The 63,201-nt window shown below is 33.4% G+C and overlaps 1 protein-coding gene and 1 long non-coding RNA gene across 3 annotated transcripts; both read left to right on the top strand.

The window, feature by feature from the left end:
- Positions 1–2,752: 2,752 nt before the first annotated feature.
- On the top strand, positions 2,753–7,039 carry LOC124365737. The gene is made up of 2 exons (XR_006922740.1): positions 2,753–5,558; positions 5,591–7,039. It is a non-coding gene; the product is annotated as an uncharacterized LOC124365737 (long non-coding RNA).
- Positions 7,040–16,786: 9,747 nt separating this feature from the next.
- On the top strand, positions 16,787–51,465 carry LOC124365736 (probable isocitrate dehydrogenase [NAD] subunit alpha, mitochondrial). Of its 2 annotated transcripts, XM_046821723.1 has the most exons (7): positions 16,822–16,857; positions 23,939–24,034; positions 45,892–46,017; positions 47,742–47,914; positions 48,319–48,582; positions 49,094–49,343; positions 50,488–51,465. In XM_046821723.1, exons 1-7 carry the CDS (start codon positions 16,831–16,833, stop codon positions 50,713–50,715), a joined length of 1,164 nt encoding a protein of 387 aa, XP_046677679.1. In that variant the 5' UTR covers positions 16,822–16,830; the 3' UTR covers positions 50,716–51,465. The 2 variants fall into 2 exon arrangements, with proteins under 2 accessions (XP_046677680.1, XP_046677679.1); XM_046821724.1 differs by lacking the exon at positions 23,939–24,034 and having other exon boundaries at positions 16,787–16,857.
- Positions 51,466–63,201: the final 11,736 nt, after the last annotated feature.

The following is a 63,201-nucleotide window of genomic DNA, read 5'->3' as shown; positions in this document are numbered from 1 at the left end:
ACTTTGTCTAGGTTGTTTTTTAGAAGCTCCTCCCCAGGTTGCAATGCCATACCTAAGGTGGGACTCAAACAGAACAAAGTAGGCCACTCTGGCTGCCTCTGAGCTGCACACTTGCTTGGTTCTGCGTATGACGTAGATCCCAGAGCATAGTTTCTTGCAGAGCTGGTCTATATGAGGTTTCCATGACAGCTTAGAATCAATTATGATGCCCAGATATTTCGTGGTGTTTTCAGTTACAAGTCCAGGTAGCGATACAGCAGTGTCAGTTTGTTTGGTGGTGAAAGTCATCTGTACTGTTTTGTTTTCATTCAGGGCCAGATCGTTGGAGGAGCAGTATTGCTTAGTCCTGTGGAATTGTGTACTGGCCCTTTCATTTAGTAATTCTGGTGTCTTATCGGCAAACGTTAGGACTGTGTCGTCGGCATACATGACGGTATGTCCATCTTCACCAATCCAACTAGGGAAGTCGTTCGTGAGAAGGAGAAAGAGGACTGGTCCCAGTACAGAGCCCTGCGGTACACACCCTTTGTATGTTAACAGCTCTGGATTGGGCCTTATATCTTGTGCTGTTTTTTGTATAGGCTATTTCCACTATCTGTTTCCTATCACTAAGGTAGCTGTTAAACCATTTTGCTGCTTCCTCTCCCACACCCAAGTTCCTCAGTTTGAGAGAGGAAATGCCAACTTCGGCTGGTTGTCCACTGCGTTGCTTGTCAGAAACTTTTGTACAATGACTTTGAAACTGTTGTACCCATTTGTTAATGTTCGATTGATTCAAACCATTGTCTCTGTACACTTTTAACATTCTGTTGTGGATTTTACAACATTTCTCACCTTCTGCGACTAAAATTCTGATCACGGCACATTGCTTTTCCACAGTTCAATTCTCGAGTGGACTCGCCTTTGTTAACTGAGTAAATTTGGAGCTATGTGTGCAAAATCTAATGGAACAGTTCATCAGATGTCATCTCAAGTTTGCCAACTTTATATCCTAAAGTTTCATATGCATCAATTCAGCCGTTTTTGAGCGGTACTAATTTGTCTTGTTCGATTGATTCAAAAGCGGTCTGGGAATACAGGAATGCTCTAGCAGAGCTGGCAACAAATAACAGAGTAACACTCGGTTGGGTACCGGGTCATGAAGGTATTCATGGGAATGAAAAAGCGGACATCCTCACCAAAAAGGGAGCAGAATCCACATTGGTGGGGCCTGAGCCAGGTTGTGGGATAGCCTTCTCCAACATTAAAGCTCTGGTCAAAGATTGGGAAAAGAGGACAAGACACAAGAATTGGAGTAGAGCCTCAGGTTTAAGAATATCCAAAATGTTTATCTCTCCTTACGCAAAAGCGTGGACAGCTCTCCTAGACCAGAATAAGGAGGATATAAGACTGATATTAGGAATGTTGACAGGACATGGCCCTCTGAGGAAGCACCTTTTGAAGGTAGGCCTTAGTCAGAGCAGCGAATGTAGACTCTGTGGAGAAGAGGAGGAGTCAGTGGAGCACATTTGGTTGGATTGTCCTGCCATCATAGAGACTAGGAAAATATACTTGGGAGCATATCTCCTCAGCCCCAAGGACATTAGAGAACAGGAGCCCTTAAATCTGATTGGCTTTTGCAAAAGCCTCGTTCTTTGAGGGCACAAATTAAAGTAAGGGAGGCGCAAAGGTCCTTTTTAGGACTAAGTGCGGGGACAAACTGTCCTCTTCCCTCAGGAAGGAAAAAAAAATTTGTCTTGTTACTGATTGAATGTCCCTCCTATTGCTATTATTTATTTCTGTTCTTACTTCTTTACATCACTATCCAGATTTCACCTATTTGTGCTGTAGGCTAGTTATATTTTGTGTAGGCTTTAGTAACAATGCCAGTTCATAATTTTTTGTGGGATTATTTAATTTCATTTAACACAAATTGCAGTGAATGTCTACAAATAACTTTAATTTCCATTTAGATAGTTAATTATACAGTTTTGAACAGTAGTTTGATTTGAAAGAAACTTTTTATCTTTGTGGCTTATGAAACTTAATACAACAACATATAAACTGTTAAACAAAGTGATTTACATTCTCTCATTTAGCTACCAGAAAATTTGTAAATAGACATTATTTAACATAATTTTTGTGACAAGCATATGTTTATGCTGTACTTTCTGGCAAATAACTCTGACTAGAGTTATATGGAATTGGACACACGATTATAAAAACAAATCAGATGTACTTTTAATTAGAATTTAGTGTTGTATATATTTATTTATTGTATATAACATATGTTTACTTGTACAAGTAGATAGTTTATAATTGTATTAAGTCATGTTTAAAGTTTGTTAGTTGTTACGGTGGCCTTCAATTAGACTGTGATATTTGTAACAATGTTTCAATACATAATTCAGATCTACAACGAAGAATAGAAATAAGTTAGTTGTAAAATTTTAGAATTGAAAAAGAATTAGAGAAGCACTTAACTGCTTTTTATCACTAGCATTATTTTGTCACTTTTTTAACCCATTGGCTTATACGTATTTTTACATTGAGCACATCTAGGGTTATCTTATTAAAAATGCTGTAATTTAAGGATTTTGTTATATTTATAAAAAAATTACAATTTATTTGGTTACATTTTATATATTCTTTTGGATTGCCATGAAATGGGCTTTAATAATAAATAAATAGTAATATTTTTTGTCATATACTTAAACAAATAAATGCTGTACAAACAAAAAATTATTTTGGAATTTTTTGAAACTTTCAAAATATTTGTTTTTGTGTGCACAATAATATAAAAGACAATTGTTGCTTTTATTTCATTTGAAATTTATTTCTCTACACAGAAATACCATAACATATGTACAAATATAAGAATAATGTTTCAGAATAAATGTTTTTTTTTCCTAAGCACTGAAAATTTCAAGAATATTTATTTTTTTCTCTTGTAGTACACTATGCATTTTTTGGTAATTTATTAATTATTTAAATTTCAATTAATTGTAGAATCGAATTTTTCCTGTGTTTCAACTATATTAGTCCAACCACTATAAACAACTCTCATTTGAAAATAGAATGTTTACGATCGGGGGCGTGTTTGTTTAAAAAACACAAAGCAGAAGACAATAAGCTGTGCGAAGCAATAACATCAGATGTTATACATTATCTGCTTGAGCAGACATTGTAATATAAAGCAAAGTTGTTTAAAGCAATAATGATTTGATTTAAAAAAATAATAATAATAAAAATATAACTAATTTTCTTGGTGACAGAAGTGTAATTGAATTTGGAATTTAATACAGGTTAAGCACACTATAATACTTTGACACAGAACGTTAGCAAAAAATAATATGTAATATGAAAACATGTATAATAATCGAAAGCCGGAGACAGATGTAAACAACTGGAACGAAGTGAGACATGGTCATGTCGCTTCATACTAACAATCAGCTGGTATGACAATGTTGCAACACCGCCATGTGGGGGGTGGGGAAGTGGGGTGCTGTAACTGCTCATACAGCAAGCTTGCAATGATGTGCCTTGTACTATAGCTATGGTCAGGTGGTTTGTCCATACATTGTAACTAATGCTATTTTTGTCAGCAGCGCTCCGTCTTGTGTTCGTAATTGTTTTGAAGTAAATATATTGTCTTCATTGATTCGTATTTTTATATTTATATAATTATAGTGGGTGGAAAGAGTAAGTTCTGATACCAATTGATGTGTTTTATGCAGTAATTTTATATATTACTGCATTTTATTAATTTTTTTTATATTTTTTATTTTATTATTAGTAATTTTATGCAGTATTTTTATTTTATTCTGTTTGATAAGATCCTCGCACAGGCCAGTGGCCCATGAGGACGGACAGAATAAGGCCTAAAAGGGGATCGGCCTCTCCTTTAAAAATAAAAAATATAATTTTCCTTGGTATAAAAAAAATATAATTTTTAAGTGCTATTTCCAGTTTATGTACTATACTTCATATTAACACGTTCATGGCGACGTGTATCCTATAAAATGCACGCAATCTTTCACAACTGATGTTGTGTACCTGGTCAAGTACACACCGGGCTTTTGTAAAGTGCGTTGTGCGCTCGATGGGATACACATTGCTGTGCACTTCCTTATTGCTTTTTATTCTTTACCTGTGTTGGAGATTGTTAAATTTGATCTTGCGCTTAATAAATAAATACCTCAGATTATCATGTACCCCATCGGGAGCATATTATATTAATTTTTAAGGTAAATGAATTTTTTTTAAACCCCTAGGGGTACACGAAGAAACAATAAAAAAATATTCAAATAATTTTTTTCTGAAAAAATTGCAAAGCCTACATACTTTTCTTGATTATACTTAACTTTCTTGTTTAATCTAAAACACATGGTATTTGCCATTATTATTGACAAATTCTACGGCAAATAAGCCATCATCGTGAATGTGTTAAACAAAATAAACCATATGAAACTATATTATAGTTTCTGAAACCGGAATAAATTTTGAACATTTTGCTGTATTGTGATTTTAAATTTATCTACCTAATTATTGTTCCTAGCTGTACGCCCAGAACCTTTTTATTTTTTACAACCGGTTTCATAACTTTGAATTACAAGGACAATCTTAATTACTAACATTTAGGATTCATATTAAACGTAACAGTATTCTCTAGTTAATTGTGAAAAATTATACCAAATATGCATATGTTTACATTAAACAAAGATTGTTATACACTTTATAAAAAAAGTCTGCAAATCATCCAAAAAGAGCCTGTGAGTTAAAGGAAACCAACTGCCAGTATGCTATAGGATCATCTTATTAATCCGGTTCAGTCGGTCTCGTTCACTGCTGCGATTCATTCATTTGAACCGGTCAGTACAGAGTTACTGAGCCTTCCCACTAAAGCGTGTTCATAGTGTTGACCGAACAAAATGAACGACTGAATGTAACGACCGAGTGAACGAAAGGATCTGTTTGTAAAAAAGTGTTCAAATAGAAGAAGGAACAGTATATTGTACAGTAAATTTATAGATACATAACAATAAATTAATGTATTGTCTCAGGAATCTAGTCAATGTAAATAGATCTATTAAAACTGATAAAAATGTAAATGTAAGTTACCAGATACATTACTAAATATTTTAAATGTTAATACTTATTAATCAATGGACTTGAATGATTGATATGCCTTTGATTTATCATATAAGTAAGGTTATTCCCTTACAAATGTTGTAAATAAATTACTAGAAATTAAACTGACATATTGCTGGTTTGAAAATAATTTTTTGTTATAAATAACAAGATATTTTATATCCAACCGATTAACTTCCACCACTTTTCACTTTCCCTATTCCCCCCCCCCCCCCGTTGAGTTATATGATTACGGTTTTATTCTTAATCAGTTAGCAGTGAACAAAACGAACAACTGAACAATTTTGGGGACCTAGTGTAACTTAAAGCATAAACTTTATAGTTTTAGATAGTTAGGTGATGTTAGGTGAACTTAATTATAATATTGTAAGTTTTAACGATTATTAAAAATAATGTATCTGATTTGAAAAAAATATTAAATTGATTAAGTTGGCAGGAAAAAGTGAAAGAAACTTTCGAGGTGAATGGATCTTTTGAAACACTTTGATCCGAATCACTAGTTCACTTGACTGGGTGTTTGAATCGAACTGGTCAAAAACGAACGACACATCTCTACTGGCCACTGCCACTGCGCGGCTAACCTCACAACAAAATGCAAGCACCCTGGATACGTCTATGGCTACATTAATCTGTTAAATTAATATTTTATGCTTAGGCTGCGACACTTGTATATGTCTGCACACAAAAATATAATGTAGTTATAGAGCAGGAAAAGTAGCTGCAGTGTAAACAAAACTGTGTGAGCGAGACACGATCCTCACAGCTGATAAACAGATACAAGAAGGTGCTGGTCCTACTCTCCACCACAACCCCCCCCCCCCTTCAGAACTACTGCTCTGAAATTTGCTTCTGCGCAGGTTTCCTTGCAAGCGGTTTATCTATAGTAGGACTCATTGAACATTAACACCTCATGAAGATTGAAATCTTTCAAGGACATCACATTTGGCAATCAACTGGGTTTGTAAATTTATAAAATTATATTTTTGTTTTCTCATAATTCTTTGAGGAGATAGATTTTCTCTCACCAGTTTCTTTGTACAAAAATACCACAAGAGCAATCTGTCTTGCGTCTAGTTGAATCTGTGGTTTTTATTACTTGAGTATGATAAGTGCTCTATCTTATTGGGTAATAACTGTTCTGTTAGTCAAAAACACAAATTATGTAATAATTAATTCGTTTTATTAAAAGTTTAATAAAAAATTAAATTATTGGATAACACATTCATTATGTACTTACTGTCTGTTTGTTGTATATTTGGTAGTTTTTCAACGTTTCGAACAACTGATTTGTAAGCTAAACATAGTTTACTGCAAGATTTAGTTGTGCTTTATATAATGTAAATTATGGTACTATGAAACTACATGTATTATAATATTAATATTACAACAGTGGCAGTTTTGGGTTATGTTAATTTGGCAGAAGTGACTTGGCTATTGAATGAATATTTTTGTAAGTTCTACATATCAATTATTAAACACTTTTTTAGGGTTTTGCATCTTACAACACGTTTCGCACATGCAATTTAGTCAACAGAGTCTGTGATTCACTCAGTCACTGCATATGATAATTTGATGTGTATTTTAAAGTTTAACACCTTCACTGCGGCTCTATACTAAGTGATCTTGGCTATTCTCAATCTGGTTCTGCGCTGTAAGATGTCTGCCACAGTTAACGTGTTAACATAATGATTATTCATAAAGTAATTTAATAATTCCTGTTACTAATAAGGCAAAGTGCCTTAAACGATTTATTCAGAAGTGCCTGATTATGAATATTTATCTTTATTGTTTAATAAAGTAAGTGTGAAAGTCATTGTATTTTAATACAAATGTTTTATACAATATGAACAATTAAATGTAAAATATATTTTATTTGTACTGTTGTGTTTCAAGAAAGAATAGATATCAATATGGTGTGTTTCATTTCCTAAACCTTCTTTCTCGTAAAAAATAGGATTCATAAACTGTTAACATCCAACTTTTGTAGAAACGTTGATTTATTTTCAATAGTTCAATAAATTTAAATAATTGCAAAATAAAACCAACAAATGTACTATTACAAGACAGTATACAGAGTCTACACATACACATTCATGCAGCACTATAATAAAATATCAAACTATAATATATTCAAATACACAGGGGCGGATTTACTGTATCGTACATGTCGCAGATGCAGAGGGTCTGGGGATCCCAAGTACAAATATTTAAGGTTTTTCCTAATTTTTTTTCAGGAACTGTTTTTTTATAAATCTGGTTTTGACTTCTTATATACAGTGAGTAAATATAAAAATACAATATTTGTCTCTTTTATTCATAAGCATAATTTACAGTTGGGTCACAGAGCTGAAGATATGTGCAGTTCAGATGTATTCTTGTACTTCGAGGGTATATTCTTATTTCTAATGGGAACGTATTAGAAATAAGAACGTATTAAATTCCCCAATTGGCCAAGTTTGTGAATGACCGAATGGCAACACTAAATGAATAAGAACATAGATTTGTATTTCGAAATGAAAAATACAGATGGCTGTACGAGACTAAAGTTAGTAAAATACAACGTTATTTCAAATAATTCATAGGTTATCCTTCATGCACCAAATATTCATTTGTACACGAAAATTGCACTATTTCTTTGATATTCAACATTACGTTAAAACTATCGGAAATATAACATTAAAAAAAGATTTCAACACAAAAAAGACTATTTATTTTCCATTAATTCCTGATGATAAAACAAAGCAATGAAATTTTTAACTTGGTGCACAAAACAGCTTGGTACACCAAAGTATAAATATTTATAAATTCATCGTATTAAAAATGTTATTACTTTAATACAATAATAAAAACCAAATATATGCTTCATGCACCAAAACATAAGCAATTGCATTTATTTAATTCATTATAAATATCGCCGTAATTATTCTAATAACAAAAAATAAATAGTAATGAATTTTTGTGAACCAGTAAATGACTGGTGCACCAAAGCATAAACAATTAATATTTTTGTATGTTTTGTAAGTATTGCCATTCGGTCATTCACGAACTTGACAATATGCCCTGGTCCCTTTCTTATGTCGTGTGAGCAACTATCGCAATTGGGGCTGATAACACTGCATAAGGGAATGACAGGAGCACACTAACCTCAAAAACGCACCAGAACTGAAAATCTACCATTAACAAGCTAGGTCTGGACATAGCACTGTGCAGAGGTCAGTGCCTCAAATGTCGGTGTTATATGCAGCACTGCAGTCTAAAGGGCCCCATACACCTGCGAGTTTGGCTCGCGAGCCGGACCCGCTGATTATTCACCATACACCTACGTATCTTGCTCGCCCAGTTGCAAACATGAGTTTTTCGAAGAAGGTTGCAGCTGCGGTCATAGTGTTAAATGAGCTAGGTGTATTTAAGAAGAAACGGGTAATGTGGTCAACGAATTGGTTACTAAATAGAAAGAGATTTAGTTACATGAATTTTATTAGGAACTAGAGGGCCCGGCGCGCTTTGCTGCGCATTTCAATAATTTTTTGCAAAAGTTGCCCGCGGCTTCGCACGCAATTTCCCGTTGAAAACAGTACACTATATTCACTTATTCTTTTTCTATCACATTCTAAACATTGCTGAGATAATTGATAGTCGTTCCATCGTGAGCCTCTTGGGCGTATTATGAAGGTATGTACCATATTCCTGCCTCTATCTAGCTGTTACCCACGGCTTCGCACGCAAATCTTAAGAACCGAAGTCCTTATATTACTTAGTAAATTTTTTTTTTACTATAATAAATTTTAGATTAAATTAGTTATATCTCCGATGCCACGATTGAGCTTGCTTTGTTGTCTCGATCGAGAGAATATGTACACACGGAGTTTTGAGAACCATACTTCTGTCAAAAAAAACAACTAAGGTTGATTTTATAACATTCTTTATATTTGTAGCCAACGTAAGATAGTAATTAATTATGATATCTGCATTGCTCTTCTGATCAAGCATGAGCATGGTTTATATTAAATAAATATTGCAGTTAAAGGTGAATTTTTACGTCAAATTTGAATTGTATTATCTGGATAGTAAAGTCTATGTTTAACAGTGATTGCAGAAACAGTTTAAACAAAATTTGTCGTTTTTCTTAAGCTTAGTCTATGCTTTAAAACTATAAGTGTAATATATGTTTACAAAGAACAGCTGATTAAAAATTTGAAAAGACGTTAACATATGTTTGCTGCAATGCATTTCTTATGGGTATTTCTGTAACCAGTGGGGCGGAATCCTGAATCGGGAAAGGGATGGGCATAGCTTATAAACCTTCTCCGTGGAAAAATACATATACGTACAAATTTTCATCATGATCGGTCCAATAGTTCACGATTCCATAAAGGACAAACATACAAACATTCATTTTTATATATATAGATGATAGTCGCCAAGACTGTCAGAACTATTTAAGGATGTCAGCTGAAAGTTTTAACATGTTATTGGACAAGGTTAAACAGCTTATAACAAAAAAAGACACTATACTGCGAAACGCTATATCACCAGAGGCACGCCTCACTGCTACTCTCCGTTTTCTGGCTACCGTTTTCCGTCTTCATCCTCGTTCAAATTGCTCTTGGTCTTTCGAGGCTGCTCCTGCTGTGCGGTGAACTTCATGAGCTCGAAGTACCACAGAGTTGGGGTGTACGTATCATCTGCGGAAGCTCCGCTTCTCGTGCTGTCACGAACCTTCCTCATTTCCTTCCTGAATGCTGCCCTAAGGCTATCAACTTTCCTTTTTACAAAGGTAGTGTCTACATTCGGAATTTTTTCTTTCATAATTTGGAGGAGATGTTCCCAGGCAGTATCCCGTTTGAACTTGTTGGAATACTCCGCACTTCATACCTTCCACAAACACGGCAAATTTCGATACTCTTGCCTCAGGGCTCATAAATACGAGACTTGGAGTCAGCCATGTTAGCTCAAAACAAACACTTTACCCTTGGCGGAACGAGTGGTGCGTAACGTTTGGCCTGCAGTAGTGAAAACTGAATGAACAGATTTTTCGGTGGTGGGGGCACGAGTCCGATCCATAATGCTCCATACACTGGCGAACTGATACCCGAGCCGAGCCGCACAGCAAGCAGTGGCGGATCCAACTCGGCTCGCCTGAATTTGACTCGGCTCGGCTCTTTATTGTCCATACACTGACGGATTTGGTCCATTTCTAGGCGAGTCGAGCCAGACTCGCAGGTGTATGGGGCTCTTTTCGAGTCTGACTCGCGAGTCTGGCTCGGCTTGCCTACAAACGAACGAAATCCGTCAGTGTATGGGGCCTAACGAGCCGAGCTGAGTCAAATAAAGGCGAGCCGAGCCAGGTCCTCCACTGCTTGCTGTCCGACTCGGTTCGGGTATCAGTTCGCCAGTGTATTGTGCAGCAGGATCGGACTCGTTAGTTTATTTGCAACGCGGACGTCAAGCTAGTAGGGTGTGTTCTGTCATGGCGGACTCAAAGTTATTTATGAGCCCTGATTTCCTAACAAAATTTATTGATGAGTATCGGGATTTGCCGTGTTTGTGGAAGGTTCGTAGTGAGGAATATTCCAACAGGTTACAGCAAGATAAAGCTTGTGAACATCTTCCTCAAATTACAAAAGAAAAAGTTACAAATGCAGACCTGAACTTTATAAAAAAAAGAAGGTGGATAACATTCGAGCGTCATTCAGGAATGAACTGAGGAAGATTCGTGAGAAGTGGTGCATCTTCAGATGATACGTACACCCCAACTCTATGGTACTTTGAACTCCTTAAGATCACCGCAGATCAGGAGCAGCCTCGACAAACAAAGAGCACTTTGGATGAGGTTCAAGAGAAGGTTTTTGAAGGAGAAGACTGTATTGTTGAGGTAGGTTCTGTATTGACTGTTCATTATTACAGTTTTAATAATACATATTAGTTACATACGTAGGAAGTTTTCAACTGTTTATTTTCCGTTAACAATCAAGAACAACATAAATGCAATCTATAAAAAAACTCATTTATTAACCAGTCTGTCTTAAAAGGGCACCTTTCCTGGTCTACTGAAATAGTTCACATAGACATCTCGACTCTCAGAAGCTTCCTTTGCAGCTGTTGTTGCATAGGAACTGCGAAGCCTATGAAAACACCCTTGAGGTAGATCATTTCTCCAATCACCTTCAATAACGCTGGCGCTTTCTGTATCTTCCTTGTCCAGCATTGACCTAGGCGTATACTCGTACTCTGCTCTATTGTTTGCCCGAAGAAAATTTTGTAGAACCACGCAAGCTAGCACAATAACGGTTGTATGAAGAATGCAAAATCTGGACGCTAATACACCAAACGCGTTTTCCACACACCTTCTTGCACGTGAGAGCCTGTAGTTAAAAATTCTTCTTTCATAAGTCCATTTTCCTCGAGGAAAAGGTTTCAGTAGATTTTTTTGAAGTAAAAAAAGCTTCATCAGCAATAATCACAAAATTCATTTTAGACACTGTATTTTCTCTCTTAGGAAGGCCCAAATCACCATGTTCCAATTTTTTATAAAATTTAGTCTCTTCTAACACCCCTCCATCTGACACTCGTCCGTTGCAACCGACATCTACCATTATAAAATGGAGGTTGGCATCTACGATTGCTAGTAATACTACACTATGGTATCCTTTATAATTGAAGTAGTATGACCCTTCTGCGGCTGGTTTTACAGTACTCACGTGCTTTCCATCAATAGCCAAATTGGTTCAAATTCTTGTGCGATTTTTTGCCATTCCTCACACGACGATGGAAACTGAAACCTGACAAAATGAAATTTGTATTATGTTATCTGAGTGCTTTGAGTACATAGTGTGCTTTACCATAAGCGCAGTAGCACAAATCAGAAAATATATGTATTCATATTTTGTTTTCTTCTACAGGCAGAACCAAACAAAGATGTGAACAACGTTGTCAATGAACAAACGTTGAACATTATATCTCAGTGTACAGCTCCAATAAGAATTAAAATTTCGCCAAAACGAAACAGAGGTGAAGAGGAACTGCGCAAACGGAAACCAATTCTAGAAAAGGCTTCCGCTGTACTGAATAAACCGGATGACGAATACGACGGCCTAGGTAAGACGTATGCAGCAAAATTGAGCTGCATTCCTGCTTCTCAAAGAGACATTGCAGACAAATTGATTGGTGACGTTCTATTCAAAGGGTTGCAGAACACTTTGACTAATTCCACTTTTATTTCTGATTATGGTTATTCAACTGGTTCCTGGCGTGGGGGAGATAGGCTACACCATCTCCCTGTACAACTATATCAAACTATTCAACACCCATCTCATCTTCGACTCCTGAACAAGCAAACCGCATAGCTCAATCTGAAGAGTGTACTTTTTTTTGGATAACTGTTACTGCTTTAAATTTCGTTTTATAATTTAATTAATGTGTTCAATACAAATTACCTGTTCAAAACTAGAATACTACAATAAACATAGAATAAACACTATAACTGTTTGGTAATATTGTGCAGTATTCTTACCTTCAAGTATTCTCCTTTCAAAGTGTTGTAGATATACTTGCAGGTCTCTGGTATTATTCTGCCCAATGCTTGAGGTGATATGATTGAAGAAAACTTTAGGTCTTCAAACGACCGTCCGGTAGCCAGAAAACGGAGAGTAGCTGTGAGGCATTCCTCTGGTGATACAGCGTTCCGCAGTATAGCGTCTTTTTTTCGTTATAAATGGTTTAACCTTGCCCAATAACATGTTAAAGCTTTCATTAGATATTCTTCAATAGTTCTGATAGTCATTACGACTATCATTCTTAATAAAATTCAACAAATTCATATGACTAAATTTCTGTCTATTCAGTAACCAATTCTTTAACCATATCCCCTTTTATTTCGTTCCTTCTTAAACGCACCCAACTCATCTAACACAACAACCGCAGCTGCAACTTGCTTCGAAAGACTCATCTTCACAACTGAACGGGACGAGCAAGATACGTGAGGTGTATGGTGAATTAACGCAGAATATGGCTCACGAGTCAGGATCGGCAAGCCAGACTTACGAGTCAGACTCGCTAGTGTATGGGGCCCTTAAGATACTGGAGATGAACGTGCCTTAAATTATCCACACTTTAAATTTGGTTGGCAAAAACACTGCAGAAAGTTGTAATTGGTCCTTATTTCTTGACTGGGTTCAACATGTATAGACTACATTTTTTTAGTGCCTCTACATAGGATACACTCATATTGCACCTTAAGCGAAAACAATATTAGTTATGAAAAAACACGCAAGTTAACATGAAAAAAACTACAATTAAAGCAGAAGCTCTTGGGCTTGCCAAACAGTTTGCCTTGTACAAAACTACCATCGTGACAATTTTAGGGAACTACAAGCTTGAAAGACTAGGTAAAACCATTGAGTGTTTAAAAAAATTGAAACATGTAGATGATAGTACAGCTGATAGTCATTGAAAAACTTTTGAATGCATGTGAGGATTTCTCAGCATTGCAAAGTGAAGCTCTAAGTTTACACTGTTTACAGAAAAAATTCAATGCAAAAGAAAGCGAAATAAAACAATTGAAAAGAAGGAAGAAATTGTATGATGAGTTCCCATTCTGAACATATAATGAAGTAATATTACAGACAAGAGATGCAGAGTGATAGTGAAAATATTCTATGAAGTTTGTGACAGAATTGTTTCTGAATTAAAAAAGAAAACTTCAGCTTATTTTTAACATGTGTTCAATATGATCAATTTTTAAGAAGTCAACTAAAGAATATATCTAAAGTTTATTAAAATAACATTGACGGGTGATTTTTGTTATAAGAGCTACTTTTGTGAGTTCCTGAATATCAAAGAAGAAACTAATGCAAAATGTAGGCCCACCGTAGTTGAAGGAATGGACGTAATCGTGAGTAAGAATTGTTCAGAGACATGGTATAAGCTTATAGTGACAAAAAAGCTTAAAGAAACCTTTCCCAATATAGAAGCTATCTTGAAAATCTGTCTTACAATTCTAATATCCAGTGCTTTGATTGAGAGATAGTTTGAAGAGGATAAAATTCTATTTTCGCTTGACTCTTTCAGAAGATCACATCAATGACTTAGCAATTCTCTACATTGAAAGTGGCTTTGAAAAAGATCAGCTACAACAAAATGATAGACACTTTTGCTGCTCAAAATGCAACAAGTACATATCTTGTAAATATTCTGAATCCTGTGTTTTCTTCAAAGTCTAGCTCGCAAAAGAGCAACTTAGTACTGGGCGCTCCAGGCTTAAGAAATGTAACAACAAGCACAGCTAGTAAAGTGGTGCATTACCTATTCATAGAACTATCTTTGTAAATTTTAAAGAATTTCTGCAATTCAACAATTCAGAACATCGATTTTAGGTAGATATAGTTTTGAAACATCGCATTACTGACTATGCTCCAATTAAAAATAAATTTATTTTATAGACGATGTTTAAGACTTATTGTTTTTGGGAGAAACATATTCATACTGTTCTCGAACAGACCTATAGAGTTGAAAGGGCGCCCTTTTAGATGGTATATAGACTGAAGATAATATTAATAAAGGAGTTTTCAATTTTGGTCGAAATCCTGGAGAATTATATTCCTGTAATAAGCCAGCATTTAGAGGAATCAACTCGAAACGCCTTATACACCACAGACCACATACAAAACTGTCTGATAAACGCCTTGCACCGTTATTTTGAGAAATATTTTACAGGCTGTGCAAGAGAAAATTATATCTTTAATAGCCGATGAACCATCAGATTTGGGGCATAATGAACAACGAGGTCCTTGTAAATGATTTAAAAACAGATTGGTCTTATGTAGTTTCTGTGCGTCAACAATGTCTGGATGCAATAACGGAGTTCAAGCTAAAAGTGTAAGGAGATATAAAAAGAGATCACGTGTTTACACTGCTATGGACAATGCTTGAATCTAGTCTTGGTTTAAGCGTTCAATTTAAGTAAAAAAATCACATTTTCAATTTCATAATGTATAACAATGGCAAAAGGAGTTAAGTTAACAACTCTGAAGTCCATTTTTACAACAAAGTATGCTTGTAGGGTAGAGGCTGTTAAATCTGTGAATACGGTAAGTTTTTTGTTCTTGTCAAATCCCTACAAGAAATCATATCAACGCCAAACAATGCTGGAGTGAAAATAAGAAGTTGTGGAATATTTTATGAACTGACATTTGATTTCGGTTTGGGTTTTGGAGATCACTCTCTCATTACTCTTCTTGACTAAAAGTAAGCAAAATTTCAGAATTAGGATATTAACCTTTTGAAAGCCGGAAATCTATTTCATTCCAGAGAAATAAAACTTCTTTTCACAAAATCTTTAATTTTACAAAAGACGTTTGTGAACAGATAGATGGCGAGGTTTCTGCTTTGAGAAATAAGTAAAGTGTCCTCACGTATTGATGAAACTGCCCAAAACTCACTGTTTTGAAACTAAAGAAGACCAGGACAAATGTTTGACATTTTACCCATTCATCTACTCACTAATAATTGGTATAGGTGAACGATTTATCCAAGAAGCATGTGACATTATAGTAGCAGTAAGAAAATTTCTCAAGTTGGAAGCAGATGAGGAAGATTTAAAAACAGTTTAAAAAAACTGTATGTAGACCTGTACGGCATCCAAACAGAGCAACAACTAATGCAGAGCTACAAGACGTGTGATAGTGGAGCTCATCCCAAAAAGGTAGGCCTTACAATAATTAAAATTGTTAATTATTTTGGAACACAAGGCTAAAAGATGTGGTTCATAATTATTTATAAGTAATTGCATACTCATTTTCTAAAATATAAAATTGGGCCGTTTTTTATAGAATATTATACATCGGCTTCTTACCATATTCCTCGTCAGATAAAGGGTTCAGTTAGAAGACGAAATGTAACAATGTAAAAAAAACTTTATTGTTTTTGTAATAGTTTTGATTGTATATTTGTCTATGTGCCCGCAGGATATCTTGAATATAAACTGAGCACCAGTTCCATGAATTGATAGATTTGATATTTTGCATGCAATCGCGGCAAAGTTTGTTATTTGACATAGTTATTTGTGTTGCTTACTCTTACCTTGTTTGTAAGGTAAACAAAAATAAAATAAATTTATCATTAAGATTTCTTTGATAAATCTCTAGTGTCAATTTACAATAGAACATTACATTACAATTTAAACTGTAATTGTTTAAATTACAAGAATTCAGATAGAGAATGTCACTCACGTATCTTTCCAGGGCAGATATTCCTTATGTAGAAAAGCTTTGATATAAACCAAGTCATTCATCGATGCCTTTAGCTTCTTTCAGCAAGTCTTTAATGCTGCTGGAATTGCTTCTTACCAGAATATATTGATTTTTCCCAAATATCGGAAGGTAATAGAAAGTATTCAGTATCATGCTGGTTGCAGTAGTTGTAGTGAGTAGCAACTTGTAGTACGTTCATTGTTCTATATGTATCTGAAATGTAATTCTGTCCATATTTAGAAGAATACAAATATAGAAAATCCCTTATAATGTGGAAAAGGTGTTTTTAAAAATTATCCGTAGTATTTATAGCTTACTAAGTCACTTAATCGTTACATTTTTAGTTTCAAAAGCAGGTTATTTTATTTTCCAATGTTGGCAATTGCTGATCCTTTTAAGAAGACAAAAACAAAAAATCTCCCCCATATGTCTTTTCGTTTTCTCTTTGAAGATGGCATCGCAGTTCTTCAAGAAAGTGGTGAGTTTATTTATTTTAATTTAAACTTAGGTGATTGGTTCCTGCGTTTTGGTTGGTTTTAAATTACAGTGTGGTTTATATTTTTGTAGAGTACGTTAGTTTTTACTCGGAAGATGTACTCTTTAAATTAAATAAACCTTTATATCTATTAACCTTCATAATAATCCCTTGTCCTACATTAGAACTATCCATAGTTTAGTATAACCCTAGTTTTCCGGTTTATAAGGAAATATGTATATTAATCTTAAGTGAATGGGTTTTCACTCTAAATATCAAAAATTGTTATCAGGAAAATTTTATTAAGCTTGTTAGATGTAAATTTTCTATGAATTTTAACATAGTCTATTCATAAGAGTTTTTATGTAAATATAACTGATTCCCATTAAGAATGAATTCTGAATTTTGCAGTGTATCAAATTGATAACAAATATATGTATTTAGGCCACCTCTTTAATACATAGTTCAACATTTTTTTATTTTCAGTCATTCTCCATACTGTTCATCGTTATTTACAAATATAAAACATTTCATCACACACACACACACACACACATAGCCTACTTATGATAACGAGACATACCCATCAATATATTATTCATCCAATAGTAATATATTGAATTTTTAATTAATTTGAGCAATAAATAAAATCACATGCACCAACTGTACATACATTGTCATATTCTAAACAATTTCTTCTATAAGTAGGCCTAACTTCTTTTAAATAAAAAATGATAGTTATATTTAGAAAACTATGCAAAATAACACTAATAGCTAATTTACAGTGTCTTTCTCAGTTTTAAGATGTTTGTTAAGATTGTTTCATTTTCTTTATCATTTAAATGACATTTTTCATGTCACCTGTCTTAATGTTTTGTTTGATTAATGATTGTTTTTTTTAATTATTTATGACATTACATAATTGTTTATACTATTTCTATTAATTTTAAACTTGTGACTTTAATTTAGTATTTTATATATGTTGATATCGATTGATAGTTCTGTCATTCGATATATAAAGTATCAATGATTGTAATAAGCAATATAAAAACCGGGTCTGTTTATCGTACTTTGACATTTTTCTGTGTGATCTTATGCTTTAGCCCTGAATAATGTATTACATTATTTAAATGCTTCTTGTAATGTCTATTATTGTTGTAATGACATACTTTTTGAAGTAATTATAAAAATAAATTTACAAGACTTGTCATAAAAGTAAGTGCAAACGAAAACAAGCACATCCTCCTTTTACAAATAACCTATGGGAATAAAGTGAATGTTCTTCATCTTTTATTAGCCGTACACTGAGTGATATATAGGCAGTAACATTTTATTTGTATTACAATATAATTTTGTTATTAAATTTTTACCTTGACTATTATTTATTCGGCTACAGTATAATAAGAGGCCACCACCACAATAGAATCATATTTATGATTATCCAAACTATAGAAACAAACGTATTGACACGAATTACATTATATAAAAAGTATACATGCTGTGTATCTATAAAATTTAACAAACAAAACAGTTTAACATTTAGTTACTTTTTACTGTTTTTAAGGATGTGCTATGATTCTATTATATTATACTGCAGCCCTTAGTTCAAATATAGTTTGATTTAATAAACAGTTTAATAGTTATTCCACATTTTCCACATAAAATGTTAAACGAAATATTTAACCTATTCACTATGCATCATAAACTGTCAAAAACCATTATGTTACATATTTTATAAGAACCTTTACATCTAGAAAACAATTTCAGTTTAGCATTAAAATATCATATTTTTTGCTGCAGAACTTGTAGCCTTCTGCTGGGTATAATATTGAAATTTATACAGTATAGACTATAACAATTTGGTTGAAACTGTATTATTAAGTTTTTATTTTTTACTATTATTTTAAGTGCAATAGGGAATGTATCACATCTTTAATTCATTATTTGTGTTGAGTGTGATAAGGGAACCCGGTTTTTATATCAGTTATTATAATCATTGATACTTAATATTCATTATCGAATACGCTTCTAAATCATATCAACATTTCTATAGCCATGATAACAATCATATTTGAAATTAAATGAATTAATACACTATACGCATAGGGACAATCTCATAGATAATAAGTGAGGTATAACAATAAAACAATTAGAACTGGAAATAGATAAACTCATAAATATTAATGAAATGATAAAAACATTAAAGTTTACATTTGAAAATTCTATTTTAGGTACGTGTTAATCATAAAGATGCATGGTTTTTACTATTAATTTTGATAATTGTTGGAAGTCTGCTTTGTTGTTCAGAAACATACATGATTTGAGCTAAAATTTAGGTACTATCTCGAGGGGTGTTTTTTTCATCAGAAGTGCGGGGTGGTGTTGAAGGTTGAATCCTGCACTTCAGGCCAGATTCATTTCCAATTGGTACTTTTCTGTGCTTAGATCCCATTAGAAGATTTTGTATGGGAAATACCAAGGCTGCGGTATTACAAGTGGTCACCATGAAATTAAGGTACCAAATTATCGATTAGATAGACCTTGAAACTATCTAATACAAATCACTCTAATTATAATTATTTCAATTAATTTTTGCCTGCTCTTTTTAATGTATTGAATAGAAATATTTTTCCAAATTAACTCGAAAACAAAGTAAAACTATTTGAGTAATGTACACATTGCCACAAGTACAATTGCAATACGTATTATTTGTGTCACAAGGTGTCAGACATGTTTATCGTTCAAAATAGTAAAAAATAACTAAATTGTACTCGGTTTTGTTACATTTTATAAATACATATAGCCGAGATAGTTTCTTTATTGATCATTAAATTATTACTTGTTTATATATATTAAAAAACTTGAACTATATTGCACTTTGAAACATTATGTATAACTTAATTCAGTTCATCATTATTTGGGATTCAGTAGTTAAGATAGATAATCATTAATATTGATTATTTGAATGTTGTGGTAGCCGCTTATTTTACTGCAGCCAATATCAATCTTAAATGTCATGTGTCCAGTGAAAATTGTATATAGTATTAACAAATGGTATTTGATGTAAATTAATCTTACATTTATTCGAGTCATGGTTTTAATTCCAAGATGTTTACTCAAGACATCTTTGTCAACAAAATCGTAAACCTATTTGATGCAATAATTTTGCATCAAATTACATTTTTAACCATAGATGTGGATCTATGAGTGATTGAATTTAGATTGCCTCGAGAGTGTCTGCATGTTTTAAACCAGTGACAGTATATCCAAAGTTTGTCCAAAAGATTTTACTGTTAAGAAGAGATTTTTCTCTCATTTGAACATATAATTAATTGGTAACATGATTTGAAAATCATCTACAATGTTAACATGATTCAGATTTGATTTTCTAAATACCAATATCATTCTTTATTTATTTTTTGTAATTTTAAAGGAACAAAGATACATTGTTAAAAGAGTAGAGAATTTAATGTCTAAAAAGAATTTTAATGGGTAGGGTCCAATAAGCGGACCCGGTTTTTTATATCGAAGAATATAATCATCGATACCTAATATTCACATATCGAATCATAGACTATCAATCGATATAAAAGTAATAACAATCATATGTTTAAATTAAAATGTGAATTTAATGATAACAAATAATAAATGAACATAACCAAAATCAGGGAAACTCATAACTTTAACTAAATGAAACAGAACGAAAACGTTTTTACTAAAGTTGTGTCCACCATTACCTTCTTTTTTTGCATCTGAAGACGACCATGTTAGCTCCTCTGACAGTTACATTTGTTACCTTCCCACAAATATCACATAATGGATTCTTAGGTACTAACCCAACATCCTGAAGCCATAAAAAACATATTTTATCGTCTTTTAAAGCAATTTCGTGAAGCTTCCTAAGATTGACGGCCATTTTAATACACAATGTTACGTGAAATTTAAAATATTACCTTGTATTATTTGAAAGTGTTTACAGCTGTTCATATAGATTATTTAAGTTGTTAAAAATAATTCATCAGTATCGATTGATTATATCGATGGTTATGATTAAGTAATATCGTTTGCCAATTTCGATATAAAAAACCGGGTCCGCTTATTGGACCGTACCCATTTTAATATTTATGTAAATATATTTTAATTGTTAGGGGTTTTTATTTCCATTCTAGGTTAAATAGTTCTCACAGCTCAAAACAATGCCAAACATAACAGTTTTTATGCCTAAACACAATTTTTTATGATCAACCGTTGTAATTATGGGTATGTTTACTGTATGTTTATATTCACAAAGAGTCATTATGAATGAATTAAGAATATTTTACTTTCCTGAATCCAAACTGCTCAGAGCATATTATATTAGGTTGTTATTAAAAAAAAACTAAACTATATGTTTTAATGTTCATGTTCACTTGTGTTCATTTTTAAAAAATTAGGTTATTTTCAAATTAATTACTAATTTATGTATTTTAAACTTGTGTTTAACCCTTTGTCGAGCAATCATCTCAAATCACCACAACAGGAAGCTTGGTGCTAAGTTCAATCACATTCAATCACCACAAACTGTTTAATCATTGTTCTCTGCTTTGTGCTGCTATCACACTGCTACTTTTGGAACTTCTGCTTGTGGAAATATCTATCGACAGTATTGTTGTCCTTGTTCATATAATATTTTTATGCCTAGAGGTGTTATCTAGGAGAAAAATATAAAGCATTGTATTGTGACCTCTTCATTGACATTGATTTAGTTCTTTTTCATTACAATACCCTCTGATTTCTGCTGTCATATTACAGAAGTATTGGAACTATTTGCAACTTTCTATAGCTATTTTTACTGACGTCATAATATTGTTATGCTTTTACGCTGTTTTCCGTTAGTATGTTAATTTTTTTACTACTAAGATTCAGAAATCAGAAATTCTTTATTGTCAGACAGTAGAACACTGCAAAATAGCGTCAACAATATTATGTAATAGTTAATTACATTAAGTTATTTTCAGAATAGCCCAATAAAATTAAATATAAAAACGTCAGATTAATTTAAACAGCACTAAAGTTTTTGTCAATGCTAAAATAAATCAAACTAAAGCTTACATAGGTGGCTAGTCTTAACATAAAGCTTAATATATAAGCTAGTCTGACCAGAGCACTCGACAAAGTCCCTGACACTGTAGTAAGCCCGCTGTACCAAATGCCGCTTGACCTCCCTCTCAAAAGAAGGACTTGTTTTTGTTTTCATAGAGTCTGTGAGTGCATTATATAGTTTAATGCCGCTGGTTAGTAAGATTGTAAGCCCAAATAGCTTTATGTGTAACAGTGATTAAGCGTACATTAAAAAATATCACCATATTCAAGAGTATTTAATAGCTATAACAATATATAATATGTAATAGTTTAGTTTGAATATAGTGATGTTAAAATAATAAAAACTCCACAAACAGAGTAGCCAAATGAGTTCAGTCTGGTAGCACCAGAAGCACATCATGGTGATTCAACCGGGACAGGGTTAAAAATCTTTTTTAGAAATGTATTTGTTGGTTCAGTTTTGTTAACCATAGCCAAAATTCTCTATTCAGAATTTTGTTTCTCATAAACCTTTGAAAAGATCACACATCAGACATCTTATTTGCCATTATATACATTTTTTATTAATTGATAGTTACAAAAAAGCCATTTAAAAAAATAAAATGTCTCCCATTAGGAAGATAATCTTAAAGTCTTTGAGTACCAAACCAAAACTTTTCTCTGTATCTGAAAAGTATTGGCAACTTTTTTCCTGATTTCCGAAGAATACCTCATGCCTTTTAGACATCTGTCACTCCCTTTTTCATGAAAATTAAAAGTTTTTTTTGATTATATATAAATAAATTCTGTAATACTAAACATTTAGTATCTCTTTATTTAAAAAGTGTAAAAATTAATAATAAAAAAATGCATTTACCAAAAAATATATTTTTCTTTACAAAAATTAGATTAAAAATATTTTATTTCCTTTTTAGTGTTTATGATTTGATTCTAGGTTTTATTCAGTTAGCAGATACATTTGAATAAACAGCTACTTTATCTTCTGAGCATGTGATAAAGTGAAGTGTCTATTATGGTGCTTATCTCTTCTAGTGGTTGCACGGCTCAGTTGAATGGAACAAGTAGGTTTACCAACATTACACACGCACGCAGTACTTGAGTTCTTATCAGTTAAATCTTATGAGCATTGATTTTGTGTCGCACCAGCATCGACTTCAATTCTGTCAATTAGGCCTACTAAACAACTAGAAAACGTGAAATAAGAAACCATTATTTGGTAGCTAGAACGATGTAAATTTTGTTCTGTTTTAGTTGCACCTAAGTGTCCAGTAAATGTTTAACTAAGAGAAGGAAGATCTTTCAGTGAAACATGGATACAGGGTCAAGGTGACCTTGAAATTCGTGTTTCGTTGAAAACATTCAACTGTTGTGATTTCTAGTCCCTTCTAATCACGAAATAATGGTACAAATAATAGGTCATGAGCTTAATTTAGGAAAATTTCATGAGGTTAATGAAGGAAAACTTCATGATTTTTGTAAAACTTGGAAGTTACAAGGAGAGGTACATGTGGTTTACCTTGTCACCTGGAGGTACTGAGAAATGAAAAAATTAAAACATGCACCAAATGAATTAATGAATTAATTGTTTAAGATTCAGTCAGCAGATTATAAGGTGAGGCATTCCACAAGATTGTGTATTAGGTCTCACCAGTATTTTGGTTCTCCTTATGAACAAATACAATTTAGTAAATGCTGAGACCAAAAGATAAGTTAAGGGGACGGAGAGTGTTTCGTGCAGAACAATTCAGCTCCAAGTAATGATAAAAGTTTTTGCACGATCACAAAAATCGTTCATTTATAATAATGCTTTTCTCCAGTTTAATTAAAAATCTGTATTGAATCACTGTGTATAGTTTCCATGTCGAAACAATCGCAACAATAAACAGTCCTACAAATTCGCCAGACCTGATATTTGTATGGTATTTTATTTTATTCTAGAGTAAATTTGTAAAATAGTTTTATTCAACATTCATATAAAACAGTATTATATTTTTTTATTTAGGTTTCATCGTTAAAGGCAGCATTCGGCGCAAATAAGAAAATAACAATTACAAAAGATCAATTAAAAACAAATATCAAAATACAGGAAGAAAGCCAAGTAAGCTTAATTACATATCGTGCACGACTTAACGCTTTTGTCCTAAGAACGCTGGAGAGTCATTCCACATCAAATTATACAGAACATTTTGGATTTATCACCCACCATCACAGATTTTGATGAAACTACATTTTTAATCCTTCCATATAAGGAAATGTATTAAATTTTACATTTCTACCTCAACTCGTTTTTGTTATATAGACAGTTAGTTAAAGTTTGGCCAAAATGAGCGTTTTTACATATTCTGAGAACTCTGGACGAGCTTGTACTTTCAATTTTTTTTTACAGTTGTATCTTCATCATTTATAGTGTAAATGTAAGGACAATTTACAATATTATTAAGAAAACTGCTGATTTCAGAAAAAATATAAACCCTAGCAAGTAAGCCATTTATTTATGTAGCTTAAACAAATATTTTTGGTAATTCATTAAGTGTTTTTAGGGACGTAAAAGGCGTTTTTGTCTTTAGTGGGGAATGAACTCTCTCTTAGTAATTAAGTATGGAACAAATTTCAAACTCTTCTATAGTTTTGGTATATGAAAACCATTGGTTTTTTGGATTTTTTTTTTTTTTGTGATTTTATGCTTTTTGCAGATATGAATTTAAAAAACTTGATTATCACTCTGTCTTTTTAAGATTAGCAAATTTAGTATAACACCTTTACGTCCCTAAAAACACTCAATGAATTACCAAAAATAATTTTAAAGCCACATAAAACAAGATAGATAGGATTTATATTTGTTCTTAAATCAGCATAGTTTTCTTAATAATGTTGTAAATTTTGCTTACATTTACACTGTAAATGATGAAATGAACACATTTTTGTAATTGAAAGTACAAGCTCATCCAGAGTGTAAAAACTCATTTTGCACCCTCATTTTGTAAAATTTTGTATATTTTCTTTTATATATATATATATATATATATATATATGAAAGGATTAAAAAAAGTAGTTTGTACAAAATCTGAGTTGGTGGGTGACGTGGTCTGGATGGTTTGATGTGGAATGGCCTGGGATTATTAGCTTTTAGTATAGGCATTCTCTGTGTATATAAAATATTGTGTACGTTCACTAACTAAATATAGATATTTCTTAGAGTTTATATAGATTCAAAATTATAATTTTAATGGGTTCTTGAAGCTTCTCCCTTCATAGTACTGTATGGTAATGGTATCGGTAATGTGAGATCTTATAACTTTATTTAGAATTTTGTGTTTGATCCATATTAGAAATTTAGCCTCGAAAAGTGTTTAATATACTGATATTACAAGATATATATATATATATATATATATATATATATATAATTATATATTACTGATATAACAATAATACAGCTTTGAACACTGCAGTTTTTTATTTATAAAAGTACCTTACCTACAAGTACCTTAAGATGGATTTTTCAAATCAGAAATGTACATTGTATAAATAAAAAACTACAAAAGTGTTCAAAGGTGTATTCTGATTACTTTATTTAGAATGTTCAAGAATGATTTTAAGAATGGCATTTTCAAGCCCTGCAAACATGAAATTAAATTGTTTTTATAGGATAAAATTGTGTTTATTTTCCAATTAAATATAGTTGATCTCCTAATAAGACTTACTCTTCCAGTTATATTTGATTTTGTTGATGTCTTTCATGTTATATTGTTTGTAAAATTTCACAGTGTAAATAATGTAAGGTTCCAACCTGTTGGGGGGGGGGGGGGTTCATGGATCCTGTAAATGTATTAATTTTTCAATCAGAACTCCTGAAATTGAGTTACTAGTTGATATAAAAAAATGGATTTTTTATACACCAGTTCAGAACTTTTTGCATTTGGATTTTCATACACCTCATGCAATAATTAAACCCTTTTCTAATTATTTGACAAATATTGTTTTTATGACAATCCTAAAAATCCATTATTATAATGCTCCTGGTAGAGAAAAACAATCTACACCTTATTCACATACTGTGGTGTTGTTGTTCAGGTGTTGAATCCACAGTGGTTAAACAATGCAGGAAATTATCTGGACTCTGCTGGAACAGCTTCAATCTGTCATAGAAACACCTTGAAACGTTTTAAGCTATTGTGGAGAACTTTCTCATTTTTAAATTTACCACAGTAATAGTAATCTCACCTTATTTTTTCCATCATCCTTTATCAGGTTATCGATCAGTCTCATTCTACTGGACAGTAAAACATATCAAATAATAAATTTGTTATTAAACTAAACTATTAAAATTGACACAACTTTTTGGTGATTAAATATTTGGTAATACATTACACTATACTATTTACATGAACCCAACTAAATGAAAATTGGATTTTAAATGGTTTTCTCTTATGTTGTATTTTGGGTCAAATAATACACAGCAACATACAAAAATATGTAATGTAATCCACTAATGAGTGAGGAAACTGTGTGGAATCAGTTACTCTGGCCACATGTGGGAACTGTGTGGAATCAGTTACTCTGGCCACATGAGGAAATTGTGTGGAATCAGTTACTCTGGCCACATGCAGGAACTGTGTGGAATCAGTTACTCTGGCCACATGTGGGAACTGTGTGGAATCAGTTACTCTGGTCACATGTGGGAACTGTGTGGAATCTTTTACTCTGGCCACATGTGGGAAACTGTGTGGAATCAGTTACTCTGGCCACATGAGGAAACTGTGTGGAATCAGTTACTCTGGCCACATGAGGAAATTGTGTGGAATCAGTTACTCTGGTCACATGCTGGAACTGTGTGGAATCAGTTACTCTGGCCACATGTGGGAACTGTGTGGAATCAGTTACTCTGGCCACATGTGGGAACTGTGTGGAATCAGTTACTCTGGCCACATGAGGAAATTATGTGGAATCAGTTACTCTGGCCACATGAGGAAATTGTGTGGAATCAGTTACTCTGGTCACATGCTGGAACTGTGTGGAATCAGTTACTCTGGCCACATGTGGGAACTGTGTGGAATCAGTTACTCTGGCCACATGAGGAAACTGTGTGGAATCAGTTATTCTGGCCACATGTGGGAACTGTGTGGAATCAGTTACTCTGGCCACATGAGGAAATTGTGTGGAATCAGTTACTCTGGCCACATGAGGAAATCTCTTATTTCCTCCCTTGTTACTGACAACATAACGTACTGTACAGTACAATTTATTTAGAGAGAAGATTCAAGTCAGTACTACAAACTGTTAACTGTTTAATTGGGAAACCAGGTTTTCAGGTCTTAGACCTAAATATGGAACAAAGAGTTACTATTCACATTCAATTAGTGTAAAATTGATCTATTCTATTTAAAGTGAGACTGTAGTTTTCCCTCTGTGCTATTTGGTAATTGACTTAATAATTAGTTAATTTTTAGATGTTAGCAAGGCTCACTAAACTAATGTCATATATATTGAAGACTGAGCTTATATGGGTTTCCTATTGTAATCACTATATTTGTTGTCTTTCTTGTACCCGGGTCTTCATTCATACACCTCAATAACAATACATAAATTAATATATTCCTCTTTGTAATAATTTTACTCTTTAGTTGGTGAATGGTTTCTTGACAATTCTCTAAAAACCTATGTTGTAATGTTTGAAAGAACAATCTTTACCTTTTTTTCGTACAAATTCTCCATTTGCAATTCATTCATTGAGTTATTTTTAAAAGTGAAAGGTTAACAAAATACAAAGTTTTAAATATTGGGTGTTGTGATTTTTAAATATAGTGGTTGCAATATCACATAATTTAAATTTTGTACTTAATTTCCAAGTATTTTTTTATCACAAAAACGTTTTAAAGTACCATCAGCCAACAAGGCAAAGAGACTAAGATTTACAAATTTTTTAGTTTATTATCTGTTTCTTTTTTATTATTATTTTATTAGCTGATTCTAATATAACAAGTAAGTACTTGTCTGAAAATTAATTTCAAATATTGCAGGATATTATATTAAGATGACTTGTGAAACAATCTGTCATCTGATATTTTCTAACTCTTTTACTATCTTCCCTTTTCTAGTCGCACAAAAGCTAGAGTGGCTGGTGTTTAATTGCTTTAAAGGATTCCTCATTCAATTTAACAAAATCTACTTTTTGTTTTTACACAATGCGATTCAACCCACAGTTCCAGGGAAACTTCTTACTTCGGATCTTCTGTATTACCTCATTCTATTATCTTTGCACTTGTGGAATTACCTTTTAGGGATGCTGAGATATTTTATTAACTCGTTAATTGTTGAGGGGTTAGGTTCACAGCATTAGGTGTCGTTGCATTGCTGAAACACTTTCAAACTAAGTATATTTCGTGATTTTTGCAGTTTTTAACATATCCATTGAATATGATATTTAAAGTTTTTTATTTGAACCAGATTGTCTAATGATAAATATATTATCACATTTAAATATTAACCAGCAAGATTTGTGAAACTTTAAACTAAATTAAAGGTTCATAACTTAAATATTTAATTAAAAAGGTTGTAACAACTTCATTATTAACAAATAATATCAGAAAACTCTCGTAAAACAGTACAAACCCTATTTAACTTATATTTCTTATATAGTATAAAATACTTGGCATCCAATACTTGTTTGTATTTGTTTGATTGATATCCACAAGATAGCGTTAACCTTACGTCAATCTATTGCTCATTTCCAAACTAATAAGAGTTTCAAATAACAAACCAGCTGTCACTACGAAAGAAAAATGCTGATAACCTAAAGACAAGAACTCAGGTGTGATGGTTGTTGACGAAACTAGTATTGCATGATATATCTTGACCTTGCTGATTATTTAACGAAATAGAGTTATACAATATATTTCAAGTGTGGTGATTAAAGAGCAGGGTCCCCACCCCGACCGTGAAAACCGTGAAACCGGGAATAAGCCGTGAATTTCGTTTGCGTACGATATTCGAAAATTCGAAAACTGAATTTGGAAAGACTGGGTCCTAAATAATAAACGAGGTCGTGAAACGTTGATTGGAAGGTAGGCATACGATATTAACACCAAAACACCGTGCCGGTTCGTAGAGGGAGCGGGCAGCCAGCTTTGATTTTGTGTAACTCCGACCACAGAAAACTCCAAGATGTCCTTGCCCTTTCGAAGTCAGAAGAGAAGAGAACAAGAAACCTAATTCCCGATATCTAGAAAAACCTGAAAATACTAGAACCAATCAAAAGCCAGAAAGCCACAGAAACATCTAGAAAGAGAACAACCATCTGGTAAAACAGATGGCTCGACCAGCTGTAAGGAAACAGCTCCCGGTCCGTCCAAAGACCCAACAAAAAATAAAGTGGCAAACGCCACATCCTCCCCCTCTACCCCGGGAGAGAAAAAGAAAAAAACTCAAAAGGATAAGGTAGGAAGACAGGACGGAAAGATTAGAGACTACAACTGGTACTGCTGTGTTAGCAAACAGCTAGAAATAGCTCTAGTATGGATATCCTGCCACGCTCGCGAGGCGCTCCAAAAGCGTAACGGCTAGAATCCATTCCGACTGACCACACTACTCAAGATTAAATCTTTTTAGTTTAAAGAGGCTTGAGGAAAAGCCTAGTAGTAGTAAAAAAAAACTTGAACAAAATTAAACTACTTTCTGTGGTAGCTACCAATTAAATAAAGGTCTGAATTGTTGACACAAGGATGGGTTTTTTCGTTTGTTTCTACATCACTAATACGCTTGGTGGTCAAAAGCTACAAGAGGGTGTTCCAGTAAGGTTGGGAAGGAAATTAAATAAGTGTACACTTATTAGCCAAAGCTTATTAGCCAAAGCACTTCCTAAAGTCTCCACCATCCGGGTATCTCCACCCCGGAACCCAAGGGCCACTTAAGCACCCGAATGGAAACCCCGAACGGCTGGCGGAACTCCTTGTACCACCGGGAGAGTATTACTCCAGACATAAGGTCTGTATTTTTTTTTCTTCAAAGATGGGAGGAAAACAGAAGGGATGAAGAGACCATTCCAAAGCGAAAATTAAAAATATGAGAAAATTACACCCATCATAATATCAACAGACCCAAGTTCGTGTTGTAAAGGCTAATTAGGTAAAAACCTGGTACTGGCAAAATTTAGCAAAAGTGGGCCAGTACTCTCCTCCCCCTACGGGACGGCTGAGAAAAAAAATTGGTGGCCAGTGGGAAAAGACAAAATAAAGTTTTTATTTTTTCCATACTAGTTTTTTAAATTTAGAGACTTGGAGCAAATAAATTCAGGCTCTTAAAAGGCGTGAAAGAAAAACTGTAGAGCTACGGGAAGAGCTTAACGTGAGTAAGGAAATATCATTTGGTCGTGGGTAAAGTGGTTTAATTAGGAACTTTAAAAACAAAAAAAACAACTAGTTTCTAAGTGTTGGCCAGGAAAGGCAAAAAAAAAACCCTGAAACACCTACGGAAAAAAGAGACCAAAAAAAAAACTAACTGGGCCAAAAACCCAACAAAATTGGGTTAACAATCAATAAACCTCTAAAAACAATAACAATAAAAAAGCCTTCAAAGGATAACAGTAACAACAGTAAAAAAAAAACACTTCCAATATAAACACTAAACAGCAAATAAATAAGATAGCTGCTGGAACATTTAGCAGCTTCAGAGACAAAATTATAAAGTCCTTAAAGACACAAAGAGATAACAACAACAACTAACTACAAAAAAATATATAGACAAACTACAATCTTCAACAATATTTTCAACAATAAAAAACTAAACCTATCCATCGCTGCTAACTTAGCTTGAAAAACAAAGAATTCCACCTACTGCCAAAAGACTGACCCTACTAAGCAAGAGAAAGACAAAGAAAAGGAAAAGGGAAAGAAAATGTAAGCTTGTGTTGTAAAATGTAATGGGTTGGCGCCGAACCAAGGATAGCAGGCTGCGCGACTGCATTAGGGAATGTTAAAAATAAAAAAAAAAACATAAAATTCGCTCCCAATGTACAGCCTAGAAAAATTGCCGAAGCAAAAAAAAATTCTCTAAACAGCCAATGCTAATCCTGATTCCCCCCGTGTATATGTACTGTAAAAGAAGAGGAGTAAAAGTATCAGAGTGTTAATGTGGTGTAAGGAAGAGAAGGAATGAAGAAGAAGAAGAATGGAGGGGGAAAAAAAAACTAAACTAACATCACTATGCCTAAACCATCCCTATAAACGTCCCGGCAGCGGCGCTTTGGTCTTAGATAGGCCCAAATTATTTTCTTCAGGTGGGAAACATGGGCCGACCAATAAGTTTTCCCTGACTTGGACACCTCAAAGTCACAGCAAAAAGTATTCAGAAAATCATTAGAGCAATTTTACTGTGGTGTATGCAAAAAGTACAAAGTTAAAAAAAAAAGACTATTATAAATTTATAGTATTACAAATAAATAAAAGCATATAGTACATTTCCTTATATTATTACCATGAAACCAACTTCCAGTATCACTAACAGGTGTAGGCAGAAAAAAAAAAATCAAAAGTTTGGCTTTCAGAGCAAAAAATGTCCGGCTGCCATCAGTCGGGGTAGACTCAATTTGTTTCCTCTCAAAAGGTTGAGAAAGTTCAAATGTACTCAAAAAAAACTAACAACACCTTTCAAAACCTAAAAGAATAAGAGAGGGAAACAAAGTAAACAAAAATTAATCAAAAGCAAGAGCAACTGTACCGTAGAAGAGCAAAAAAAAATATATAAGTGTAGCGAGTCGTAAAGTAGCGCTACCGGTAACTACTACATAAAGTTCAACAAGGCCCAAGTGAACAAGACACAAGCCTAAATAGTAAAACTCTCCCTTAAAAACTGTAAAAAATTTAGAACACCCCCAAAAAAAAAATTCTTTTGAGGCCAAGAATCCAAAAAAAAAAACCCCAGTGAAAAATTAAAAATTAAGAAATTAAAGGACCAAAGGAAAAAAAAAATTATTTAACCACTTAAGGCTTAAATTAGGCTAAACTGAAATTTAGGTAAGTTAAACACCCGAAGCTGAATCAAAGCAAGCTGACATATCAATCAATCCAAAGAGTCCACTAGGGTTTGGTATATTATAAAAATAGTGAACCCTCAAGGTGGCAAACTATAGTTTTAAAAGTTTGTAAAAGAAAGGATTGTTTCAACATTTTGGAAAAGAAAGTTTAGTTTTGTAAGTAATTAAATCACTTATATGTATGTCAGCTGCACGTCAAATCCAACCCCAAGCTCAAACTTCATAAAAAAAAATTACAAAAACAAGCATAGGCCTATGTTACTTTCAATACTAGTTGAAACTAAAGGTGTACTCCATATTAACTTTAACTGTTTTAACTTAAACCGGCACTAGTCAAAAAGAAGCAAAGGGCTTTTTAATAATAGACTAAAAAAGAATTATTATTTTTACAATAACATTAAAGTTTTGAAGAGAAGTTTTAGAAAAAAAAAAAATTGCAAACTGTTAGACTAAATCAACCCCTTAAGCTTGAAACTGCCCCGAACAATCAAATAGCATAGGCCTACATAAAAGTTTGACATGTTTTCTAAGTAGAAAAAATATCAGATAAATTTAACAGTAACACTTCACTTACCTTGTGTATAGACTAAGATTAATTAACAAAATTGTGTAAGACTCGAATAAATTCAACGCAGTAGACAAAATCATCAAATTAGTGCTATTAAAAATTTAAACTCTTATCAACTTAAAACAATGTACAAGTGGAGTAAATCCGCTGGAAGAATAAATAAATAACTAAATAATTAATGTAAATCCTAGAATAACAACAATTAATTGCATTTGGAACTAAGGGTAGGTGTGGGAAGGTTAAAAATTTTAATTAAATCAGATGTAGAGATGAAAATATCAGAAGGAAGGCAAGTTAAATATAAAAAAGAACACTTTTAAATTATAAGCCAACCCAAAGTAAATAATCTGGTGAAACTGAATGGGGGTTTTCAAATATTAACCAGAAAGCTAAGAACTTTAAAAACAAAAGGTAGGCTATACATAGGCGGCAGTACAATACGCTCAAGTCACCAACAGCATCTAATGAAATCCTTCGACTTTACTTGCACAGATCTGAGCCAAAGTTTAAATTAAAATAACTAAAAGGTGCTAATTAAAGGTTTAGAAAAAAGCACAAGTAATTAAGTTTCCAGGTATGTTTAAGGCAACAGGCTACACTGTAGGTGAAAGTAAAAGTTAGGTTAAAGAGTTAACTACTTGGTTGAGAGAAAAAAAATTTATTAAAATTGGTTTAAAAGTAAAATTTTAAGCTAGAAAAAAATCAACCAAATACCTATGGCCTAAATAATTAGTGAGAATAAGTTACTAAAGTTTAAGAAATACTGCCACTCACATGTTCAATAATTACACAACTAGGCTTAGGTAGCAGTTGGTTTGCAAGAACTGCTTGCTCAGACTTGCACATTAAAAACAAGCTACTTCGAAAAAGTTTAACATTTTGAGTATAAAAAAGGCAGTGTAAGGAAAATTTAGAAAACTAAAAAAAATTTAGAAAAAACGTCTACCCCTTTAAAAAAAAACTTAAAAACTAGGACTTAGCTCTCATAGCTGTGTAGAATTCCTCCGCTCCCACCGGCAAGCCTAGCCTTCCATTTCAAACCATGATCTGCTACCAATATGCGACGATATTCGAAAACTGAATTTGGAAAGACTGGGTCCTAAATAATAAACGAGGTCGTGAAACGTTGATTGGAAGGTAGGCATACGATATTAACACCAAAACACCGTGCCGGTTCGTAGAGGGAGCGGGCAGCCAGCTTTGATTTTGTAACTCCGACCACAGAAAACTCCAAAGATGTCCTTGCCCTTTCGAAGTCAGAAGAGAAGAGAACAAGAAACCTAATTCCCGATATCTAGAAAACCTGAAAATACTAGAACCAATCAAAAGCCAGAAAGCCACAGAAACATCTAGAAAGAGAACAACCATCTGGTAAAACAGATGGCTCGACCAGCTGTAAGGAAACAGCTCCCGGTCCGTCCAAAAGACCAACAAAATAAAGTGCAAACGCCACATCCTCCCCCTCTACCCCGGGAAGAGAAAAGAAAAAAACTCAAAAGGATAAGGTAGGAAGACAAGGACGGAAAGATTAGAGACTACAACTGGTACTGCTGTCGTTAGCAAACAGCTAGAAATAGCTCTAGTATGGATATCCTGCACGCTCGCGAGGCGCGCTCCAAAAAAGCGTAACGGCTAGAATCCATTCCGACTGACCACAACACTACTCAAGATTAAATCTTTTTAGTTTAAAGAGGCTTGAGGAAAAGCCTAGTAGTAGTAAAAAAAAAACTTGAACAAAATTAACTACTTTCTGTGGTAGCTACCAATAAATAAAGGTCTGAATTGTTGACACAAGGATGGGTTTTTTTCGTTTGTTTCTACATCACTAATACGCTTGGTGGTCAAAAGGCTACAAGAGGGTGTTCCAGTAAGGTTGGGAAGGAAATTAAATAAGTGTACACTTTATTAGCCCAAAGCTTATTAGCCAAAGCACTTCCTAAAGTCTCCACCATCCGGGTATCTCCACCCCGAAACCCAAGGGCCACTTAAGCACCCGAATGGAAACCCCGAACGGTGGCGGAACTCCTTGGACCACCGGGAGAGTATTACTCCAGACATAAGGTCTGTTTTTTTTTTTCTTCAAAGATGGGAGGAACAGAAGGATGAAGAGACCATTCCCAAAGCGAAAATTAAAAATATGAGAAAATTACACCCATCATAATATCTAACAGACCCAAGTTCGTGTTGTAAAGGCTAATTAGGTAAAAAAAACCTGGTACTGGCAAAATTTAGCAAAAGTGGGGCCAGTACTCTCCTCCTCCCCCTACGGGACGGCTGAGAAAAAAAATTGTTTGTGGCCAGTGGGAAAAGACAAAATAAAGTTTTATTTTTCCATACTAGTTTTTTAAATTTAGAGACTTGGAGCAAATAAATTCAGGCTCTTAAAAGGCGTGAAAGAAAAACTGTAGAGCTACGGGAAGAGCTTAACGGGAGTAAGGAAATTCATTTGGTCGTGGTAAAAGTGGTTTAATTAGGAACTTTAAAAACAAAAAAACAACTAGTTTCTAAGTGTTGGCCAGGAAAGGCAAAAAAAAACCCTGAAACCTACGGAAAAGAGACCAAAAAAAAACTAACTGGGCCAAAACCCCAACAAAATTGGGTTAACAATCAATAAACCTCTAAAACAATAACAATAAAAAAGCCTTCAAAGGATAACAGTAACAACAGTAAAAAAAAAACACTTCCAATATAAACACTAAACAGCAAATAAAATAAGATAGCTTGCTGGAAACATTTAGCAGCTTCAGAGACAAAATTATAAAGTCTTAAAGACACAAAGAGATAACAACAACAACTAACTACAAAAAAATATATAGACAAACTACAATCTTCAACAATATTTTCAACAATAAAACTAAACCTATCCATCGCTGCTAACTTAGCTGAAAAAACAAAGAATTCCACTACTGCCAAAGACTGACCCTACTAAGCAAGAGAAAGACAAAGAAAAGGAAAAGTGAAAGAAAATGTAAGCTTGTGTTGTAAAATGTAATGGGTTGGCCGAACCAAGGATAGCAGGCTGCGCGACTGCATTAGGGAATGTTAAAAATAAAAAAAAACATAAAATTCGCTCCCAATGTACAGCCTAGAAAAAAATTGCCGAAGCAAAAAAAAATTCTCTAAACAGCCAATGCTAATCCTGATCCCCCCGTGTATATGTACTGTTAAAAGAAGAGAGTAAAAGTATCAGAGTGTTAATGTGGTGTAAGGAAGAGAAGAAGAAAGAAGAAGAAGGAGGGGGAAAAAACTAAACTAACATCACTATGCCCTAAAACCATCCCTATAAACGTCCCGGCAGCGGCGCTTTGGTCTTAGATAGGCCCAAATTATTTCTTCAGGTGGGAAACATGGGCCGACCTAATAAGTTTCCCTGACTTGGGAACACCTCAAAGTCACAGCAAAAAAGTATTCAGAAAATCATTAGAGCAAAAATTTTTAACTGTGGGTGTATGCAAAAAGTACAAGTTAAAAAAAAAAACTATTATAAAATTTATAGTATTACAAATAAATAAAAGCATATAGTACATTTCCTTATTATTACCATGAAACCAACTTATCCCAGTATCACAAACAGGTGTAGGCAGAAAAAAAAAAATCAAAAGTTTGGGCTTTCAGAGCAAAAAAATGTCGGCTGCCATCAGTCGGGGGGTAGACTCAATTTGTTTCCTCTCACAAAAGGTTGAGAAAGTTCAAAGTACTCAAAAAAAACTAACAACACCTTTCAAAACCTAAAAGAATAAGAGAGGGAAACAAAGTAAAACAAAAATTAATCAAAAGCAAGAGCACCTGTACACGTAGAAGAGCAAAAAAAATATATAAGTGTAGCGAGTCGTAAAGTAGCTGCTACCGGTAACTACTACATAAAGTTCAACAAGGCCCAAGTGAACAAGACACAAGCCTAAATAGTAAACTCTCCCTTAAAACTGTAAAAAAATTTAGAACACCCCCCAAAAAAAAAAATTCTTTTGAGGCCCAAGAATTCCAAAAAAAAAAACCCCAGTGAAAAATTAAAAATTAAGAAATTAAAGACCAAAGGAAAAAAAAATTATTTAACCACTTAAGGCTTAAATTAGGCTAAACTGAAATTTAGGTAAGTTAAACACCCGAAGCTGAATCAAGCAAGCTGACATATCAATCAATCCAAAGAGTCCACTAGGGTTTGGTATATTATAAAATAGTGAACCCTCAAGGTGGCAAACTATAGTTTTAAAAGTTTGTAAAAGAAAGGATGTTTTCAACATTTTGGAAAGAAAGTTTAGTTTTTGTAAGTAATTAAATCACTTATATGTATGTCAGCACGTCAAATCCAACCCCAAGCTGCAACTTCATAAAAAAATTACAAAACAAGCATAGGCCTATGTTACTTTCAATACTAGTTGAAACTAAAGGTGTACTCCATATTAACTTTAACTGTTTTACTTAAACCGGCACTAGTCAAAAGAAGCAAAGGGCTTTTAATAATAGACTAAAAAGAATTATTATTTTTACAATAACATTAAAGTTTTTGAAGAAGGTTTTAGAAAAAAAAAATTGCAAACTGTTAGACTAAATCAACCCCTTAAGCTTGAACTGCCCCGAACAATCAAATAGCATAGGCCTACATAAAAAGTTTGACATGTTTCTAAGTAGAAAAAATATCAGATAAAATTTAACAGTAACACTTCACTTACCTTGTGTATAGACTAAGATTAATTAAACAAAAATTGTGTAAGGACTCGAATAAATTCAACGCAGTAGACAAAATCATCAAATTAGTGCTATTAAAAATTTAAACTCTTATCAACTTAAAACATGTACAAGTGGAGTAAATCCGCTGGAAGAATAAATAAATTAACTAAATAATTAATTAAATCCTAGAATAACAACAATTAATTGCATTTGGAACTAAGGGTTAGGTGTGGGAAGGTTAAAAATTTTAATTAAATCAGATGTAGAGATGAAATATCAGAAGGAAGGCAAGTTATATAAAAAAAGAAACACTTTTAATTATAAGCCAACCCAAAGTAAATAATCTGGTGAAACTGAATGGGGGTTTCAAATATTAAACCAGAAAGCTAAGAACTTTAAAAAACAAAAGGGTTAGGCTATACATAGGCGGCAGTACAATACGCAGTCACCAACAGCATCTATGAAATCCTTCGACTTTTACTGTTGCACAGATCTGAGCCAAAGTTTAAATTAAAAATACTAAAAGGTGCTAATTAAAGTTTAGTAAGCACAAGTAATTAAGTTCCAGGTATGTTTAAGGCAACAGGCTACACTGTAGGTGAAAGTAAAAGTTAGGTTAAGAGTTAACTTGGTGAGAGAAAAAAAATTTATTAAAATTGGTTAAAGTAAAATTTTAAGCTAGAAAAAATCAACCAAATACCTATGCCTAAATAATTAGTGAGAATAAGTTACTAAAGTTTAAGAAATACTGCCACTCACATGTTCAATAATTACACAACTAGGCTTAGGTAGCAGTTGGTTGCAAGAACTGCTTGGCTCAGACTTGCACATTAAAAACAAGCTACTTCGAAAAAGTTTAACATTTTGAGTAAAAAAAGGCAGTGTAAGGAAAATTTAGAAAACTAAAAAAAATTTTAGAAAAACGTCTACCCCTTTAAAAAAACTTAAAACTAGGACTTAGCTCTCATAGCTGTGTAGAATTCCTCCGCTCCCACCGGCAAGCCCTAGCCTTCCATTTCAAACCATGATCTGCTACCAATATGCGACGATATTCGAAAACTGAATTTGGAAAGACTGGGTCCTAAATAATAAACAGGTCGTGAAACGTTGATTGGAAGGTAGGCATACGATATTAACACCAAAACACCGTGCCGGTTCGTAGAGGGAGCGGGCAGCCAGCTTTGATTTTGGTAACTCCGACCACAGAAAACTCCAAGATGTCCTTGCCCTTTCGAAGTCAGAAGAGAAGAGAACAAGAAACCTAATTCCCGATATCTAGAAAAACCTGAAAATACTAGAACCAATCAAAAAGCCAGAAAGCCACAGAAACATCTAGAAAGAGAACAACCATCTGGTAAAAACAGATGGCTCGACCAGCTGGTAAGGAAACAGCTCCCCCGGTCCGTCCAAAGACCAACAAAAATAAAAGTGGCAAACGCCACACGTTCACCGTGAAAAAAAACCTTAAATAAGCCGTGAATTTTGTTTACATACCGTGAAAATCTCTACAACTTTTGAATAAATATAAAATCAACACGGGTCGTCGTCAGACGATCATATGGGAAAGTTTGACCTTCGCTATTGCAAAGTAAAAAAGTAGCACGCAATGTAGGGGATAGACCCACGAAGTTTGACAGGTGCTGCTATCTGAGCGATTTTACTGATAATATGGTTTATAAACAAATGAGGAAAAGGAATAGGGCCGGTGGGAGATGACGCTTCCGGCTCAAATCACGTGAGGCCTGTCTTTGTCTGTCGCCAGGTTCCGGGCCTTGGCTACGCTACGCCGGCTGTAAGTAGCTGTAAACAAGGCATTCTCTTGATTGAACGCGAGATTAATAACACAATTTAATTACTTGATAGATTGTCGTTTAATGTAAACACTTTTCGTATTGGAGTTTTATTGTATCAGATATAGTCTATTATTGTTTTCATAAAATAAAAAAAGTATACAAATCCTTAAATCTAATGTAAGGAATTTAAATTACATTTTAACTTAATTTTATCTATTAAATCCCTTTATTTTATTTAAATATTAATGAGAAAAAATGCTATTCAGTACGATATCTATATCGTTTGTGTGTAATGACTGTTAACACAATGTAATAATTATAAAAAAATTTTAATTTATGGTGGACAATAAATTGAATTAAATTTAGGGTCTTGCGTAAAATAAATAGTATAATAATGTGACGGAGCAGAACCTACACGAACACATATCAATTAACGCAGCGAGACCATAACTTTATAGGCATATATAACTGTTTTAATTACCAGTAAGGTCGTTTGAAGAAACAATTTTATTTTTCATCTCTTTAGATATTAAACGGTAGTGATATGCGTTTTCCTTATCAATAATTTTCTTTATGATTCCTAAGCTGCATGGATATTACGAGTGTACACGGTTTAAATCTTTTATGGTGAATGTGTGTTTAAATTGTATAATGTATTAGTAAAATATTACAAATGAAACGTCATGTTATAAAAACGTTAGAAAAAAAACCATTTTCATTTTTTCTAACCAGGAAACAACAAACGTCAAGTAACTTTGTAGTGTTAAGCTTTATTACTAACAAAACTACAAATCGAGGAAGTCGTCCAAGTATAATTTTGTCGGGTTCCATACGACTACGTTAACGCTATTAATCATTTAATGCAGATGAAAAAATATATCGTACAAGGTTCATTTATTGTAATGTGGTGCAGCGATGTTATGGTAAAAATAACCTTTGTTGTCTAATGTCAATGAGAGTGGAAGGGAAGGGGTATATCGTGTACTCCACTCCCCCATCCTCGGACAACAGCTGGTTTCATGTCTCATCATGAAAAGATTTTGTTTCCCCAGCTCGGCACTCCAATTATTATTCTTATTGTGTGAGAATTGATATAAGATTTAAAGCTTTTCATTCCAACTCATTCTGACACTTTCTCACGGAAATTCTTCTGTTGAAAGAGGCTTCTCTGTCAACAAACATTGTATAGTTGAAAACTTGAAGGAGGAGAGTTTAGTCGCGTTGAGAAAAGTTTGTGTGACGGCGTATCAGCAGCAGGAGGATTGGAGGCAATGGAAATCACTAAATGAATTATTTCATGCTTGCCAAAAATTCCCACGCCCACCTACTCGGAGCACTTGGCAAAACAACGAGAAGAAATGAAGACCAAAATTAATTCTGAGAAAGAGAGGAAGCAAGCTGCAATAGATAGAAAAAAAAGAATTGGAAGCACAAAAATTCCAGGTTTTTGTCCGACGCCAGGAAAAGGGGCAGCTGAGTTAGACGATAAGATACAGGAACTTAGCAAAAAGTGAAAATCGTATTCACTTTTATTCTAGACATTTTTATCAATTTCTTTATTTATGTGTACAAATATAATTTTTTTTGTATATAACTGGTACCAAATAACTTTTCTTATAACAATTTGTATATAATTTTTATACATTTAACGTTTATATGTTATTTTTAATTTCAATAAAATTGCCTTTTCTGTATTGTATTTTACCCCTCTGCCGCGTCTGTAGTGTTTTACGTCTCAACTTCGCCCCTCTCCAACACGATTTTGTTTGTACCGGTAACGTTGTTTATGAAAACTTTCCGACCTTGTAATTTTAATTTTTTTTAACCGTGAAAACCGTGAATTAGCCGTGAATTTGAGTATTTAGATTGAGTGGGAACCCTGAAGAGTTACTGGTGAATAATATCCGCACTTACTTAACATCAATCATAACATTCGTAATCTTTTAGTATGTCAAGACATATTAATCCATTTCAAAACATTTTGTTACTGATTTATTTCTAAATTGTAGTTCTGAAATATTGCAACATTACTGAACTGAATAAGTAAATTGTACAGTGTGTTTAATAAAAAGTCCTCAGAAAAATTTGTAAATGCTTATTCATTCAAAATTAAAGAAGAAAAAAGTCCTTTGGATTAAACTATGTTTTAAAATACACCAATTTTTATCTGTTTCATTTTAAACTTTACACATATTTTACATAAACTAAATACATGTCAAATCAATGTTATAAAAAAAGTAATCATTGTAAATGTTTTAAACTCTTTTAGTGCTAAGGTTGGCTGTGAGACACAGGACTGTACTAGTGTGCAATGCACCAGCCTCTGAAATTAATGATAAAGATTTATCATTGTACGTCTTCTTTATTTGTCAGTGTTCTGACTAATATGGTCAGAATCAAAATGTTTCAATTCAGTGTTTTCTATTCTTCCCCTGTCTTATACGACTGGCCAGATTTTGTTTTTTTTTTTTTTTTTACTAATATATAGTATTAATAACTTACAACAAAAAAAACAAATTTCTTATATCAAGAGGAGAGTTGGATCTAATACCAGTTTATAACATGCTCAAACCCGGATCTTTTGCCGGGTGATTTACATTAGAGCGCTCACTTGTTTAATTTGGTCGTAACATAGGCAAACTAACATATGATCAGAAGACAATACCTGTCAAACGACTATTTACATTAAATAAATGGCAATAGCCTTAACAATAAACATGAATCACAAAAAGTACTTGCTCCGCCGGGTGTCGAACCCGGATCTCTCACTTGCCGGGTGAATGTGCTACCAGTACACCACAGAGCGCTCACTTTTTCCATAATATATATATATATATATATATAAAAATATTAATGCAAAACTGTAACTTTTAAGCAACATCATTGGAAACTATAAAATGTTCCCTTAATTATCACAATTGATAAATTGTTACTTGATCAGGTTGCATATGTTGCCAACAACAAACAATTTATCACTTTTTGTTTTTTTCCTATAAAATAAACATGTTTGGCAAAAAGTAAATAAATTGCTCAATTGATTAATTTTTCTGTTTCGTCATTAAGAAACACACATTATTTGTATGTCAAGATGTCTTTTTGAATTGTTATAAACTGGTATTAGATCCAACTCTCCTCTTGATAACAGTTGTGTTAACAGTAACCTTGGGGTTTTTTCCAGTTGAATACTAGATTCTATTGACAGTATAGGGAGAATCAGTCCATCTGCCAGCAGTCAAGACATCAACAACAGAACTGTCTTGCCTTCCAGCTTAAAATAACAATTTCTCAACCTTGGAGCAAGGTTACAGTGGGGGAAAGCAACAAATGTTATCTACAATTTCAGTATCTCATTTTCAATCTATTTAGATCTTTTATAAATTAAAAGCTCTTCTGTATACCTAAATATACTTTGTAGAACTAGTCTGTGAGTCCACACAACATATTTATGGGTTTAAATAGGCTATTCGTCTGTCTGTCTGTGTAAGTCCTTTTTAGATAGAATCTCATACTTTAATATCAGTTTAAAGTAATAAAATTTACAGTGTTGTAATTTAACGTATAAAAGATATTAATATAATTGAAATATAACAGTGGTAAAAATAAAAAATATCGTTTATATTTAGTTATAAATGGCGGTCACAAAATATGTTTATAATATTTCATGAAAAGTGATATACAAATGAAACAATTGTCGAGATATAAATAGTAGAAGACAAAAATATTAAACATTAATTTTTTTGTGCTGGATTAAAAGTAATAGACAAAATCTATTTTTCGTGCTCTTGCAAATGAATCATATTTAGTATTAATGCAATAGTAAAAGACAATTTTGTTTTTATCCACTTAAAACTAACAAACCAGGTAATAAAAAATTGTACAAGTGTATTTCGATATTAAAATAATTTTTTTTGTTAAAATGTATGTAAAAGTTTGTAGCAATGAAGTGACTTTAAAAGCAATGATTTTTAAAAATATTTCTTTCATATTGTGAAATTTGTATTTTTTCTTAGGAATTATTGTATTGGACATGTCTGAAGGTTACAGGATACATTGTGTGTACGATATGCTGTAGTGTATGTTCTGGATTATATAAATTGTATTTAATAAAAATATATAAATATTATTCAGTAATTCAATAGAACAAAAAAATATTGCGCAATTATTAAATAAAGTGTACTTTTGTGTGCTTTGTTTATACAATTATTAATATTTTTTTGTACTTATTTAAGTATGAACTTAGTACAGTATTCACAACTATTTACTGTCTTCCCATAGCTAACCTGTAATTTTTAATCTTGACTTTTTAATATAACATAGAATTAAAATGAATAACCTAATTTCATGAAAGTAAAGTAAGGGAAAGGAGATCATTATACTCTCTGAAGTCCCAGGTCATTGTGACTGGTGGACAAGAAGGGTCTCATGCTAGCAGCAATTTCTTTGCTCAACCCTTCAACTGGTTTTAAGTGATTTTTTTATGTGTTAATTATGTTGTAATATAAATTAACTCTCACAGTATTCTGGTTTGTTTGGACTAAAACTTGTGTTAATTGAAATATAAATATCCAATGTTTCATATTATGACAAAAAACATTCTACAATTACGTTATATTTTTCATTATAAAATTATAAACTTGGATGTTTACATTTCTGATTGCGATTTTCCTACGTAATTCCCAAACGTACAAAAATTACTCCTATGCTTGTCAAAAATTCTCTGTCATTGTATTGTATTTGATTGTGAGTGATGGAATTGGAGATGATTCTTGGCTTTCTGAACCATTCTTTTAAAAGCCAGTAAGTAAATCAGTATTTATACAGTAATAGTTTTTTTTGTATAGAATGTTTGTTGCCTTAGAAAAAGTCATATGCAATGAGTACGTAAACCCATATATAACTATCATATTTTTCTCATCTACATGCATTTAACTTTGAGGTAAAAAATTCATCCAGTAGAAACCCCACTTTTATAATTGCATAAAAAATTTTACAAAATAATTGTTTGTGAATGTTGTAGTGTTTACTGATAAATTGTTCAAAAATACCAATAAACTTCTTGTACTCAAATATGTTTTCATAAGTTTTGAGTGAGATGTTTTACTAACCTTTTGTAGACCATTTAGTCAAATAAAATTGACTTTTCCTTAGAATACGCTATAATTGGAATAAAACATATTCTTTAATTGTTTTTTATGACATTTTCAAACAATTCAAACATTTACAAACATTTAAAAATTTTTTTTGTCACTGATATTTCTATAATGTCAATAGCTTTTGAATGATAGAAGATCTGTGTGGGTGTGTTTTTTAACACTTGCATATTATCAAAAATAGTGCCTGCCATTTTTGGTAAAATTATGGCCAGATCTAGAGATTAAATTAATATTTTAGACAAATTGGCTTTTTTAATAAATATATTAGGTTGTCGCAAAGAAGTCAATAGAATCAATGAAAGTTAATATTCTAGACTTTGTGTTGTAAATCGCTGGCAAAAGTTTAAGATGTAAACCGATCAGTTCACATTCATCTCATCTGAGCAGTAGTTTAGTTTTATTGTGAATGTAAAGCCGTCACGTTATCTAACACAAAAACAAGTCTGTGTCAGATAGCTCCTTTCTTCTAGTCATTAGTGTCTGTTATCATGGTGGCAGAGAAGCAATGTAAGTAATTAGTATTGACAATTCAATCACAGCACTTGTATTTTTCCACCCACAATAGTGTATTTACGTAATCAATTCAATTAGCTTTTGGCATGTGTTCAGTGCTACGATGTTTAAATAAAGGTTTATTATTTTAGACTTAACTTGTATCTCGTTTAAGAAATTATTTGTATCATATTTCTCTGGACACTTTGGGTTACTAGTGTTGTTTTCTTTACAAACAATCTAAGTGTTAATAAAACAATAAGAATTGCACTAACAAAGCTCAACTTATAAGGAAATATTAGATTTGGAAATTGTGAAAGAAAATTGTTTGTGTAAAAGTTTCTATTTGTTCAGGTGTCAGTTATTTATTGGTCTTTACAGTTGTCAATTCTTCTATACTCTTCATTAAATTTTAAAATTTGATTAGTCAAACCGAGAGTTACTTATTTGTTTACACAGGGTGACTTTTAAATGTTTTCTACCACACTCATCTAGTTTTATATCAAATTTAATTTATAAAATAGATTATGGTAATGAAAATGTTTTTATTTAATGAATAATCTTGATTTTCTTCGTACTTATTGTTCCCGTCCATTGGACTTCAGAAAGTTAGTCAACCTGCACCTAAATGATATAATGACAACTAGTTTAAAAATCATAAAAATGTGCTTCTAATTGTTTATTGTAGTCAGTAGGATTAATTTTACATCAATGATGGCATTTTCAAATTCTATGATCTTTTTATATACAGGTATTGTTTTATTGATAATATACGATAAAGTTTGATTTTTGTATTATTTTACTTCAGCTAAAAAGTGTAGTCTGAAATCGTGTGTCACTATATCACAGTTACATTTGAAAAAATAGTTTATGCAAGTTAGATGTTCAAAGATTACCAAAAAACATAAAGTTATTTCTACCTAAACATTTTCAGAGACATTGATACCTGAATAAACTTGGATTAGAGGAAGAACGGCGACATTTATATCTCCTCCTGTATAACTAAGCTGTACAATGACAACTGAGTGTCACTTATACAGTCTAGACTCGTAAACAGAATGTTCTGATAAGCTTACTTAACTTATTTATATTGCTGTAACGACTTCTAGAAACAACTGAAATATTTTTATCGGTTGATAATATTTTAAGATACTTTTTTTTACGATTAAGTGTAAATCCACTATGCTAATTGAATGTTGGAGCCATATCGGAGTACTTCTTTAATTAAAGATGGTGAATATTGGGTTTCAGGTTGCGAGCCGGGTGCCGCTTGCGCGATGCTACAGCGGAGAGATACGAAAGGCCACCATCATCCCAGGAGACGGCATCGGACCTGAAATATCCGCTGCTGTCCAGAAAATATTTACTGCAGCCAATGTAAGTTTTTAATAATTAAAACTAGAGTGGGAGGCATTTTTAGATGACATATTCATTTAAATTTTATCTATGTATTATATGTGCTATGTAACTATTTAACTGTTTAGTTGAAATATTTTCAAATATTTCCTTCTTCTTTAGCATTCAATTCTCTTACCTTGTTACAGGAAGTAGGCCTGTCTTGTAAGTTAAAAAGATTTTTCACACACTGAAGACTCACAGTCACATTTAATCTTCCTAAGGGCTAACGACTAAAATCTAGTTGAAGTGTCAAATAAATACATTTTCATAACGTATTAAACCATGAATATTCAATACTAATCCCTTTAAATATGTTACCTGTGCGTGTTTCTGTTCTTGATTAATAAGTCTATCAAAAAACAGGTACTTCTAATTTTTTTAAATGCTGCTGATCAATTTTATACAGCATCAAATTTAATGCTTAGTTAGTGCCAAAACAAAATGTAAAACACAATTTTTATTTTCAATGAAAAAATCTTGCAATTTATGTCAGTTTACAGTTTTTTTTTTTTAATTCTATTGCAGTATAGCCTATTTTTATCTCTATGAACTTTTCATAGCATGTTTTGCAATTTCTTTCTTACAATTATTTGCTAATGTTGGTTCAATTGATTTATGTGTGCTGTAGTATAAATTTTTATATAGTGAAATGTTTTAACATAAATGTGTTATTGCAATTTTTTATTCTTGTGTCGGGCAATTTTATTTTCTATTTTAACAACCAAATTCGCCATCCCACACTGCAAAACCCATTTATAACAAGTATACTTAAAGTAAAAAGAACATGCATCAATGCAGTTACAAAACCTTTGCAAATCAGCCGAAATAGACCTTGCAGCGTAGGAAATATATTGGCCAGTTCTAGAATTAAAACACATAGCAGACTGAAAGCAATAGTTTTCATAATTTTTTTGTTTTACTTATTCTGAGCTTAATCCTTAAAACGCTGAAGAAAATTTGGTCTCTGTTCAATTAGCGTAGATTTAGAGATTTAAAACTAATTCTTTTTGCCAAAGTTCTTGAAAAAAGAAATAACAAACAAATTGTTTTTAATCTGTCGGTTTTACCCGTAGATGCTGCACTGTATATTTGGCGTGCCATATTGATATATCTGCTTGCCACGCCTCGAATCGTAAGACGAAATTTCAATAATAGAGTAGCAATGGTTTTATATTGATTTTTCATGTTACATACAGTCCAATTTACTTCTCGACGGTCATAAATTAATACATTTACGCCTTCCTAGACATTCACAGCATTTTTGTTGAATTATAATGAACTCAATATTTAACAATACAGAAATTCCCGTATGCAATGTTTTACCACAATCCCCATGGTACGGAGACATATTTATATGTCTAGCTTTATGGGATAGTTGTCAATTTACAATAAAGTTCAACACAACAATTATTTTGTGGTTTTTTTTTAATTCAAGCTTTTTATTTATTTATGAAAAACAATATTGAATAATTATCGAATAAACCATAAAAACATTAAACTTCACCTCACTATAAATTTTTAATTTTTATTTGATAAACAATCACGAGAATTTTAAAGTATATTTTAATGAATATTTGGACTAACATAGTATATGAATTTAAATGTTTTGTGTTACTTTGTTCTTTACAGTTTTCAAATATTGCGAGTGATAAAATAGAACCAGCCGGATATGATATGACTGATCAATGTTATTACATTGCCAGGTGCCGATAGAATGGGAGTCTGTGGACGTGACACCAGTACGAGGTCCAGACGGGAAGTTCGGTATCCCACAGGAGGCAATAGACTCCATGAACAGAAACAAGGTGGGGCTGAAGGGTCCACTTATGACACCTGTCGGCAAGGGCCATCGCTCGCTCAACTTGGCCCTCAGGAAGTGAGTGTTGACAATAATCTGTTCTAGTTAGTTATTTAAAACATGAACTGGTATTGCTAATAATTATATTGATTATAACTTTTACAGAGAAAAACATATTATAGTACATAAATTTACTTTTTTTTATTTTAAAGTTGTAAAGCTCTACAATTTGGAATTCTAGTAGGTCAACAGCTGTAAGGATTTTTATGTAGCACATGTTGACTATTGTAAAATTTATTTTAAGCCAAAGAATATGCTCCTGAAAGCTGACATCTTGTTTTTTTTATACTGGCTGATGTAGTTTGTAAACAGAGGATCAGTTAATAGTGCAGGGAAAAAGTATACTCTGCTAAGCAGTGTAAATTTTATGTAAATCAGCACAGGAGCCAATTGGGTGTAATCTAATGTATTCCATGTTCTAGGGAATTCAACTTGTACGCGAACGTCAGGCCGTGCCGCTCACTGGAGGGCTACCAGACGTTGTACGACGATGTCGACGTCATCACAATCCGAGAGAACACGGAAGGTGAGTACTCTGGCATCGAGCACGAGATTGTGGAGGGCGTCGTGCAGAGCATCAAGCTGATCACAGAAGAGGCATCACGGCGTGTCGCAGAGTTCGCTTTCAAGTATGCACGTGACAACGGGCGTCACAAGGTGACAGCTGTACACAAGGCCAACATCATGTGAGTGGACATTGTTCTGTTACGTGACTTTGCTTCAGTTTCTTTTGCTTGTTTGTATATAATTTTGAAGTTTGTATAGTGGTTATTAAGTTTAGCAAGTTTACATGTTATTGTAGATTAAATCTCAAAAAATTTCATTTTGATCGAATTAAAAAGGTTTTATGAATCTTGTGTTTCATTGAAAAATGTTAATCATATGTAATTTATTGATGTTTCAATATATGGGAATTTGAGGACAATTCTATTTTGTTTTGTTTTCTATTTGTTCTTTTCTAGTAATTGACATTGCACCTATTGTATTCAAAAAACACACACTACAACACACTAGTAGTATGTCACTATTATTATAGTGTCATGTTCAAAAGTTTTTGAGGTCTTAAAGGATTAATTGCAAAAAAGCATATATTAATGTTATATGTTGCATTGATGAAAATACTTGTTATAACAATGGGGATCTCAATATTTGCCTTTATGAATACATCATTATTCTCCTCCTGTATCGTGTCCGCAGGAGGATGTCTGATGGCCTGTTCCTGAGATGTTGCCGAGAGGCAGCAGAGAAGTTTTCGGATGTCAAGTTTGAGGAGAAGTACCTGGACACAGTCTGTCTCAACATGGTACAGGACCCAAGCAAGTATGACGTTCTAGTTATGCCCAACCTGTATGGTGACATCCTGTCGGACATGTGCGCTGGACTGATCGGAGGTTTGGGCCTCACACCTAGCGGCAACATCGGGATCAACGGTGCACTCTTTGAGTCGGTATGTGTACTTTGCATATCGGGGTTGTTTACACAAATACATTTGACCTTGATTGTAGTAGAATAATAAGTGGGTGATGTGCTGGCTTTGAACTCTTGGTAAGATGGTAAACTTTTCTTTGTATAGGCTTGGTAATTCTGTACAGTGTGTTTAAATATCTGTACAAATAATTTAAAGATAATATCCTTTAGTTGCACACCTGATAAAGTAATTATTGTTTGTTGAAAGATACGTTCCCTCAGAGATGGAAAGAAAGTATAGTTCAACAAATATAGCATTCATTTGTAATAAATTTTAATCCATTTAGACCAATTTCGATTTTGCCTGAAATGTCAATAACTCTGAAGAAAATAGTCACTCGTTAGCTGATAAATCACATGAATGGTAAGAACGTGTTAGTAAAAGTTCAATCTGGTTTTAGTCGCATTTACAGTACTTGCACTGCCTTTTTGAATCTGTTTTGCTGATATATTGATGCTAAAGATGGCGAAAAGTATAATTAATTTATTATGGTGAATTATTTATAAAAATATTACATTCTCTAAGCATGTCACTATGTTTCTCAGTGTGCAGAGTACGAGGTCTGTGTAGATTTAGTAGACTATTGGAAGAATTTTGCTAAATTTCAGCTCAGTAGTCGATGGATTTTTACGTTATTCACCACTGTTTATAGCAACACCATTCTGCAGAGATTTCAGAACTCTGATATAGGATTCATTTTTAATTTCTTTGATCTGTTATCACATTTTAAGATGGTATTAAATTGCTGCTAGACAGAGTAACGTGATTTGCCTAAACTAACTGTCTAATAAATAATAGGGACACAAATTCTAAATGGTTTACATTATAACAAATTTTTCTTATGCAACTTTTCACACTTAGGCTATGCCAATCACACGTGCCTAACTTGTGGGAACTATTTAGCACTTGTACTGAAACGTAATATTTACTAGTAGTACTCGTACAATCCATGATATTAAAGGTGGGTAAAACCACAGTGTTATACCACATAAATGTAACTAAATGAGCCAGTTGATTTAATTCACATTTAGAATTTACTAAATAGAATAAAAGCAATGTCAAGTGTGTTCACAAATGTAGAATTAAAAAAAATAAAGATTGTTCATTATTGCCAATTTTCCAGGTACACGGAACCGCTCCTGACATCGCGGGCAAGGACCTGGCAAATCCTACTGCGCTGCTTCTCTCTGCATGTATGATGCTGCGCTACATGGAATTAAACCAGCACGCCGACAAGATCCAGAAGGCATGTCTAGAAACGATCAAGGAGGGCAAGTACCGGACGGGTGATCTCGGCGGCAAAGCGAAGTGTTCAGAGTTCACCAACGAGATTTGCAGCAAGATCGCATAAAAGTGTTAAGACACCGTTAGGAATTACCATTCGTTAGAGCTCAGTATTTATTGTTACATTTATTTTGTTGGTTCTAGAATCGGTGTGCTGTGCAGGTGAAAACTTCTTATTAACGATTGTCGTTCACTATAAAGAACGGGGTATTTTTTGCATACTTTCAAAATTTGAGGTAAAATGCTATTAAACGACTCCTTGAACAAAATATTATGAAGGCACAGCACTCGTTTCTGAATAATCACACCTCCTTGAGTGATGCTTGACTGTCATTGATTTTATTGTCTGACAGGGTCATTTTTTATTTATACATAATATTGTTGTAAATACCTACAGGCCCCTGACTGTTAATTCTTCCTATGTTGTTGTTGTAGATATCGTAGGGTTTTCTGTTTTTACCTAAATTATAATAATTATTTTCTCTTTTGTTACTATTGTAACATTTGTTGTTAACAGGTTTCTATACTGGAACTGCGATGATGGTTCCCTTTAAAAAAAAGACAATCAAAATTATCAAGTTTTAAGAAAACAAACATTGTCAAACAACTCAGACGCCAAATATGTGCATTTTTGGGATGAGTTTTTTAGTGCTCCATTTGCACAAAGAAAACTTCACATTTACATTGAAAAGGGTACCATTCATCTCAGTCTGTAATACTCCATACCGAACATAATGTATTGGTGCGTGCTAGTCAGTATTTAAACTATTGTATAGGTTACTAAATAAACATTGCACCTGTGCAATATTGACAATAACAATTGTGTTTATATTTTTAAACCTAATGGAGGTTTCCACTGTCCTTTTGCGTTTTGTGAAATATCAGTTGAGAATTCAGCATGGTAAGGAATATATGTTTGCCTTTTATTGATTGATCAATTGAACCAGTTTACTGAATCAATTAACTTGTATTCTTACTGGAAACTATTCCTACTAATTTTCTGTTAAAATAATATCTCTTGTATTAAAATTCCACATTTCTATCATGATATCCATTGCTCCATTTTGCTTTGAGTTCCTCAGTTTCACTATTTCCTTAACTCTGTCAATCCCAAAGATCTTATATGAGCATAAAAATGTAATATACAATCTGTGTGAAACAGGGTTTGTTAGAAAAACTATATTTTTTGTTCCAACTTCCCAATGTCCTAGAGAGATGAAATTTGACTCACGTTTCTCATGATTCGCATAGAAAATAAAAAGAAATTTTATGAAAATTGAACACTGATAGGGGTTGAAATTGGGTTGCAACCCCTGGAAGAATTGTATTTGTTTTCAGCTCCTACAACGATAAATTTGACACAGTTTTTCTAAAGACTTGTCATAAGATCATTCACCGATTGGGGTTGCAACCCCTAGAACAACTATATTTTTGTTTTTCGAACTTCTCAATGAAATTTGACACACGTGTCTTATCCTCTCAACAGATAAATGATTTGTCATGAGGCTACCCATAGGGGTTGCAACCCCTAGAAGGACTATATTTTTGTTTTTCGAACTTCTCAATGAAATTTGACACACGTGTCTTATCCTCTCAACAGATAAATGATTTGTCATGAGGCTACCCATAGGGGTTGCAACCCCTAGAAGGACTATATTTTTGTTTTTCCAACTTCTTAATGTCCTAGAGAGATTAAATAACACGCAAGTGCCTCATGACTTAGAAAATTGAAATAAATTTCTTATATCAAACAAAATATTGTATTGGTTTTTAAACAACTGGCTTTATATATTTGTTATAATTCTGCTTAAAATTGATACAGCTTGAATATTTACATGAATTCTTACAGCACCTCTTTCCAGTTGAACATGAATTCAACAACCATTAACACTTAGGTTACATGGATTCTACGTAGCAGACTACGAACTAAAATTGAGTTCATGTTGTATTGTTTATACCTAAAGTACATAATGGTGTCCCTCAGACGTATGATGCTTGTTGAATAACTTTGTGACGTTATGCAAGTTAACGGTTACAAAATATATATTCACTATTTGTTGTTAGCAACACCAATCGGAATAAGGTTCGTATTCCTTTTCGCATCTGCCTTGTAGAAGGTTAAGCGGCAAGTCTTCAGCATTTTAAACACATTTTTACAAAGATTTTGTGCCCACTTCCGAAAACTATTAGTAAATAGTTCTATAATCCGCCACGTTACACACTAACTTCCTTTTTAAGAAGTGAAAAGTAAACAGTGACGGTAGAATTACACAAATTACAGTAATATTGTAGAAAAATAAGAGATGAACAGCTGTTTAACTAGACAAGGAGAGAGAAACCACAAGCATATGCTCAGAGAGGCAGCTTGTATTGTGTAAGCACACAACTTGATTGTTATTTAAAACGAAAGAGAAATTTGCTCTGAGAAAGAAATGAATCGTCAGCCACGCTAGTTTTGGTGGTGGTCGAAATGCGAAAGCACCGGTACCAAAAGAGATAAAAATATAAAACGATTCAGCAAAATTAGTGCATCTGACGATCAATTCTTTCTTAAGAAATATTCGTCAATCGATTTCAAGAATAACCGAACTGTGCGCTTATTCAGTACTACAATTGGCTCACTTATACCACTTTTCTCTGTGCATGTGAAGAGAGAGAGAATCAACACTAAACATGCTACATAACATGCTACTTTCTGTGTAGTATAACAAAAAGGATATTAAATCATAGCGTATTTCGAAGCGGTGGCTAAATAAAACAAGGTAATATATGCTACTCCACGTATCGCGTAACATGTTTCACAGAAGTTGCATCCAAAATTTAAAGTCTGTAGGTCAGTTCGTTATCAAGGTACAGAAATACAGAATTTATATTTTAAATTCGAGTGACAATAATTGCAATGTGCAATAGAGAGGCGAGATAATTTGACAAAATTATAGGTGTTTTGTGAAAAGTTTAAATTGATTAATAATTTAAGTAGGTATTCTCAGAAAATAAACAAACTTAAACTTTAAGTAAAGTTAACATTGCACTCATACTTTAGTTTATTCAAATTGCTATGTGCATAACCTTGAGTTATTTTGATTTTGAAAACCAACATCGAACTGTGTCTTTTATATATACAAACGAGGTAGGAGTGCGCCAGGCCACGTGTCGCATAATTCGTCGCCGAGGTTGCAGTCAAAATTTCAAGTCTATATTTAATTTAATTATTGATATGCCTTGAGGACAAACAGTAATACAGAAAATATATTTTCATACCATCGTTAGACTAAAGAGAAATTGTGTAAGTGAAGGTTTCAATGAATCTCAGTCAAATTCCATGCATCTACGTTCTTGTCTTTGTAGAAATGAAGTTTATTGCAAAATTTAAAGTACACAAATGATATATTTCTCGAGATATCTTTTCATATTTTGTTCAGTTCATTAAGTTGGGTTCCATAGCAGTGTTGAAATAGTTAAGGTCTACACAACAAACAAGTCACCAAAATATGATGTATGTGTAAGTGTAGTTAGGCTACATGCGTTAATATATCACATACTAAAATCTGATATGATCATATTTAGTTTGCTTACTAATTTATGTATTCTGCTATTCGTCATTGCCATCATGGTTACCCATAAGATCAATGTAAAAATATTCGCTAACTCTCAGTCAAACCCCAAGTAGTCACTTGCACCATTATCGAACTTAGTGTTGCCTATATAGAAATGAGGGTTCATACAACATGTATGGAGTTTTTTTTGTTCTCTTAGGACAAGAAGCTTATAAATTGCATTTAGTCCTGTAAGAACCTTTGCGCTGCTTCCGGAGTTACAGGATATTCAGGATGGGTAAGGTTAGGAAGTAGGGGCCGCCTCCTATAGAGATCCATGAGGAAGAATTAGGGCACTACATCTCAAAGTCATGTCCCCCTAGAAGAAGGGGAGGCAAGCTCTGAACCAGCCTCTCCAGTCAAAATAAGCAGGGGGTGGCATACCCTGGGTGAGGTTAGCAAGAACCTCTGAGGTTAGGGAACAAACCCCACCAACTCCAACAGTCATCTCCCACAGTAGACTAGACCGATCGAATTACCCATGAACCCCAGAATCTCGACATATGTGGTTAGTGATGTGCCGCTCCTGGACATCCATAAGGTTGCCCAGATTGAAGTGACACATCGGTTTTTGCTGTGCCCAGTATGGGTTCAACTGGAAGGTGTAAACCAGCCAGAAGTGATCCCTGCTAGGTAAAAAACATGTATGGGTTACGTCAGATCGTTTTTTAGTTATTGTGCGGACAGATAAACAGACAGAAATGAATTGTCTAGCCCCTCCAGTGATTGACTTCGCTAACGTCAAGTTTATAGACTTAGAGGCTAAACCGAGTTTGGAAGGATCTTATGGAATTTAACGAAAGTTCTACAAAAAATTACCAAATATCACATGTTAAATGTCATATAAATAAGCTCAGTCTGATTAAAATTTTTTAAATTCTATGTTGTCTTGTTGCCATATCATGGTTACCCCATTAGACCATTGTAAAAACATTTGCTAGCACGAATTTAAGAAGTAATGTAGTAAAACACGTTTTTCTACCACTTCATAGGAAATATAGACATTTAAAGTGGAAAATTTAGGCAGTTGTGTAACCAGACTCAACTAAAAACGGTTGAATATAAGAATTTAAACTTTTCAGTATATGTGAGTTAAACCTTTGATTGTTGATAGTTGTGTAACTAATTTAATGGACTATAATTATACCACAGACTATAGATATTTCTGTTCTATACTAATGTGTCTACAGAAATATCTATGGTTTGTGATTATACTTTCAGGGTGACCCTTTTTTTAATGATTTATGACTAGAGGAAATTATTATCTTATATATATAAAAATCTTGAGTCACGATGTATGTTGCCAATAAACTCCAAAACGACTGAACCAATTTCAATCAAATTTCACATGTATCCGTAATTTAGTCTAACTTAGAAGATAGGATAGTTATTATCTGAATTATTCGCTTATGTCGTGAATATAAACGAATAAAATGAAGAAAAGTTTTCAAAGCGCCTGCACATTATAACCTGCAATTACGAGATAGATACGTATATTAAACAGTGAAACACTATTTGAAGGCGCTAAGTTATGATGTATAATTGTCTAAACTAAATTTTTGGTTGAACTTAAAGGTTGAGTGGTAGACCACTTTGTAATAAAATACATTATGCATGTACAATACATTTTTGACATATTTTCTTGATCGTGACATCAAGGTAAAATCTACATCGGGGTTGGAAATATAATTTACTTCAACCAGAAATGCTCATACGCGGGCAAAACTTACGAAAAGCGTGCGAAGCCGCGGGAAACAGCTAGTATTTTATATAAAACACACATCAATTTGTTAACCTGAGTGTACTCGTATTTTTCGCACTCATCGCTTAAAGAATCTTATCCTTGTATTCAACCGTTTTACTTTGAGCTTAATTATTAGATGATCCTAAATTCTGCATCAAATGCATACTCTCGTCAACTGATCAATTTTAAGGGGGGTTTTTCAATTTTGCCTGAATCTACATTTATAGATAGATAATTTATTAACTAGACGGTTTGACTATTTATTCAAACCTGACACGGATTCCAGTTAGGGTAGTGTGATTTTATTATTATTTTATGTTATCAAAGAAAACAATAATTTGACGCTATCAAAGAACGAATGCAAAATTTTAAAGCATACAGCTCAGGTTGTGTAAAGGGTCCTTGTTGTCAAGCCATTCAGTTCATTGTAATGTTTATATCTAACGATTTTGATCTTGGTTTATTTTTTATTATTAGTATAACATGATATAAATATATCTTCATTCAGAATTGAATTAAGTATGTGTGCTCAACTTAACAAAGGCAACTTATGAGCAAGGTTTGGTGAGATTAGCCTTGTAAAGCTATTTGTAAGGTTTGATGGAGCCAAGAACTGAGACGTCAAGTGAGGGAAGGAATAAGAGAGGAACTAATTGAAGGGCTGGGGAGTAAGGTCAGAAAAAAAATCAGCTCAAAATCGATTGCACTGCCTTAAGCAGAGGAAAAGTGCTGCAATGAGTTTTCAGCTACGCTGCTATTGGTATATTATCATTTTACAGGCCAAAGCCCACCATAGAAGAGCGTTCAGATGCCTCGGCAGTAAATCAAATCAAATCAAATCAAATTTATTTCAAAATGTTTACAAACAAACATGGTACACGTAATACGAATGAAATTAGTCCCACATGGGCCACAGAGGCTTGTGCGTGGTGACGAGTCTGTCACTAGATGCTGTGCACAGCGTTATGATAGTTATTATGTTAATTAGTGTATTATGATAGTTATCATTAATAATAATAATAAAGTATTTTACAACATTTTTTAAAAAACAATTATTATATGTATCAAATCTAAAATAATCATGAAGGGCTGTCGGAAAGAACAGGCTCAGTCACATTTTGTAAAATTTTCAGGGGAGCATTTTAAGTGTTTACTTCTTACTAGGCTCAAAAGAAAAAAATAGTTAAAATATTAACTTTTGCTTAACTAATTAGTTAAAACTATGTTTCAGTAAGTTTTATAAGTTAGTTTTGAATAAAGTTTTTTATTAAATAAGATCACAATAGTTGATTTATTGTTGCTATAAACAAAAGTTTGAGAGAAAGAACAAGCTTAGTCCAATCTTCAGCTGACTGACAAAACAGTTTTACCTAGTGTTTTCTAGTCCGCTATTTTCTTCGAATTGTTTGTTCAAAAGTTTTTATTTAAGTGTTTTTAATTATTGTTTTTAACTTTTTACCGTGTTTAGATTGTATTTGTTTGATTAATTCACAAGATTCGTTCACACAAGAAATTTGATGTTCAATTCAAATATTGTAAACAAAGGCTTAACCTAAAATGTTTTAAACCTACTCCTACCGCTATGGACAGCCAGCCAGGCTAATGAATTGTTCCAGCTCGGACAAAGTTCGACGTTAGACATGAATGAAATGCTAACTGTTCCTCTTCCCGATAAACAACAACGACTTCGTGAATCAAAAAAGCGACATATTACTAAAACTGCAAATGCTTCTCCACCTCCTAAGAAGTACTACCTCGATGTGAGTGAGATTCATTCAAAAAACCGATTCAAGATACTTGAACCAACCCATACCAATGTTGCAGATCATAGCTACTGTCTTCCTTCCTCACAACAAGGACATGAAATGGAACAAGGATCTCCTGATGATATAAAGAAAAATAAATCACGATCTAAGATCCCACCAATATTTTTGCGTGACGTAAATAACCACCAAGAAATAATAAAAGATATTAAGTGTAATGTAATATCAAGTTTCACAACTGAAATCAAAGCTAAATCGATCAAGATAAACCTAACAGAAATAAATGACTACAGGAAACTAACTAACTTTTATGAAACAAATCAAGTAAAGTTTTTCACGTTTAAACCTTCCCAGGACAAAAACCTTGAAGTGATCATTCGTAATGTTCCCTACTCTCTAACTGACGAAGAAATCAATCAATAGTTATGTGACATGGGTTACCCGACCATTAAAGTATCAAGATTTGTTTCAACAAAAAACAAAGTCCAATGCCACTCTGTTTTGTAGAGCTGGAGAATTCGGAAAGTGGTCGTGATATTATGAACCTTGAACAATTGTTTCACGCCATAGTTAAAGTGGAAATTAAAAGGAAGTCAAAAAACATCCCACAGTGTCCTGAGATGCCAAGACTTTGGTCACACAAAAAACTTCTGCAAACTGGACCCTCGCTGTGTGCGGTGCTCGGGATCCCATCTCTATTCAGACTGCCCGGTCAGTAAAGAAACCAAACCAGTGTGTGTTAACTGCGGCGAGGAACATACTTCAAATTACAGGAGGTGTAAATACTACCAGGGCATCAAGCAGAAATTGACCGGTTCGCAAGAAATCCTCCATAGGGAACGACAAGAATCTCGTCCACAAGTTACAACGACACGACCCGAAAACTCAACGAACCTAGGGAAAACTCAACCAAAATCATCTCCACCTCGATCTCCGTTGAATATGAACTCCCCCAGCTATGCTGAGGTGGCTCATCCGTCGTACATTCCTTCAACTGCAAACTCCGTAGAGGATCCACAATCTCTGGAAGCAGGTAACATCTCAGGTCTTGACGAAATAATAAGCAATGTAGTAAAAATACTCATACCCCAGTTGAAAAAAGGTTATTCAGCAGGTTATTGCTTCTTTCTTTAAAAATGCCCGTGACTAACAATCAGGCCCCAACTCTCTTAAAAACTTAATTGTTCTCAATTGGAATGCCAATGGCTTGAAAGACAAAAAACATCTCTTTACAGATTTCCTAGTAAGACATAATATAGATGTTGCATGTGTCACTGAAACTCACTTCCTGCCCAATGATAAATTTAAAATAAGTGGCTATTTCTATTTACAGACAGGACCGAGTGGCTCCTCATGCCTCTGGGGGTGTCGCAAATTTTTGATCAAAAGAACATAAAACAACCACGAATTTCTTGCTCCCCAGTTACAAAGTTTAGAAGCTGTTTCCATAAAAATAATTTTACAAAAAATGGACTCAACTTTTCATTAGTATCAGCATACTTACCCTCCTAACAAACGTTTTGTTGATGAAGATTTTTAATAGAATTCTCTATAATAATAGTCCTACTATTTTAATGGGAGATCTAAACAGTAAAAACACTTTATGGGGATGTCGCACTAATAACCCAAAGGGTAATTAAATTGAATGACTACTTGATGCGTACAACTATTAATATATCTGCTCCTGTAGAACCAACATTTTTATCCGTGGCAGAGAAACCAGCAACCTGACATATTAGATATTGTTTTGTTTAATAATTTCAATGAACCGATAGTACAGCAAACCTTATGCGAGTTAAACGTCTGACCACTTACCAGTAATTGTAACTTTTTCAATTAAAACCCGATTTTACCAATCCTCCATTGAAACTAATAAATGGTAAAGTTGACTGGGCTGTATTTCATAACGAATTAGAAAACTAATATTATCTTGCCGAATTGTTTACAGTCTTTCGAAGATATTGACAACTGTGTACTACAATTCACTGAGCTGATTAAAAATTCGGTTAAAAAAGCAGTCGCAAAACAATCACAAACCATGTTTTGTCCTAATCGCCCTCCTGCAAAGAATTCTTAATTTAATTAAAGAAAAACATGTTTTTAGGAGACGGTGGCAGAGACACAGGCATCCAGAAGATCGCATGCAGCTTAACAGGCTCATCAGGAAAATAAAATCAGAATTAGATATTTTTCAAAATTAATGACTATCAGAAATATTTGAGTGAAATAAACCCAGGCGATAGTTCAATGTGGCTGGCAACCAAAAGAATTCTCAGAACGCCTTCTACGATCCCTCCCTTCAACAAGGCCAGGAGACGTACCAGAGTGACTCTGAAAAAATGTGAGGTTTTTGCGAATTATTTTGAAAATGCTTTTTCCCCTAACCCTACTGTTAATTTGCAAACTGAAGATGAAGTCAACAGGTTTTTAAATAGCACAATCTTATCTGCTGAGCTTCCCACTCAGTTATCTCTCAACATCTGAAATTAGAAATGTTATCCAATACCTACCGTTGAGGAAAGCTCCTGGGTATGACTTGATAACAAACTTAATATTAAAGGAACTCCCGCCAACAGCCCATCAGCTATTAAAAACTTTATTTAATGCATGCCTACACGTTGGTTACTTTCCTAAATCCTGGAAAACATGCTGAAGTTATTGTTATCCACAAGCCCGGTAAGCCTGTTAGAAATCCCTCTAGTTACAGACCCATCAGCCTACTACCCACTCTGGCAAAAGTATTTGAAAAGCTAATACAGAAGAGACTATGCAGATTCATTGAAGATGCTCAATGTATTCCTCCCCACCAATTCGGTTTTAGGGCAAAAACATTCTACTACGCAGCAACTTGCGAGGTTAACACAAAACAATAGTGCAAGGGTTTGAAAATAAAAGACACTCTGGCTGCTTTGTTTCTGGATGTTTGCTCAGGCCTTTGACAAAGTATGGCACAAAGGCCTTCTGTATAAGCTATTTCAAACTGGACTTCCAAATTACTTGCAAAACATCATCGAATCATTTTTAGAAAACCGGACTTTTTCAGTAAAAATAAATTCTACTCATTCCACTGTTCGACAGATCCGGGCTGGTGTGCCACAAGGCTCAATTTTAGGACCTATCCTGTTTAATATGTTCATGCATGACCTACCCATTCCCAGCTCATTCTACGCTTGCTCTTTTCGCTGATGACACTGCCTTGATTTCCCAACATCAAGACATTGACACAGCAGTTGACATGCTTCAGACTGATACAGACCTACTGTTGGATTGGTTCGTTAATTGGAAAATCGCACTTTAACCCTCTAAAATGTGAAGCGAAAATATTTTCGCTAAGAAAATTCAATCCCTTAAGGAATATAGAAATTCAAGATAACATCATACCATGGAATGAAAATGACAGAACTGTTAAATATTTGGGTGTCTTATTAGACTCTAAACTTACTTATAAACAGCACATAAATTCAAAATTAAATCAAGCAAACACAAGATTGGCACAAATGTACCCAATTATCAATAGAAGATCATCTCTTAAACTTAAATGCGCTCTTTTAATCTACCAAGGAATATTCAGACCCCTCTAACTTATGCTTGTCCAGTTTGGGGTCCTTGCCTCCATAAATCAAAAATGAACAAACTTCAAGTATTCCAAAACAAGTTTTTGAGAATAGCAACAAATTCTCCATGGTTTTGTTAGAAACCGACCAGATTCATAATGAATTAGAAATTCCGACCATCTGTGACTACATCCGAAAACTAAGTGCTACATTTCTAGAAACTCTGGACCAATCAACAGGTGCTGTCCATTTTAAACATTGGCCAAAGAACTGTCAACAGAAGACTGAAAGCACGTCTTGCTCAAGACATTTTATTATAATTTGAAACTTACATTGTTTGTCAAGTACTAATTTTACTGTTTATTTTCTGTTAACTGTATTATGTTATAAGGGTGTCTCCATTGGAGCAAACCCACTAATGTTAATATTTCTATGTTCTTCTGTTCTCTATGATTCAAACTTCTGTGTATAAATTATTTACTTGTAGTAATTGAAACCAGAAATAAAGCTTTTTTGAAAAAAAAAAAAAAAAAAAAAAAAGCTTAGTCCAGTGGACTGAGCCAGTTCTTTCCGAAAAATAAATAAAGATGACTCACAGAGACGCAGACAACAATGAAAACATTTTACTTTATTTATGAACAGAGCAAAAAACACAAGTAATTTATTATTTTGAAAGTTACAAAGACAGACAATTATTGGTAGGCCAGGTTTTCCAAGTATCTTTTCGCTTCGGGTCGACAAAACTTCTTAAGTAGGTACTTGCAAATCGTCGTACTTTGGCTTTGAAATTGGTATATCTCCTAAAAAATAAAAACTCGATTAGGCCTATGATTTCTATAAGTAGATGTTTTCTTTGAATGTGAATACATAAAGTGATCACTATTGTACATAATATTTCACTGACAATGTTTTTGCGAACAAATCATTTTATTTTATTCTGTATTATATAAGTACAGGTGCCTAATATTACTAACACCTGTTTTAAGATTTAGAACTTTACTTACCATCATATGAATAATCTGGCAAAGAAAACTCTCCTCTGAACACTTCTATTGGGACAGACGTTAGCACTTGAATCTTTTCCCAAGCTCCATGGAATGTACACCTGTATTGTAGAAAGTTTTCACTATCAGTGGATTCTTCATCTCGTTCAATAAGTACTTCTCGCACTGGTCGGTTGGAAATGGGCACTTTTTCTTGTAATATGGTGCCAAATGAGATGTCCACTGACGGAAAGTGTCAATATCCGCTTTGTGGACAGTAAATGGGCATGGGTTTGTCCTAGTATGTCTGAAAAATATCAAGCCAATCATCGGGAATTTCAGCCCGAGATTTTTGGTTGATTATGCCCAGGTTCTTATCTGTTTTCCAAATAAGAATGCCCTCTAATAGGGAAACATACTTTGACATAGTTAAATCTTTTTTCGGTATGTACCAAGTTATGGAGGAACCTAATGAGGGTATAATTTTTGTTTTGGCCTGAGCAGCCATCACAAAATATCTCCAGATTTTTTTTACTGAAAGGTCGAGGTATTCGTAACAAAATGTATGTAACATTGAACACCACTTCATCACTTCCTTTTTTTTGCAGTACATTCTGGGTACATAAAAAATACACTGTCACTGCTTGACAAACATGGATGTTAAAACTGTACACAGACAACTGCCTAAGGTAGTATACATCATTTGTAGGCACGTTTGGACATGGTAAGTTCTTACTAAAGTCCATGCAAATAGCTTCAAATTCGATTTCTTTTTTGGCTCTCAATCTAGCTTTTTTTATTCTCATAAAACTGGTTTGCTTTTTTCCTGTGCAGAAGATTTTCAGTTTGTAAACGTTGTATGTCTGCATCAATTTTGATTATATCGTTTGGATCAGTGCACTCACTTCTTTTA

Source organism: Homalodisca vitripennis, chromosome 7 (assembly GCF_021130785.1).
Source record: "Homalodisca vitripennis isolate AUS2020 chromosome 7, UT_GWSS_2.1, whole genome shotgun sequence".
In the NCBI taxonomy this organism is placed as follows: domain Eukaryota; kingdom Metazoa; phylum Arthropoda; class Insecta; order Hemiptera; family Cicadellidae; genus Homalodisca; species Homalodisca vitripennis.
The sequence above is the reverse complement of the archived record's forward strand: the minus strand, read 5'-3'. Positions and strand labels throughout refer to the sequence as shown.

Bases quoted from the DNA above. Each gene is read 5' to 3' on its own strand.
- LOC124365736 (XM_046821723.1), top strand. From the start codon at position 16,831: ATGGCATCGCAGTTCTTCAAGAAAGTG. The intron at 24,035-45,891 runs GTAAGCTTAATT...ATTGGGTTTCAG, and splicing joins AAATACAGGAAGAAAGCCAA to GTTGCGAGCCGGGTGCCGCT. The intron at 46,018-47,741 runs GTAAGTTTTTAA...TTACATTGCCAG, and splicing joins AAATATTTACTGCAGCCAAT to GTGCCGATAGAATGGGAGTC.